General features: G+C 46.3%; 2 protein-coding genes and 1 long non-coding RNA gene across 4 annotated transcripts; 2 read left to right on the top strand and 1 right to left on the bottom strand.

The window, feature by feature from the left end:
- Positions 1-2,996: 2,996 nt before the first annotated feature.
- Positions 2,997-10,064, bottom strand: gdnfb (glial cell derived neurotrophic factor b). The gene is made up of 3 exons (XM_048998360.1): positions 8,945-10,064; positions 7,959-8,204; positions 2,997-5,290 (listed from the first exon to the last, which is right to left on the bottom strand). The coding sequence occupies exons 1-3, from the start codon at positions 8,958-8,960 to the stop codon at positions 4,812-4,814; spliced, it is 741 nt and encodes a 246-aa protein (XP_048854317.1). The 5' UTR covers positions 8,961-10,064; the 3' UTR covers positions 2,997-4,811.
- LOC125722197 (uncharacterized) lies at positions 9,514-12,785 on the top strand. Its single transcript, XR_007386194.1, has 3 exons — positions 9,514-9,641; positions 11,831-11,923; positions 12,689-12,785. It is a non-coding gene; the product is annotated as an uncharacterized LOC125722197 (long non-coding RNA).
- LOC125722100 (pikachurin) lies at positions 12,785-54,487 on the top strand. 2 transcript variants are annotated; one of them, XM_048998291.1, is made up of 23 exons: positions 12,785-12,887; positions 32,333-32,442; positions 34,923-35,009; positions 35,671-35,788; positions 36,213-36,348; positions 38,026-38,192; positions 39,692-39,804; positions 39,881-40,463; positions 43,685-43,785; positions 44,070-44,170; positions 44,617-44,761; positions 45,178-45,367; positions 47,116-47,241; positions 47,612-47,855; positions 48,196-48,307; positions 48,381-48,497; positions 48,996-49,176; positions 49,552-49,578; positions 49,843-49,921; positions 51,184-51,327; positions 51,416-51,499; positions 51,790-51,893; positions 53,837-54,487. In XM_048998291.1, the coding sequence occupies exons 3-23, from the start codon at positions 34,992-34,994 to the stop codon at positions 53,986-53,988; spliced, it is 3,042 nt and encodes a 1,013-aa protein (XP_048854248.1). In that variant the 5' UTR covers positions 12,785-12,887; positions 32,333-32,442; positions 34,923-34,991; the 3' UTR covers positions 53,989-54,487. The 2 variants fall into 2 exon arrangements, with proteins under 2 accessions (XP_048854248.1, XP_048854246.1); XM_048998289.1 differs by lacking the exon at positions 12,785-12,887 and adding an exon at positions 26,000-26,105.
- The last annotated feature ends 918 nt before the right edge of the window (positions 54,488-55,405 follow it).

The raw sequence follows: 55,405 nt of genomic DNA on the forward strand, positions 1-55,405 counted from the left end.
CTGGAGAATCTTCAGTAATTTAAAACTGCAAAAAAATGAAGGGAAGTATTTTATCTAATAAAAAGGAAACTGTGAGCGCATCTGTCCTCTCGGTCCGGGCCGGTCTCCTGCCGCTCTGCGGGAGGAGGGGGATTCCGTTGTCAAACATCTGCTGGCTTTGTCCCATTCGAAAGCGTCTTGCGTCTATAGACAAGCTGCTGATTAGGATGACCTTCTCTGTTACAGCTTTTGCTGCAGCGTAGTTAGAGCAAACAGAGGTGTAGTCTGAAACAACACATGCCATTTATCACAGGAATGGACACACGTGCTTCAGGAAGATAAACACACGCTTGTTTGCAGAGGACAATTAATGTACTTCTCCAGTGTTTTTGGGTATCACACTTATGTTTTAAAGTTATCATTAAATATTGCAGTTTTTTTAAAGAATATACAAACAGAAAAAAATACTTTAACAGCTTTAATGCTTAATTATAGTTATATAACCATATATTGTTTAAGATATATTACATTTGTAAAGGTATGTTAGGATGCAAAGGTATACTTACTGCTTATGAATGTTCTATGAATGCATTATGAAGATGCACTAAAGGTTCTATGAATGCATTTCAGTTAATGTAAAGCACTACCGCTTGTTGCTCTTGTTCCTTTTTTGGGTCGGTCCCCCAACCAAGTTACAATGTATGCGTGACTTGCCACTTTGCTTGCTATTTTCAATAGTCCTTGCCCCATGCAAATGACAGAACTGTGCAATGCAGTGACTCGTAGGGGCAAAGCGAGTTCATCTAACCATCCGATTTTCCTGTATCTGGATGTACAGTGTCCATGGGGGGTGATCTGCCGGCTCAGTCTGCATCTTAACCCAGTCGTCTCAACCGTAACTGATTGGCTGATTTGTAAGCGGGAATCAGGTGCCTGTGCCCTATCAGTGGAGGTTTACTGTTAGTTAGGGACGCAGAATGTATGACATCCTTCGAATCTCAGAACCAGGCTCACTGAGTCAGAGGGAATCCCGACTACAATGTGAACCCAGACAGTGAAAACAGGGCACAAATCCCCAACTGCCTCAACAACCAAGGGGCTGTGAACCAAGACCCACTAACCTACTAATAAGTGGCCTGCTGTGGGTTAGCATATTAGCACCCGCTATCTTTAACCCTGCAGGAGTAGGTGACACCTTAATGGGGGGGGGGACTGACGCATGTTTCACTGCCATTGTCCCTCTCTTAACGTCATTGTCATCATGAGACTGTCAGTAGCTGCAGCTGGCTTGCTCAGGCTGGCAGAGTGCTGTAGATTAGCCTAGCTGTGCCCTGACTGCGTGCATCTGTGTCCCAGCAACGTAGGTCATGAGTTCCAGTCTTCTGTGGGGTCTGACGGGACGGGAACCCTAACCCTACCGCGCTCGGCTGGCTGCTGCTTCAGACACTGCTGGTCGCTGACATCGATTCGAAATCTAGGCTTAGAAGCCAAATGATACATTTCTGTAGATAAAACAATATGCAGTTTGGCTGAATGGACACAAAACCTTTTCTTCAGGATGTTCTAAATGTGGCATAATTGGGAAATTGCATTTATTGATTTTAAATGCTTAATTTTTTGTGAATGCTATTTTTCACACCGATTTTCTGAATATTTTCAATATATATGTAAAACAAACACTATGTAACAAATGGGGCATTTAAGAATGATAGGAAGAGTAATGAAATGAGATAGGTTGCATCTGAAATCGAATACTTACACAGTACACACTGAATTTCGTAGAAGAATACAAGACCGTTAATGTAATGCATACTGTATGTATGCATGAGAACAGTACAAATGCACTTGGACATACTAAGGTCACCGTTTCACACAATACCTGACCCAGAAGTGTATGTACCAATGATGTAACTTAACCCTGTGAAAATTAAAAATTGTTAACAATTATCAAAGACAAAAATACATACATGAGTCAGCTCAGGTAACTGGATATTGTTTTCTACTGACATTTGTACAGAACTGGCACAATCTCCGTTATATTGACAAAAATTTCTGCACAAACAACATTATTTTACTTCTCTTTGCAGCTCCAGTGGCCTTATGGGATAGTGTGGCATCCATCTGCTGCACACTATGGAATTTCGCAGAATGTACAGTTTGTGGGCATCGTTCACCTACTATCTCATCCCTACTGAAGATTCGGATATATTACTCACTCTGCATACTAGATTTCACCTACTACACAGCAAACAAGTATTCAATTTCGGATGCAACCGTTGTGTCACTCTGGGTTAGTGTAGCGTAACAGTTATGTACATACAACGAACAGCACAGCAGAAAGATGGCAACTGAGGTCTGAGCTTGAGAGTGACAATTTAATGAGGACAACCGAAGTTAAGAAGCGGGTACTGGCAAGGTTTCGCAAAACAATATTCAAATGTCTGCAAGTCTCATAGAAATTCAAGATTACGCAATGCATGTTTGTCAAATGTTGGAGCGGCGACCTGCTGCCCCTTTGACTGTTTTCAGATGCTGCAGAAGTTTGCCGTACTTTTCTTGCTTTTACATTATTACGGCAAAGATCTATGCTAAAATACTGTAAGAACATCTCCCAAAGTGCGGTAATGGGCACATATCCTTCTCCTCGAACGCCAGAAGCACTGGCTGGTCCCTGCATCCTCAGCAAATATATAAACACCAGTTGTCACAATCCTGGATTCTACAAATACAGAGGTCGGATTCCCCCTGGGAATTCCGTTTCAACTCCCTGTTCTGCTCCGGGTCGCCTGATTTAAGTCATTATCTGAATTGTCATTCACCTGGTGCTTCAGGTGTAAATGCGGTGCTGAAACAAACCCCGCTGAGCTATCCTCCATGAGGCCCTCTCTGTGTTAGGCACTTGGATGCCTGCTATAACTCACGCCGGTCTCATATGCTTTCCCTGCAAGGTTCTTCCTGTGTGGCCATGAGCCAGCTCGAGGTCAAAGGTTATTATTAAAGACATAAATTTACAAAGATTTGCGAGTAGTACACGTTTATTTTCAACAGCACTGCACGACTGGGCCGGCGCCAAGGTCAATGCCGAGTCCATGTCTTTACCTCCACAGCAAGCAGTCCATTGTACACACAAGGGCCTCAGGGTGACAGGGAAGGTTGTAGGTTTGAGTCTTTTTTCAGTCTTGCTTCTATGAACACTCAGGTGTGTAATCCGTCAACTACTAAGTGAGTGTTTCTTTGATTGATTAATGATATTACCCGTAAATTGCTCTTGCTTAATGTGATCAGTGTAAACCATATATTTTCTCTTTTATCTAAAACGTATTTAATTTGCTGTAAAACACCTACCTGCCTTCTTTAATGACTTTGACCTATGTCTCAGACAATGCTGTTTCTGAGTCTGTTTTCTGCACTGTCCCCCAGCAACCAGCAAACAGGCCCTTACTGTCTGGAAACGCTTGGGAAAAAAACTAAATATCTGCCTACAGCTTTCTCCTATTTGCATATCCATGAAAACTCAGAAAACTGAAATAAAACAATCTGAATAAAACAATGGTCACTACAAAAAACAGATAAATGAGTAACAGAGCCAGTAAATGGAAAAAAACAAACAAACATTTAATCCTTGGAAACATCAAGTTCACCCCGCAGAGTACTGGGGTACTGGGGTCCAATCTCCAGTCTCAAAATGCTTCCTGTTAGATGGATATTGGGCAGGCAGCTCAGGGATGAAGAGTCGGACCTGAAGAATGGATTTTCCTGTTCATATCCCAGCAAGGGAAAAGCTGTTTGACCTCTGAGCAAATTGCTGAATCTGGTGGGCTTTAGCGCAAGTCCAGATGAGAACATTTCACATCACTTTAGACAAGAGGGTTAGTTAAGCAAAGACATAATGAGATATAACTGGGATAATCCCATATTTTCAGATTTTGTATACGTGGCCCCTCCCACATTTTATGGTTAAGGAAATATTTGGCTAAAGTCACCTGTGTAGGATATAATTCCAGCAAGTGGGTAAAGCGGGCACGCTAAATGTAAGCTGGTCTTCGTTTGTCCTACCTGAAGGCTGTAGGGTCACGTCTTAGCAGGGAGCATTGCCGATAGGCTGATCAGTACTCTGAAGCTGAAGATGCTTCAGACGTAAGTAGGCGGAAGTCAGTACGTGCAGTCAGTCGGTGGGTTAAAGGGGTCAGTCTTTGAAGCAGGGACCAGCGGTCAGTCTTAACACTATAATGCCCTGAGTGGTTTGAAGACAATGAGAATTCGAACAGATTAAGGTTGGTAGTGTTTAGTTGTTTCGCTGTGGTTGTTGCTCCAGTCTCTCTCTCTCGCCTTGCTGTCATTACAACACGTTAAAGCTTCTTTTTGGCACCAGAGGAAAGCAAAAATCAAATAAATAAGAAAAATATATATTCTTTTCCCATAAAATTAACAGTAATAAATAACAATAAGTTAATTCAATCTCAATAAATACTTTTCACATTTTTGCTTATGAGTCTGAGTAGATGCATTGCACCGGCAATTCACTTTTTCTCCCCGTTTGAAGTCTCTGGAGAGACTCCAGCTTTGTGTCAGAAACGTCAGACTGTAAACTGCGGAGGTCTGCAGAAGCACCACTGGGCCAGATGCTGTCCCGCGAGCTACATCTGGTTTGGGGAGAGAGGATCTGCTCTTCTCCCCAGACACATAGCCACAGTGTCTCCTCGGATGCACACGCTGCTGTGGGCTGGGGTCTCTCCGCGCCTCTGACCCAGCCAGAGGTCAGTCTGTGGGCGTCGTTCCCGGGGAAACCGTCACCGGAAGGCCGCGGCGTCAGAGCGACGTGGTCCTCGGATTCAGACGCAGGCGCACCTCTTGGCCGAATGTCTCCTGAGCGTATGGTACACCAGGTTGTCGTCCAGGAAGGAGAGGTCGTCGTCGAAGGCCACCGGCCGGCAGCAGGCCCTGGGCGGCGAGTGCGGCTCCAGCCTCTTGTTTTGGGTGAGGTTGTTCAGGATCCGGTCGTAGTTGGTCTCGGACGTGACACAGGGGCCGCTGCAGTACTTGAATATGAGTTCCTCTTTGGTCTGGTAGCCCAGTCCCAGGTCCGTCACATTTAGGTGGATCTGCTTCAGAACGCAGCCCCCGTTTTTGGTCCCACGGACGCCATTCCCGCCCCAGCGCCGGTGTTTTCTGCCCTCCTTCTGCCGGCCTCGCTTCTGCCCCCGGGCGCTCCTGCGCCCCCTATCTGTGGACCGGCGCAGCCTCTTCATGGTGGCTTTAATGAAGTCCAGAACATACCCAAGCTGCTCCGGGTCAGGACTGGACCCCCCATCTACAGAGGGAACATGGAACGAAAAAAAAACAAAAAAAAAAACAGGATTTGTATGGATTAAACAGCAGGAGGCAGCCAGTCAGAAAGACGAAAGGACAGGAGATGGGCACAGAGTGAAAGTTCACGGTCACTTTTTAAGGGAATGAAACTGCAAAAACTCACAGTTCAAATTTTCAAGTTTGCCACAGCCTGATAAGTCGTCTTTGATAGAACATCTGAATCTATAGTCAACTATAAGAATGAGCATGTGGTTCGTGGTGGTTCATGGCAACCAGCGCCAGGCCAGAGTAATAACAAGCAGTATGACGACTACAGCGGTCATTCAAAATTTACACACTGCGGACGGAGCAGATGTGAGTCAGCTGGAGGACGAAGCCTTGGTAGAGGGTGAAAAGGTGAGGACCTACTGGGCTTGGAAAATGGTACCGTAGCCTCCCTCCACTGCTTTTCCGGGGGAAGGGGGGTGGGGTGGGCCAGGCGTATCAGCTGACAGGTTCAGGGCGTCAGTACTCCTGTGTCACCTGTCACCTGAACTGCGTAACCTGATCTGCCAGGGTCCCCATCACCCTGCAGTTAGCGCATCCGGCGGTAAGGCGATCCGCATGGCCGGCACACCGGCATGGCTCAGTGTCTCCAGGATGCTGCTTTGCCAGAAAGGCACGGAGAAAAATTATAGATGCCAATGCTTTGGGGAAAAGTTTCGTTCATGTGGCTCTCAAAGGGTAGAGGTGAAGGACATCCCAGAGGGGCCCTCTGCTCGCTACATGCCGGAGGAGCTGGGGATGGGGATGGTGGGGGGTTAAAGCATGCCGCATGCAGCTGTGGGCCCCGATCTCTGGGGGCCACACAGGATGAGGAGCCTCAACCAAAGCATTGAACGACCCAGCGAGAGCACAGCCTCGCAAACCATCACAGCCCAGCCGGATCAATCAGGCTACAATGAAAATCTAGTTCCCAGTGTCTGCGATGCATTAAGTTGCCTGTTTCGAATTAGAGGATACATGGGAATCTGATTTCGGCATTAATTACTGGTACCTCGCATCAGGGCAGGGGATGGGTGAGAAATTCTGCCAATCATTTTCATGTAACTAAAGAAAGTCATTCACATTAATGAGGTTAAGTCTGACTTACAGCAAAATTAAAAACATTTAAAGTCTTAATGGATTCTAGATTACTGCAATCATAGGATTCCCACGGGAGACAAACAGAAGTCTCTGCGCAGCTAAAATAACTTTCTGTCTCAATGGATAGCAGAGAGAATTTTACGTCTGTATCGTGTTACTTTACGCCGAGAATTCTTTCCAACTTTTTGTTGTACAGCCATGGATTCAGAGTTGGCTAGCCTTGGCACGAGGAGCACAGCCAAGCAGGCATGCGAATACTTAGCTGCCAGGCACGCTATCGATGTGAGGCAAAGAGAAACAGATTTATACGGAAGAAAAATGCTTTTCGGACAAAGAGCACGAGTGTAACAAAGTGAGAAGCCAGTATAGATATGGTCATTATACCGAAGGTCTAGACGTTCAAATCCCAGGAAAATTATTAATATTGTTGTTGTTGACAACAACATCAATAATAAGAATAACGGTATGTATCATAAAAGCATATTAATAACATGTCACAACCGTTAAAACTGTATGGTGAAAAAAAAAATCTCAGTGGAAAAAGTTGGAGGACAACAGAGGAGATGAAACTAAATCCTCTGTGGTACTTATAGGCGGAAAAGCAAACCAGTGGGGGTGGAAGGTCAGCAGTGGTTAACCACACAGCAACCGCCAACCGAACACAATTCTACCACAATAACAACAATGAACGTAATAATCGAATTCTGCTGGGTTCCTCTGCAAGCCTGTGCCCTGCGATCGCGTCCCGTCTGTCTCTCATTCACGTTTATGTTCCTGTTCTTAGGGTCTTCTGTCCAAAGTGAATTGCAAAACTGAGGAATGCACTGGAAAAATGAACTGCAAAAAAAGTGTACAAAACAGGGGCTGTGTTGGATTCTAGACCAGCAAAGTTTGGGTTAAGAAGCTCGTGGTTCGGTGATTCTAGCACCACGGGAAACATCTAAGTGCAACCAGAGTGTTCAGCTCTGAACCAAACACTCTGTGTGTCTGTGATCCAGCAAACTTTGCAATTACATAACACATACACTACTATAAACACAGCCGTTATCTGACCACACAAATCCTCGGCTTCCACATTTAAGCCTTGGATTGTCAAACAGAGCTTGTGAGACAACCTAGAGGAGAACATCCAGAACCAGTACAAAAGGTGATACTGGACATCCTTCTCTTACATCCATCCCTGACTAGACAGTCTCTTAAAGTCCTGGAAATTAGCTTTGAGGTCAGTTCTGACTCAAGCTATTACAGTACCACAAACTCGATCCTACGGTCTGGGGGAATACATCTATGTTTTCTGTTAAATAAACTCACAGACTTATGTGGACTACATCTCAGGATGGAAGTTCATCACTGCTAATCGGTGCCAGTGAAATGCCACACTGGATATAAAACTGGTTCTTAAACAGTTTCCACTGCATGATCATTCATGGTGAAAGTGCTGACCCTGAGCTGTCTCAGCTGAATCGCCTGAGTTGAGTACGCGCGAGATGTCAGCTTGGTCTAATCCATGTGCTCTGCAAAGATGCAATAATTAGAGCGCTTACGCTGATTCTGAAGGGATCGTTCCTGCAGTCTCACTGAGGCTTCGTTTTGGGTCTCCGATGTGGATTCGGACTCGTCGTCATCCAGCAGCACTGGCGGGACGCTGAGTGCTTGGGCCAGGGGTCGTAGCCGCTTGTCTGACCGCAAACTTTGGAAGAGGGGGCTTGTGGAAACGGTGCTGAGCAGCAAGAAGCACATAGCCAGCAGGTCCCATAACTTCATTTTAAACTCAATTCCTATGAGAGAACCTGCGTGGAGCCGGGGAGAGTGCAATTAGATCGTGCATGCACATGTTTCAAAAGGCTGAAACCTTCCCTCACGTTAGGCGTGGCTAACGGGTTTTACCGATCCCAAACCGGTACTGGCTGGCCAGTAGCCTTATGACTTTTATATCATGCATATGATTCATCATTTCTGTACGACAGGGTAGTGCAACATCGCGGGCTGCAATAGTGTTGTGTTTATTAACAGTAAACGTCAAACTGTGGAACATGGTAATTTAAGCTGAAAACGCAAGTTTGCACAGCTGATTTTAGGTTGTTAAACACAAGTAGGTGACACTGCCAGTAGTTGGATAGTGTAGTTAGGCGCGGAGAAGGCACGTTTCCCACTGCTTTTTTAATGTAGAGTCAAGTTTGGCTCCGATATTTGTATGGTCCGGAGACATCAGTCCGCCAGATGCTATTACTCCCGTTACCGAGATGCTCTTATTTAAAGCAGTGGGACTAAACGGGGCAAACCCGCTCCGGCCTTATTAACACGTTTAGAAGGAAATATCTTGGCTCTTAACTGTTTACAAAATTTTAACGCCATTTGATTCTCTGCCACATGCAAAAATCTAACTGTTGCGCGTCTCATTTTTAACCACAATTGCTTTAAGGTACGTATGAAGTAACGGCGTGAATGTATGCCTTGCAGACGACACACTTTGTAAATGCAGCCAGCGGGGTAAATTTACCAGCTGCAACATTTAATGCTCCCTTCTCACCTTCACTTGGGTCCATACAGACTTGCAGTCGGTAGCCAAAAAAAGCAAAACAAAAAGCTGCGCGTTTGAAAGGTCCAAGCCTTTGCGTTGGGAACAGCTGTAAAGTCTGAGTATCAAGTGCGGTAATCGTCTAAGTAACTGCAGGCTAATTTGGCCATGCTGGCTGCGTGGAGAAGTAAGTACGTCCCGTGGAAATATCACGCCACTCTTGGGATCCAACAGTTTTCAGCCTCGGCAAAAAGAAGCGATCCCTCCAGTAGGTCTCCAGGTACATGGGAGCGACTGGCTGGTTCCCCCGGGAGTGACTGGGCTCCAAGTGCGCGCAGCACGATCAGACGAACTTATTCAATGAGCGGAACCCCGAAACTCCGATTAAAATGTTGGTTCTGTCTTTTGGTGAGTGCGGTTCGGAGGATCAAGTCGAGGAAACCAGGATCTCCGAAACTGGAGAAGTGGGATCGCCAGGACAATCGTAACGCCTCAAGATCCTGAGCAGTTCAAAAAGTTATTAGCGTGGCTTTTTGTCTCCTCGGGAGAATCCAGCTTTTCCGCAGCCTCCTGTCCACCTCTTCTTGTGTTACCTGGTCTGGCAGGTCGGACGAGCCCGCAGGGCAGATGCAGATCTGGGAGCCTTACTCTTGGACAGATGTGCGCACTCCCAGGATCGCCTCCTTGCCAGAAGATGCTGTTGGATAAGGTAGATTTATACATTCGGGGGCGCTGACGTCTGTCCAAGCCCGTCCTCCACTACTAGTTTATATATATATTTATTTCCTTCAATCTCTATCACGACCGGCTGAAAACAAAAACACCAGCCTACTTCACCGGGGGAGAGGATCACCCCGCCTCCTCGGCCGGAGGAGACAGGATCTGGCCATCGCTCCAATAACGCTGGAAGCTTTTTGGAAACACTCTTTGGCGAGCTTTATTCTTTGTGGCAGCAAGTATGAGACAAATTTACGGATATTTTTACTATTGGGATTGGATTAATAAATGAACCTCAGTCCGTCCATACTCCTGGTTTTGAGTGATTGGGGGTATCCCTTGCAAATAATCTCAGGGAAACCGTAAACACCAGGAATTTCAAATAATGTACTTTAAAGAATTAAAGACGGAAAAGTCAGTCATCTTACCAAGATATTTACATTTAGGGCTGTCATGTTCTGAATTCCTCCAGTCAGTTGCAAGTTCATTTGCAAGTTCAGTCAGTGCTGAAAGAAAGAACTGCAGCTTAGATCATTAGGCTGATGATTCGAGAGATTTCCCCCGATATGTCTGGCTGTGTTACACAACTAAAGGCAAGCCGTCCTAAATCAGATCGACGGTTAATATTGATAAAATAACTACTGCTGTCTCAGCTGCATTGAGATCAACACAATTATATATGAACCAGAGGGCAGCAAATCTGGTGATACAAAGTTTACCTTAGAACCAGACAGTTAAGTCTTGGTTGATACTGCTCGCAGAAAGTTTAACATACTAACTCTTTTAGGTAGTCTTTTTCAGTCTTTTTGTCATTGTTAGTTTTCCACGTACTGTAAACAAAGCAGTCAGTTATGATCTGGAGATATTCCGGTGGTCTCTCTTTAAAATTCTGCGTGGCTGACGTCATACTTGCTAACACTTCTTGCGTTTCTCTTACATGTGGTCTTCGCCTGTCACATATATGCATTGACCTGCATTGTTGTTTCGTTTTAATATTGCATGTGGTGTTCCTTTATTAGCAATGTGATATTACCTAATGGTAGCGGTGGGAGAAATGAGACTTTGAATCCGACATTGGGAGGGGGTTATTGGGTGGTTTCGATCGCCTATTGGGTGACGAATTGTTTTTTTTTTTTTTTTACCGACATTTAATGGCACTGTGCAGTTATCATATGACCTCATCCAAGTTTGGTTAGGCATCACACAAATGACAGAAAATGGCGTGTAATGCTTTATTTGTCTTTTGGACAAGGTACATAGGAATTCGTTGTTTTTCACGTAGCCAGCTACTTCTCTGTGACAGTTTTGGGTTAATCAGCGTGCAGATGCCATGGGAAGATGGGGCTAGGCCTTGCTTGGCTGCTCTGTCAGTCGCAGGTTTTAAACCCCAAACCTTCTGGACACAGACACAAACCGCAAACCCGCTGAGCTGTTCTCCTGCGAGGTCCAGCTTCTCCTTTATTTCACACAGACGTACCTCTTCCCAGGGAAATGTTTTACTTGGATGGCAGTTCTCTGTGTGCTGCTGTCAGAGGCCAAAGGTGCACAGGGACCATCAACACTGATATTTATAGTTATAACTAAGATCTAGAGCTTTTTAAGCAATGGGCACAGAAGATGCACCATGCATGTTGACTGTCAGAACTGACCGTGATTATCTGTTTATGATGTCACACTCGTAGACAGCATTCATTTTATGATATTTTTATTTCGAATTGCAGCTTTGATCTGCAAAGAGAAGCAACTGAAACTAATGACTTGATTTTGCTGTTGGACCATAAGTTGTAGGGATAACTTACGATTTAATGGACCTCAGATATTGGTGGGGTCTGATCTCCAGCTTGTGTGGCACTGGCCGCCAGCATAGTCTCCTGTGATTGGCACCGTGCCCAGCACTGACTGAGCTTGGACATTGTTCCTTCTGCACTGTTTTTGATGCCCCCCCCCCCCCCCCCCAGGTCGACCTGAACTCACCTGGCAGGTTATCTCTCTACCCCAGTCTCTAGAAGCCAGTCACGTCTAACCTAGTTAAAATGCAACATCCGCTGTTCACAAACAAACAAACCTGAACATCCCCAGCCTGCTCCAAAATGCTTAACTTTAATTTGTTTAGTAGACACCTTAATTCAAAGCAATTCAGGGGATAATAGTGTGGATGTCTTCTTGGGTTCGACCCCGCAGGCTCCTTACTCTTGGCCGTTGCAGATACGCTTCTCCTTGGGGGCATCGCCATGGGGGAACCGCGGGGATCAGATCATCGTTGAAAGTGAGGAGGTGAGGAGAAAATGACGTCCGTTGGTGACCCGTGGGATGTATATGTGTCTGTCGTCACGAGGCACACGTCATATGAATTATTTAGTTGAGTACATCCATGCCATGATGTTTTTCCATGTCTCCAGCCCATGTACGCTATGAACTTTACCTTAATATACAGTAGGTGGTGCCCTATAAGACTAATGCATTAATTTTGACAGGAACGGTATTGTGATAATATATAAGTGTGTATGTTCAGATGAAAACATGAAACGTAAAGGATCACATTACACCATTGTTCTGTACAGCTGTAACCCTGACCAGGATACATAGGTAGGTGATGGGTGGATTACAGGCTCATTTTGTATATGGAGGTGTGAAGGTGTGATGTTTTAATAATTTATATGTATATATAGCTTTTACATCTGGGGTTCTGTACCTCTTTAATTCTGGTTCCCTTTGCAAGAACTTGCTTGTATTTCCAGTCATTCACAGGCAATACCGTGTTCCATATTTAGAATGTTTACTTAATGCAGTGGGCAGAACTTGTTAACGGGGCTCGACAGGGCAAGACACTGAACGACATTTCGGAAAATGTCAGGCTGCGGCAGTGGAGATAAGCCAGGGCTGATTGCAGAGTAGCGTGACATCATCTACCGTGTTATCGCCTGGGCTTTAGCCACAGCCCGCGGTCCGCAGAAGGGGAGTTTCTCCGAGCAATTCAAGGTTAAGCAATGGGTTTCAGCAGCGAGCTGTTTGAAGGTATAACACATGTTCCCCGTCTAGGTGATCAGGTGCATGTGTCGAACAGAAGCATCACGGTGACGTGGAGTTCGGCGAGGCGCTACGGAGGGACTTCGCCGTCAGCACGGCCTGGGGGTGGGGCTGGGGGTGGCGGGGGGAGGAGCTGGGACGGCCGGGAGGATGGACCGTCATCGCACGTCGGCTGCCAGAGACCGAGAGTAAAGATCAGAGTCCCCCGCCGGTCAGTAACGTTGCATGTGGTTACACACGTGTCAGATACACCGTTCCCTGCCCAGTCGTAAAAAAATAAACAGGTCATTGACACAAACGCGCATTTACGCTTTTGTGCAAAATAAGTGCTACGAGGCAGAAAACGAGTGAATGCACCCCGTCAAGATTCACCTAATTTTTATTTCAGACGTAACACCACACTTTTGGAGATAGTCCATGTGCAATTTTCAACCGGGATTTTTTTTCCACCCAACTTAAAGGAAAAAGTGATATTGACCTCAAATAGTTGCGTACATATGACATTCTTAAATCTTCCAAGGTCTTATCTAGGACAGGTTCACGGGGGCGGGTTACACGCGATCCCACATAGCAGAGGGCACTCAGCGGCGGACACACTGTGGAGTAGGCGGCAGGAAACACAGACGCTTTCTACCCGCATGATCTGCACAACATGAACCTGCAGACTCCAGTCACATAGAGGCGCAGGGTTTTAGGCACCAATCCTGCAGGTGCGAGCCAACATATTAATTAGCTGCATAACCTGGCAAGCCATGACTATGTATTTTCTTCCTTACTTCGGGGACTGCCTGCGTTGCACTGCTTAGAAGTGGATGCAATTTTCTGTGCAAAATGTATTCTGTTAGTCATGAGCAATGACGTATTTTAATACAGTAAAGGAAGCAACTTAAAAATTAAATAAAGGCAGGAATGTAGATTAAGCACACAAAGCATTTGATCGTTTTTTGTTCTGTTGTGTACCGTTCGTATGGCAGGGTATTTTCAGATTCAGGACCTCTGACCTCGCAAGTTGGCTCCCTTAACTGCCTGTATAGAAAGGGAGTCCGAGAATGCACACCAGATACGTTCTATATTACGGAAAGTGTAATTCGGGATACATTATATCAGCTCAATGCAGCTTAGTACTGTTGTGCAAAGAGCAGAGTGCTCTCTGTATTCTAATACCTGTCTTTTCAAGCATCTTATTGACTTTTAACTTATAAACTTTTGACATTCTATATTAGCCTCTAACATTAAGTGCTTATTTGCACTGGCAGCTTGGATGATACCTTGATCCATCCACCCGTGTCCTATAACCACTTATCATCCAGTTTAGGATTGTGGCCTGATAAACTCAACAAAATACAAAATGCTCAGGAAAAACTGATACTCTGAAGCGGGTAAGTTGGCTCAGGGATTAAATATTACCCTTTCGCAAAACCACTTATAAACACAGTTCAAAAGATGATTCCGCAACGCCAGCGGGCCGGCTGCTTGTAAAACTGTAGAGAATTATTAGGGGAATCTTTTTGCTCAGAATGTACCTGTTTATACAGATGAAGGCTGACAGGCAGAGCCCCATTGCTGATCTGCGTCCCTGAGCACACAGCTCCGTTACCAAAGTGTAAATATCACTGGATTTTACTTTAATTCTTAACCACTTGCTGTCAGGCTGTTGAAAAAACGAATTTAAATTAGAGCACAAACATGTTAATACTTCATCAGGATGTATAGTTTTTAACATATTAATTTCTTGACATGTTTGGATTTTGAATTGAGTTGGATGTCGCGTTTTAATACAGGAAAACACCAGCTGGGATTTTAAACTGAATTAAATTGTACCCCTTTTGATGATTTCGGTATGCTGGATCCTAACACTGTCTACCCTGACAAGGTGCTTGCATGAGAAGCAGGACATTGGACAGGTATGGACATGTGACCTCACGTCTTCGTTCAAATGTGGCGGGCATGCAGAGCAGAGCGTACGCGCTGTGAGGAAAACCTTGTGCTGCCAGAAGAGTAAACATTTACTTTTCGGTGTTTAGTATAAAGCACAGAATAATGGGTGAATCTTCATTCGCCTCAGTGTTGCTCCTCGCAAAGATGAAGTAATACACTGGTCTGTGTAATGTCAGGCTCCCCTGGGATCAAAGCTCCTTAATTCTGTTTGGAAAAGTCCCCGGTATGGAGGAGAAGCAGTACTCCGATCTGTCCATAAACAGTACAGCACACACCTTGGTCATGGGCGATTCCTTCCCCCAGAGGAGTCACCAGGCTCTAAGCAGACCATTAGCGGCACTCAAACACACTTCCATTTTACATTTTCGAGGCCTCCTGGGCTTCTCTGGATGACTTTTACCATGTCTGGTCCAGCCAAGTAGGAAGTCAAGATGAATGAGCAGAAGATGGGCAAGGTGAACCCTCGAGAGTGCCTATCCAGAGCTTCCTCTACATTTCCTCATCATTTTGTTTAATCATACACGAGATTTAAGAAGTCCATATTTACTAGTACCCATAGCAACACTGCAGAGCCTTCTCTGATTATCCTTGGAAGCGTCGCAAAGACACACAGTTGGAGCCAGTTATTACGGTCCTGGTTATTGTTGTCATCAATACCGTAAGAGAAAAGTCTGATCTAAAATGCTGCATGACCTGAGATTCTCCATAGTTCCTGTTACTGTCATCCTCAATATGGCTAATGACTTTTTAATTGTTTTGTCGCCAATTGAAATTAGTCAGTGAAGTTGATTTACTGCATAAGAGTGCAAAAAACTAGAAGTAAACCATCGCTTGCTATTCGTTAGGGGCTGGTATCAGAGAAGAAAAACAGCTAGTTGATTTTTTTCATTTCAAAAGTTAACGTTTATTTAGGTTGGATCAAACCCCACCTTAGGTATGCTGATTTCAGGGAGGTGGACGAGGGACAATGGGGGATGGGGAGGGGATATTCGGTAGAATTTGTCCCTGGGGAAGGTGGGAGTGCTGGCAGTAAGATTTGCCGACTGGCACAATCAGGTGGTAAAATTTGCCGACCGGCTGGTATGGCGGTAAAACTTCTTGCTGCCTTTTTTTACCGTCGCTAAATAGTAGGACAACAGACATCCGAGGCACTGGGCATCATTTGCAGATGTCAGGGAGCTTCTGTCAATTTGTGAGAGACTCCGGGAACTACTGGGAGAGGTGCAATGTCTGGATTAGATTAGATTATATTTAACAAAACTGCTAGAAACAGCTGAGGGGAAGAAGCTACATTTGAGCTTGAAGGAAGTACAACCAGAGCAGCAGTGAGTGAAAGCATAGTATGCCTGGAGTATAGTATAGTATAGTATAGTATAGTATAGTATACCATTAGTATAACAACTGGTGTGACATCAATCCATGATGATGTGGTTCTTGTAAATAAATATAGCCCCGGCCAAGTCCTCACTCTTACTAACAGTTGAAATCCATCATTAAATCCTTTCATCACCTTACTGTGTATCCAGATTTTGCTGTGATTGGTTAGCTGAGATGACCTGTCCCCTCCTTCAGCTGGTTCCTGTGGTAGGACCAATCTTTACCAGAGGGCTCCACCAGCTTCAAGGGCACGTGGACTTGTGTGCGGAATCGCAGCTAGCGATGTGCGTCTCCTAAACGCAGTGTGACTATCACCCGTCACGCCTTTTGCCCTCTGAATCATTCTAAGAAGACGCAGTAGCTTAAGCACTGTCTGCCAATCACCTCAGCCACGTCATTTACCTGAATGATCTAAAAATATATCTGCATCTCGGCCTCCACACTGACACCCGAAAAGTCACATGTCTGTTAATTGCCAGCTGTGGTTTTTGGATGTTAATACAAAGATTTCTCCTCTTAGGTAATTTAACATCAAGGACTGCATGTAGTTTCACTTTGTGTTGTTTTTAATACAGTCAAACTGAGGTTAATTGTGGCAAAGTCCAGGCAAGTTTAAGACTAAGGAGTTTCTTAAACATCAGAGCTTCTAAAGAGGCCTTTGATCATTCAGCTGGAAAGCAAACCACCTTGGAGATGCTGGGATGCTGGGAGTGGAGCTTCGAGGTGACAGGACCATTTTCAGAGCACTTCTATCCCATGAGCTTGTGGTAGCTTGCGTGCTGCGTCAAGAAACTGGGAACGGGGCCTGATGGTTAACGGATTGAATGCACTTCCCAATCACTGGGGGCCCCTAATGTAGTTTGTGTATAATTTACAGCATGCCTAAAAGAATTGGGCTGGTAACCAAATAAAATAGCATAAAATATATCATTATTTAAAAATTATCGCCCAACAGCTATGAGCAATAATCTGGTTTGTGATTTAGGGGTCCTGTTGAACCAGCTGACCAGCACTGTAAAAAAAAAAACAAACAAACGCAGGCACTGGCTGTCAGCTGGAGCCTGCTGCAGTGACGGGTGTCAGCAGTCGGTTATTACGAAGAATTGAAGGATCTGCAGCAATGTGGGTGATTGACAGTAATCTGCGCCTCTGTAACTACCTTTGAAAGGCGGTATCTGGGGTTAAAAAACAACGAAGGCTGGGGCGTGGTATCGGAGAGCGGACTAGACCCCACACTAACTGACAAGGTGCTTATCGCTTAGTATGTGCTGGAAGATACTAAGCAGGGGGATTGACTGCGGCTTCCTTTCCTAATTCTTATCCCCGGTTGTTTGTTTTGCTTCTTGAAAAGCGACTTGATTTGTTTATTCGTTTGGAGCCTTACTCAAGGGTACAACTGAAGTCGCAGTTGTTAGGCTGTAGGCAGCACTGGTGGGAGCTCATACAATGCCCTAGGCAGGCTTCCCCGCCGGCACCCCCTGTCTGAGATGATGTGAAATTAGCCCGCTAAGTCGGCGCCCCCCTCAGAACACAGCACCTTTGGCAGCCGACCCGTCGCCTAGTGGGTTGTCCGACGTCGACTTTTGGACCAGTTCCGCAAACACTGCACCGGCCGCGGTTCCCGTTTACTTTCTCATCCACTGATGTTGGAACCTAAAACAGTCTTGAATTTTCCCACCAAATCGCACTTGAACGTTCACTCAACTTAAAATACAGGGCAAGGCTAGGAGCTAAGAAAGTCTTTGTTATGAAACATAACACATTTAAAATAGATTTTAGGCCAAATTCCAGAAGAATTTAGGAGGATTTGTTTGCAGATGTAAAAATCTTTCCTTTGTTCCCATTGTCTCCACCCCAGCCCTCTAGTCTAAAGGAAGGTATTAAATGCTGTTTTTAATAAAGGATGTCCTCCTGTCTTTTTCGCCCCATGGGGGCATGATTAAGAAAAGATACTTTGTTCACCGATTTTTCCAGAACAAACAGGCTAACAGCCAACGGGTCATAATAAAAGCATCCTTGAACTTTGCCCCACACAACACAAACAAGGTTGTATCGTTATGGAGAAAATAAAACCCAAGCATGTTGTTGAGCTGGTTTAGAGTGGAATGGTGGCCTTGAACTTGGGGAACTAGGCTGTGAGAAGCTCTGAGTGTCAGGTTTGTAGTGGAGTGGTGGCCTTGTGAAGCCAAGATCTGCAAAGTTCTGCTAGTGTCCAAGGCCAGGACCTCCCGCGACTGTTAGGATGCCCTGAACGATAACTATGACACATTTACAGTAGTCGTTTGGTCATATGGTGACAATGCAGGGAAATCTGGAAGCAACCAAACCGCGCATTTTAATTATCCTGGACAGCATGCGCCCATTATCTGACCCAACTTTGTCCCAAAAAAATAAGATTGATGCAGAGCTTAACTGAGGGAGGAGGTCACTTTGGAGGACCATTAGATGACGTCTGACGTATGGGCAACAGATACGTCCGGCTTGTGGAAGTCTTATTTTGAACTATTCCTGTAGTATTGTTAACTGGGATCTGCATATCCGCATATTCACTTTCATTGCGTACTGGGTCCCCAGCTTTCATCGCGCAATACTCTGTTTTGATTTTCTGAAGACACATTTCTCTGTCTCCTCCGTGTTCCTGCTCCAGCCTTTGAGAACAATGGCAAACCCAGCATTCAATGGGCCCAGCTCTGTGCATACACATACTTGCGAGTGTGAACATGCTTGCGTTAGGTCAACCCCACCTTCGGAAGATTCTATACCTCATGCTTCTAGTTTTCCTGCCTGTAGCATCCGGCGTTCCTTGCCAGTGGAGCTTAACAGCTACTAAATCCTAGCTGGAGAAAACATGAAAGCGACTGAAGAAGGGACCATGGATTAAATACCAGCATAAGACCTTTCTATGTCCTGGGAGAAACACCAGAGGAACAGTCAGAGAGGAATAGTTTTTAGCAATCGAAGAGAGCAGAATGCAAGGTGGTCTGCAGAAGTCAAAGTCAGGGACGGGCCAGAAAATTAGGCCACAACAAAACACCAGGCAGGCAACAGATAAAGAAGCGAGAGAGGATCACATAGGTGTCAAGTCTCACATGTTACCCATGACACTCACATTTTTAGGCCATGGTACCAACTCATGGCTGTGAGAGGGACATCTCCAATGCCAATACTCGCCCCATTCGGTTATTGGCATCAGTCAAAATTCTCACATCGGTGCAGCACTATGCGTAAAGCGACTCTTTACTGTTCCCACCAAATCGTGCAGGTTTTTAATGACCCACCTCGGTTTGTTTTCAGTGTGGTTGGCTTGACTTGTGGGATAATGAACTGTGGGATCCAAAGGAAACAGCAGTGTTTTCTCACGCGGTCTCTGGGTAGAAATCCAGACTGGTGACAGTTACTAGTTTTCCCAGAATACCCTGGGATCTGGCTGGGTCCAAAAACGCCTCTATAATTGATGAACTTGTAAGTTCCAGGGCTATCGCAACCACCTGCTCGCCTGGAGATGCTGTAACTGTCTCTGTGTATAAATGTGTCACTGCGTGCGCGGTCTAATGGTCCGGACATTTTTAAAACAAATAAAATGCTATTCAATTTTTTTTTTTTTTACGTCAGTACTGGTCTTGTGTTGTGTGTTGCGATTTTTCATGCGAGTGCGAAAAATAGACGTTTAATTAAACTTTACTCCATACACGTATGACAGTTGCATATTTTCTATGTAGCATATTCATGTTTATGACATGTGAAACACTTCGTACAAAGAAACCGTACTGGAATCGCTGCTGGGAATCCTATCAGCTTACGCTCCCAGCTGGAATGACTCCTACTGTCTTAACAATAATCAGATCAGAGGATAATTGTGCAACTTCACTATGACGACATTAAAGCTGAGGCGACCATATAAAAGGTGACTGTTATTCACCTGATGGAAGCCCAGCCTGGGGATCGCTGTCCATTGGTAAGAGACAGAAATGGTCATGGGGTGATGGGTGAGGTGGTGACAAGCTGGCTCTGCCTGCCTGCTTCATTGTTTGTGACTTTATGGCGGTCTTTAAGTCATTAAAGCTTACATTATCAGCACGCCGCTGAGTTATAGCATCCATTAATAACTCCGGAAATTCCAGCGTCAAAAACACTGACAACAATCATCCCCTGATGTGGCTTAACAGTCCCTGATGCTAACAGGATGTGAGGCTTTTGGATCCGTTTTAGCCATTAAAAACTCATAGGGCCACCATTGGAAAAGTGGGTGTAAACAGGCCTCATACTCTGTGGTCATTACATGACCATTCAGAGCAATCATGAAATTTAATGACTGCCATGAAATGGATGCCCATGCTAACAGACATTGTGGCATGAAGGGACCCTTTCGTCAAGACAGAAACCCATCTGGATGTAGGCAAAAGGGTGGAAGATGATTGATTAGATCATATTTGATTATCCATTGCTTGGGGGTCCAGGTTTGTGCTCCTTACACCAGGTTATGTGTCTTTGTGCTCCGGAAATGGTTTCCAAACTTTAGCATGTGCTCCACCTTTTTACCTGTCATGCCGTTTTTTTGAGATAGGTGCTGTATGTGCCGGTATCATGTTTGATGTGATCACCTCATGTTGCTCTGAAAACTCACAAGTCAAAGTGCTGATCGTGAGGCCTCATTTACATTTGGCGCTAATGCTATCTGGCGTTCCAGCTAAAATTACTCATCAACATGTAGTTTTGTTTAGAACAGAGATTTACGAAAAATTTTAGTTTATATGTTTGTTTTTTATTGGCATCACTCCAGTGTAGCTTCAGAAATAATGGTTGTTTATTCTGTTGTTATTTTATTATTATTATTATTTTATTGTTGTTATTGTTATATATATGTTATACAACCTTGACAGGATATGCTGTGAGAGGATGGATGGATGAATGGATAGATGGATGGATCCGTGTAATTATTTAGGGTCGTAATTATTTGGGTCTTACAGTTTAGCCATTTATACCGTATATACAGATGGTCTTGGACTGTAAACTCACACAAGTTCTGTAAGTACCAGAGGGTACTTAATTAGAGCTTTTAATTAATCTTTTCTCCTGTCATCTGTTGTCCGTCTCAGACAGACATGTGCAGGGTATCAGGAAGTGCAGTTATATCAGGCTAGGAAGCTGCTTTTCGGACATGCATGCCGCGCTTGTGTGGAAAGCTCTGCCATAAAGCACTCTGAGCAAAATAACTCTGATTCAACCCCATTCTCAGCATTTTTGTGTAGGTGTTTTTTTGCATAATTACAATGTAGAATATAGCAAATAAACATAGGAGACTTTTAGAATGAATAGTATTGCCATGTTGAAAAAACTGCTGAATTATGTTTAATTCAATACATATTCTGTAATTTACCTTCTTTCTGTTCTAATTGTGTACAACAGCGAGTATCTATGGTGCCCCCTAGTGGTGGGGAAAAACAGTTTGAATTGTTCCTCTTGAAGATCAGGGCTTAGACCCACAGCTGTAACACTTACAAATTCCACAGATCACGCGGCGTGGCAGATAAAGGATTTCAGACTGAACAGTTTCAGGGTTCTGCTCTGGCATTGCTAAGTGCCATACGTACCCCGCATTGAGAAAATGTGTAAAAAAAAAAGGGAGTTATAAGCTGTGTAATTCAGAATCGCAGTGTCATGTTGTGAGAGGACTAGGGGCTGCTCCCGGGGGCTCTGTCAGACCACTGAGAGGCAGACTTCGTGGCTACATGGCTCTGTTGTCTGTGGCTGAATCCGTGCTTTGAATGTAAGTGTGAAGCTGTCGGGGACGCCCTGCGCACCAAAGCACATCTGGTTTTGTCGAGTGGCGGCGGCATGGAGTTCATACGCAGAGATGCTTTATATCGCCTCTTGCTAGCCGCCTCTGATTCGACTTGTATGAGACCTTCTTTTTGCCCAGAATCTACGATGGTTGAGTAACTCTAAAGAGTCATTTGGCTGTTACTGGTATCATGTTTTCCTCATAAAACTCATTTTTATATATGTAGAAAAATGTTTTCAGGACTCAAAGGAACTTCGTGGAAAATAAATAAATCACAGATGTACTCTGGCCTGTTACAGGCTTTACAGAAAGCAGCTTCAGGTGCTCCAGCGAAACCTCTAAGTCCACTGCACCTCTACACAGAATGAAGGTGATTTAATAATCTGCCACTTGCCCTCTCCCCCTGGTTGTAGCTCTGTTGTGACCAGAAAGCCACAACACAATATACGAGGCCCGGGGAAAAGGCGAGGTATTGCGCTTGGAAATTGCTTGGTTAGGAACTGGTGCATTTCTTCCTGCAACCATTAGGTGGCAGTAATGGTCAAAATATGGGGAAAACCTCACCCTTCTCGAGCTTCATTTGAAGGCAAACGAAATACAAGTCCGTGTGATAATACACTTTTAAACATCTATGGCTTTGAAAAGTTCCTGGACTTTTCATCCTTCTTTGCTGTATAAATGGGATAGCTTGTTAATGATGGTTTGCTAGGATGTACAGTACGGCATATTCTACAATAGATCGTTGCTATCAGCAGTTCGAGATCATCGGAGTTCTATTTGTGTTCCATTCTGGGTGTTAAACATAAGTGGAGAGAGTTTGTTGTTAACCGAAGGAGCTGGATTTCCTTACGAACGTGTTTCCCTGCCTGCGATAAGAACATTATACATTAACTAGGCCATCCGCTTTCCTGGCAGGTACATGCGACCCTTTTGCATTGTGACTCTCCCCATCCTCGTTTCCATATTTCGCAGGGTCGGCATAAGAAATTAAATGGGATTTTTGGGGGAGTTTTGCGAAAGCCACAGACAAACACACAAAAAGTTTAGTAACTCGTAAAGACATCAAATATATTATAGTGCCAAGCGTATTTACGGCACTAGTCCCGTGATATTTCGCAGTGATCTTTTCCTAGATCGCAGAGGGTCTGCGCCCCCCCTCCGCAATGTGGAAGAGTCTGCTGCAGCCCAGTTTATACGAGCTACTGAGACACTGCGTCTGCTCTGGAAAAATGCATAGATCCCTATCACATTTACAGCAGTTTTTCTGAATTTGCATACAAAACAGTTGTTTAAAATGCAGTCATTGTACATAAACAGAGGTCATGTTTGCTTTTAGTCCGCATTCTTGCATGTAAAGAACTTTTTTTTGTATTGTACAAAACATACACTGTTTAATGTCACTGTGCACGATTTAAATTAAATGAATGCGTTTCCCTTTTGCATGAACGTCCTACTGCTGCAGATTTAATTATCTAAAGGTCTGGACCATGCACCTCTCTGCACAGCATTTCATGGCTCTATGGACGCTGTCACCACAGCCCGAGTGTTTCCAGAATAAGGGACTGCCGATGTTCTCCTGGATGGCCTGGGGCTGATTCCCCCCCCCCCCCCCCCCCCCAGAAAACGCGACAGGAATGCCGAGGAAGCATTTCGTCTGCGGCACGTCGGGATGTTGGGTTACGGGGTGCAAACCCGCTATAGCACCCTCCGGTCGTCATCTTGACAGGTCCGCCCGGCACCCTCCTCGGGGTCGAATTTCACAGTCTGGACTGTTTTTGCACTTGGACCTTCCCCCGCTCATCGACCCCGATCGCTGCTTAGCGCCTGACACTCGCATGCCCTGAACATACTCAAGGCCCATAATCTCCCCTTTGGGAGCCAGCCTGCGGGTTGAGAGATTAAGGCGTAATCTTCCGAGGCGGCAACTGGGATTTGATCGGCTCGTCTCCCTAACGAGCCGAGTAATTACAGACACCCGGTGCACACTTCATCCACAAAGACCCCTTTCTAGATTGCTTCCCTACAAATTTCATGGGTACAACTTTTGGGGAAGGGAAAACCGCTTTGGGGAGTTTAACTTTAATGAGTAGTGACCCTCTCTGGTTAACAAGAATACACAAAGTAAATGTTAAACCCTGTGTAAAGTTATTACGGTTTCTGTAAGTTATACTGATGCGATGACTTGTGGTTCACTTGGTATCACATTCACGTGAAACTTAATTCAGTATCAGTAACAGTATACATAGTCTTGGTGAGCGCTTTACTGGCCATGTAGTTGATTTTGCTCTGAATTCCACGTGCAGGATTAACTCATTTAGTATGCAATCGGACCGTGAAAGCACGAGGAAGGTGCTTTGTCATAATAAACTGTTCCTCTTTCTTGGAATCGGTGTGTAAACGGCTGCTGTTGTGTAATTTTGGGGACAAGTGTGTAACTGAAGGAGCTTCTTCTAAGTGACATTATAGCCTTCATGCCCTGAGGCTGATCACCCGAATCATCAGCGGTGGTCAAGGCTGATGGTGCCACTTCGAAAAGCACGTCCTGAAATGGCGCATTCACATACAGGGCTGATTTGTTGACAGCACAATATGGGAAGGTTGAGGAATAACTGATTTACCATTAATGTCCCGGGTGCCTTTCATCAATGTTACGCTTATTTTGTCAGCACCCACCCCTACCGCAACCCTTCGCTATCTAGCATGAAAGATAACAGCCAACATTTTAACTGGCTCCCAAAAATGTCTTAGTACGTAAATACGTAGGCTACTTATAAATTTGCCACAGCTGGAAATAAACTGACAGCAAACACAATCATTCTCCTTTACCATATTTGAACAGTACAGGTGGGCGTCCGTGTCCACATGCTTTTCACGGTGAAATATGGTAATTTAACAGGTTAGAAAGAGTATTCATGAGTTTAATGCATAAGGGTTTCCGAAGAAGATATGTGATCGTCAGCGGGGCAAGGTGTGTGTGCACATGTGTGTGTGTTTAGGCAAACCGGGGCGCTGGCGTTGTTTGCACGGAACTCAAGCATTTAATTAAAGCGTTACAGTGCAAACCGAATATAATCTTCGTATAAATAATTGCCCCAGCAGCAAGCGAACAGCTAAGAAATGCAACCAGCCGAAACTGTTAAGAGCTATTCAATTTCTTTAGATAAAAGAATCGACTTAGCAACCTAGTATGGTAATAGTAATAGCAAAAAAAAATACTATTAATTTCCATTTAATTGTGGAATTCTATAAATAGTTCACTTTCAACACCCTCAGCTTGCATCAGAAGCGAATAAAAGCAAGTTATTTATTTATTTGACTAGCGGACAAAGGAAAAGATTTCACACCTCAAATTGAAATGTAACAGTAAAACATCAGTAATAAACAGCAATTTGTTGATATTAAGCGTTAATGATCAATTTAAATCATGCCATTTCCTCCAAGTTTGTCTCTGACATTTTCAGACTCAGTTTTTTTTTTTTTAAAGAATGAATTAGGCTAATTAATGAATTTAAAAACCTCTGCTATTATCGCTTAACATAAGGCACGCGGGAGACTCGGCTGACCCCTAAATCCTCACGTTATTTTGTGGTAGTTGGGGGGGGGCGGTCATAAATCCGTATTACCTCCTTGTTTAAATGATAAATAGTCGAATTAACAGTTAATAGAGAATAATTAATTTTCTGATCCTATTACGATTGCCATGTATTCTGGTATTCACTCACAAAATGCAACCATCGCCCCAATTTCTTTGCAGCCCTTCTAGTCTGTATTTGTAGATTTAACCGTTTAATGTCTGGGACTGAAGGTGGGACTCCATCTGGGCGGATTAGACTCGCTTTATCTTCTTATGCCCAAATGGCTCCGTGCTCCTTCTTTCTTCTCAGTGTCATTTAAACAGTGTGTGTACCTCTCACATCGCCCCTATTCCTCCTCATTTTTCTTAAGAGGGCTCTCTTTCTGTGCCTTTCTACTTTTTCTTTTCTCCCTCCCGGACTTCGTCCCAATCTCGCTTTGTCTGACTGGCTTTTCAGATGTTTTTAATCCAGCGGGGTGTCAGATCTCTGCCCCTTTATGAGAATATATCGCCGGGCTCCCTGTGCACCCATCAAGACCGCGTTCATAAACTCCGCCACAATTAATATTGCGTCACATCATATGCTATACTTCTCTTTGTTATATATTTTTCTGGACAGCTTGACATTTTACAACTTAATGTGGGAAAGACCATGGAGTTTTCTAGCAACAAGCGCGGTGCCGTATTTATTTCGCTTATTCTAATTACTATGGTGGGAATTATTCTGTGCGCGCGGAGGTCCAGCCTCAGAAAATCAGGTAAGTCGTTGGACCTTATGTCTTATTATTTCTGCGAGACGAAACCCCGCCATCATAAGCACATTTACAATTTAACATCTTTGTTACCGATGTAATAATGAGTATACTGATGCGTGACACTTTCACAGCGTACGTTTAATTTAAAGAGGAGGAAGTAAGTGGTTAGATTATTACACCGCGAACAGCACAGGTGAGACTCCTGCATACGGAATATATAAATATAAAAGATGGCTGTGGGAATTTACGCCGTCGGGCGGAGCGCCGGGCGGTGCAGCCGCTCTCCGGACACCGCCTATAGAAACTGACGAGAAGCTTAATGAAATAGCCTAATAAAGACAATTATAAATTAAAGTTTCTTAAACTATCCTATAAGACGCATATGATGCATTTAACACTTGGTTTGTGTGTAACGGTAATTAATATAATTATTATTTTCAACAAAATATCTGGGAAAGAAGAGAGTGGAACTTAATGTAGCTTGTATGCTACATACATTTTCAAATCACTTAGTTAATAAACAACATTGTTGCGGTCGAAGAACAAATTACATTCATGACGAGTTTATGTTTTTAGAAAATATGACTCAATTAACTCCGACTTGTGCAAATGCTACTCATCAATAACGCGAGGTCATGTTCAGAACGCCTTATATGAATCATATGTGTGTTTTTGATTAAAAAAGAACTTTATTATGTTTTTGTCCTCACAGTGAAGTATTATGGGTAATTAAATTGAGCGCGCATCCCCTGGGTTCTGATATGTGACATATCATATGTCTATGTACAAATGTCGCTTCCCAGACCTGATTCTGATCGTTTTCATAACCATACTCCCCCTTTCGACTAGTGGTTGTCCACCGTTGCTGGTAGCAGCGGAACTATTGAACGTAATATTTGGTTTCCCACCATATAAATGTTAAGTGCTTTTAAATGTCAACTTCAAGGCTCTAATTGGCGCGGCTAGATTAAAGGTCAGGCATATAATTGTCACTGGTAGATTAAATAGACTTAATAGTGTATTATATATTGCCATTTAGTGTAACATGATTCATGGATGTTGGTTTCCTGTGAATATGCCAATATATCCCCCTCCCCCTTAGGTATGTAATTTAACCTCAGTGCAAGTGTGGGGTGGGGGGCGGGGGGGGAGGGTAGACTCCCGCAAACGCATATATACTTTACAGCAGTGCCAGTGCGTTGCTATGCTAGCTTGCACTTCCTCCTACTCAAATGCCCCTTGCTGGCGCAGCTGTATTCTTGGTTTTCTTTAAGCCCCCCCCTGCACAAACTGTTGTCCTTAAAAATAACATATCATCTTCAGTTTCTGCACCTGGTCTCACAGGGAGAAGTTAATTCAGGACCATAGAGCCTAGGGCATAATTGCGGGACATAAACTCGAGACATAAGCTGGGGGCATAAGCGCGGGGCATAAACTCGGGACATAAGCTGGGGGCATAAGCTGGGGGCAAAAACTCGGGACATAAGCTGGGGGCATAAACTCGGGACATAAACTCGGGGCGTAAGCTGGGGGTATAAACTCGGGACATAAGCTGGGGGCATAAACTCAGGACATAAGCTGGGGGCATAAACTTGGGACATAAGCTGGGGGCATAAGCATGGAACATAAGCTCAGGACATAAGCTGGGGGCATAATCACGGGACATAAACTCAGGACATAAGCTGGGGGCATAAACTCAGGACATAAGCTGGGGGCATAAGCTGGGGGCATAAGCACGGGACATAAGCTCAGGACATAAGCTGGGGGCATAATCACGGGACATAAACTCAGGACATAAGCTGGGGGCATAAACTCGGGCCATAAACTCGAGACATAAGCTGGGGGCATAAGCGCGGGGCATAAACTCGGGACATAAGCTGGGGGCATAAACTTGGGACATAAACTGGGGGCATAAGCACGGGACATAAGCTCAGGATATAAGCACGGGACATAAACTCAGGACATAAGCTGGGGGCATAAGCACGGAACATAAGCTCAGGACATAAGCTGGGGGCATAATCACGGGACATAAACTCAGGACATAAGCTGGGGGCATAAACTCAGGACATATGCACGGGACATAAACTCAGGACATAAGCTGGGGGCATAAGCACGGAACATAAGCTCAGGACATAAGCTCAGGACATAAGCACGGGACATAAACTCAGGACATAAGCTGGGGGCATAAGCACGGGACATAAGCTCAGGACATAAGCTCAGGACATAAGCACGGGACATAAACTCAGGACATAAGCTGGGGGCATAAGCATGGGACATAAGCTCAGGACATAAGCTCAGGACATAAGCGCGGGACATAAACTCAGGACATAAGCTGGGGGCATAAGCACTGAACATAAACTCGGGACATAAGCTGGGGGCATAAGCACGGGACATAAGCTCAGGACATAAGCACGGGACATAAACTCAGGACATAAGCTGGGGGCATAAGCACTGAACATAAACTCGGGACATAAGCTGGGGGCATAATCGCAGGGCATACACTTGGAACATAAGCTTGGGGCATAATCACAGGGCATAAACTCGGGACATAAGCTGGGGGCATAAGCTTGGGGCATAAGCACGGGCCATAAACTCGGTACATAAACTGGGGGCATAAGCACGGGACATAAGCTCAGGACATAAACTGGGGGCATAAGCACGGGACATAAGCTCAGGACATAAGCTGGGGGCATAAGCGCTGGGCATAAACTCGGTACATAAACTGGGGGCATAAGCACAGGGCATAAACTCGGTACATAAACTGGGGGCATAAGCACGGGGCATAAACTCGGTACATAAGCTCGGGACATAAGCGCGGGGCATAAACTTGGAACATAAGCTGGGGGCATAAGCGTAGGGCATAATCGCAGGGCATAAGTTGGGGGCATAAGCTCAGGATATAAGATGGGGGCATAAGCGTGGGGCATAAACTCGGGACATAAGATGGGGGCATAAGTGCGGGGCATAATCGCAGGGCATAAACTGGGGGCATAAGCTCAGGATATAAAATGGGGGCATAAGCTGGGGGCATAATCACGAGGCATAAGCTGGGGGCATAATCGCAGAGCATAAACTCGGGACATAAGCACGCCCACTGCAGTTTGTCCACATCTATCCCCATTGTTTTTGCATTAGTGAGAGAATCCAGGGTAGGGGGGCAAAGCGGCCCTCCCTGCTTTAGTTACAATAAATCCAGAGATATCGGGGGGGGGGGGGGGGTGCAGCTTGCTGTGGGGAGGGGGGCACCTGGATGAAGCTTGCAGAGGGTGCCTAGCGAGAAGGACACCAGCGATTTGCTAAGTAGGCTCCTCCGCAGAAGCCCTAGGTAGCCGCCTGTGTTGCTTATTTAGCTGATTGGCCCTGCAGTTCAGTCATGTATTTGGACCCGCGCTCTGTCTAGGTTCGGTTCTGATATTTGGGATCTGAGGAGCCTGAGTGTTCTGACCCCCACGTTCTGGCTGATGCTCCACCTTGCTAGAGGTGATTATTCACGGTGGCCTCTGCGGACTTACGGGATTCCGTTTGACTGCCTTTACAGCGAGATCACGGAAAGATTCTCGGCTGCTTTCCAGTATTTCCGAGAGCTTTGATTTGAAAGGAACCAGAGGCACAAATCAACAAATTTTTAATTCATCTCTCCATCATATCCACTAAGGTGCCCTTTGGTTTAATTTTGCTGGACTGGCGTGTATTTTTTTCTTTGTGTCTGTTGCTAGCGATTGTTACTTGAGCTCACTCTAAGGAGAGTAAAACCTGGCTGCTGGAGGACATGGTACAGACCGGTTGTGAGGCTGGACAGAGGGCCGGGCACTTTTAATGGTCCGTGTCCCTGGTCATGGTCCTGCTTGTTTGCTGACCAGGGTGTCAAGCCGTAGGGGATGAACACACCTGCTGACCGCACACCTGAAAAGGCAGCCACTACCCCCTACCCCTGTACCCCTGTACCCCCACCACAGAGGTCGCCACACTTGGCTGGAGAGAACATCACTGTCTGTCTGGTACCGGGCAGCAGGAGGGGTGGGGATTAAGGAGGGGGAGGTCCAGGTGCAGCAAGGGGAGATGAAATTGGAGCATGGGCCACAGAACGCACCTGAACAGGAGGGATGTGGGGGCATAAAGGCATGCCCATTTGACTGTTTACTTTTGGAAAACTCAGATATAATCTTCTCCCTCTTCATTTTTCCCCTAAATTTCCAAAGTCTGCAAAGTTTGCATTGCCTTAAATCTAATTTTTTGTTTTAAGAAACAGATATATGTCAGGGTCTTATTAATAAAGTGTTATCAGTTGGCAACTGGTTAAAGATGCTCTGAAATTAAACAGACATGCCATTTGTTTTCTGGAATTTCGGAATTGCCTGCTTCTCGCTTTTATGGTTTAAATGACCTTACGCAGTGTCGCTTTTAAATTACTGCCACTTGGCTGGTATGTTATAGTGATGGACAAGATGAGGCTTTGTGAACCATTTGATGTATTTTATGTCTCCACTAGATGGTGCTCTTCGTTTGTTTTTTTTTTTGGGGGGGGCTGTTTTTTTATCCTTTTTTGTACCGAGAGCTCCATCTAGTGGGGTCAAAAAATACAGCAAATGGTTCATGAAAGTGTCATTTTGTCCATCACTACTGTTTTCCCTTATTAAAAGAGGTAGAAATTAATGTAATCTGTATATTATAAATATGTTTACAAGACAGGGAAGATAAACAACAGTCCCAGAAGTAGCTAAAATTTATCTTCGCTTTATGGATTATGTTTGAAATATGTCCTAGTTATTCTAGAATTTAGGGTTAGCTTCTTATTCTAAGTGGGCACTTGACAGCAGTATCAGGTGGTTAAACCTTGAGGTAGTGGCCACTTGCAGCAGGGCTGGTGAGTCTCTGGCTGTCCTCCTCCACTGCCTACCTCATACCACTCCACCGCTGTCATACATTTTTCATTTCTTAGTGGCATTGGCCACAGATGGGAAGAGAGAAGGATGGAAAGAGAGAGGAAGATGGAGACAGGGTGGGCTCGGATGTGACTCACACATCACCGACCATGTCTAGCAAGCTGAAGTCCCATGAGCTCCCAGTTCCATTAACTCTTATTATCCATAATCCATTTAATCAAAAATGCAAACAGAAATCAGTGCTGGACTTAGGTTTACAGTCAGGATGTTTGGCAGTTGTAAGACGTCACGTGACACTGAGATGGAGCCCCGTGGATTTACATTAACATCTCTGATTATGGAAGCTGAGCCGCATGTATTGATTTATTCACGTCTTATCCCTTTTTAGCTTTCCTCGATGCATGCTCTTTCTCTGCATCGCAGCAGGATTTATTAAATAGCTTTTACACAACGATTTATTAGAACAGTGTTTCCCAGCCTGGTCCTTGGGGACCCGTAGCCGGTCCACATTTTTGTTCCCTCCCAGCTCCCTGCCAAACAGTCCACATTTTTGCTCCCTACCAGCTCCCTGTTAGACAGTTCACATTTTTGCTCCCTGCCATCTCCCTGTTAAACAGTCCACATTTTTGCTCCCTCCCAGCTCTCTACCAGACTGTCCACATTTTTGCTCCTTCCTAGCTCCCTGTCAGACAGTCCACATTTTTGCTCCCTCCAAGCTCTCGGCCAGGCAGTCCACATGTTTTTCTCCTTCCCAGCTCCCCGCCAGACAATCTACATTTTTGCATGGAGTAAAAACATGGATTGTCTGGGGGTCCCCCAGGGCCGGGTTGGAAAATACTGTATTAGAGCTTTTCAGCCATTTTCCTGGTCGACATTGATGTCAGGAGTGAGCATTTGAAACAGGAAAGTGTCCGGATTTTCACAACTGCGGCACGTGACGGGGATGAAACACGGAAAGTTCAGTATAGACCTCTGGAGGCTACAACTCCGGAACGGAGAGTTCCACTGTGTCCCAGCTGCCTCAGTCTGCTTGATATGAGGTCCAATTGCTAGGCGGGTTTTATGTATAAAGGTCTTTAGTTTTTCATTTGAGATTTTGTGTTTTTATGAGTTCAGGAACAGTAAAGACACCGTATTCACTGCTGGAGCCCCGTCAAGACAATACATTAAGTTTATTGCAGTCTTGAAACAGCATGCTCATGATGTCAGCTCTGTACAGAGGGTGAACCCAGAACTGCTTTTAAAAATGTTTTATAAAAGCTGATGTGTGTCACTCAGGCCACTTGAGTGGCTCACCTGGTTGTGATGTCATCAGTGCGTGACGTGTGTCGCACCTTGCTGTAACAGAGCGCTTCAGCCCCCCCTCACATGTTCGGCTGGACGCGGTGAACTGCACGGCCATCAGAGTGAGATGGAGGTCGCCACGACGACACCTCGGCGTCATCACCGGGTACAAGGTACAGCCACCTCCCCGGCTCAACCCACACCTTGTGCCATGTGACGTGTTTACAAACTCTGTGGATAATCAGATGTTTTTTTTTTCCATAGACATGTTACTAAATTTACATTTATGTTATTTACCAGACGGCTGGTCCAAAGTGATGCACAAATGAAACAAATAGAACACTTCAAACACATGGCTGTAGTGAAGTGTAGTATTATACTATTATACTACTTATAAGTGTAGTATTATAGTATTATAGTGAAAATGTAGTATTATACTCTTACTCATGTATTAATTAACCACAAACAAAGTCTTAGTTACATACTGATCTCATGTTAATTCATCATTAATGAATCGTGTTTTACCTCAAGCAGTTAATATATTTGTTACTATATCTGTTAATTTTGTAAACCTTTGTGAGCTACTGCAAGAACAAGTCATGAGTAACAATAAAATAAAATAATAAAATGCTGATCTCATGTTTGTACATCATTAATGAATCGTGACGCATCTTTTATCTCAAGCAGCGGCTATTTTTGTTCCTGATCTTCGTGGCAATCTGAGTAGTAACTGAATTATTACTAAGTATTTAAGTATTCGTCAAGTAAAGTGTCACCAATTCGACTGGGCATAAGGGAAGCTGGTCTGAGCTTCCAATCAATGATCAGGTACAAGTGTAGCAGCGTTGGAGCAGGAGCTAAAGAACAGCAACATATAGCAAAGTAAGAGCCTAATGAGACTGCTGTTCAAGTCAGCAGGAAGTGGAAGACCAGCCAGGGCATTCGTGGAACATGCAATGGAACAGATGGGTATTCAGGAGTGTCACCGTAATATCTATGTTGTATCTAAAGCTTCAGCATGTTGTGGGTTTTAAGCTTAGTTTTCCTTGGCTCAACATCTGCCGTCCCCCATTCAGCAAGAATGATGTGTGTGTGCTGGAGAGAAAACAGTCATATCTGAAACCTGACTTAGGACTTGGTCTTTATCCTTGCTGCTGTCATGTGTCAAGACTGGTATAGGTCGGAAAAGTCTTGCTGGATGAGAACTTTCTTTGCTTCCAGACCACACGGCGTTCACACGCAGCACACTGTGCACCGGGGACTAGCTGCATTGACTTGTGGGCAGCATCCGAACAGCTCAGATGAGCGAAGCGGGAAAATGTTTCTGTTGCCATTTACCAGAAGGGATAACTGTCTTGTACGGAGACTCCCTGATGGATGTCTGTAAGAGAACTGCCCCCGAACTATGAATATCAATGCTTCAGCAATGAGGGCAAGGCTGGGATTTTTCTGGCATGGATCCATTTGCCACTGAAAGCGCGCATGTGGCTCCACCCACCAGCCCCAAATCCTTTTCTTACATATGCATAACTAATGGCTCTCAGAAGACTCAATCTCAATCAGATAAGGAAGATAAGCAGCAGAGCAGTGATTGTGCCCCTCGGAGTTGATGCATCTTGTTTTCACGCAGATTAGAATAATATCTCTGGATTTATTGTAAAACGCGTCTATGCTCACGATCTCTGTTGACATGTAGGAGTGTTCTGAGAACAGCTGGGCTGCTCCGAGTCTCACACGTCCTGATTTTGCCGAGTTCGACGTGTCCCTGGGTCTTCGAGGGAGGGGCTTGCGTTTCACTTCTTGTCTTGTTTGTTTCACATCGGTGTCTTCATTGTACGACATCACCGCACTAATTAAAGACAGTGTTTTCTGTTGAGTGGCAAGGTGCACAGATTTTTTAAGTGCCTGTTTTATTGTGTATGCCTTTCGCTAATGGACATGTCATAGATAAAAATAAGAATCTACTTATCTGCGGAAGGTGTACAGGGCAATGTAAGGCTGCATCTTTATTTCATGATGATAATGATAATAATGATAATAATAATAATGATAATAAGACTTGAGCCAACAACCTTCCGATCACCCCGCTGAGCCACACAGCGCTGGTGGTTGGAAGCCTTGAGTTTGAAAATGCGAGAAAAAACAGACCGATGTAGTGATGTCATTCCGGGGGTGGCCGGTTTTCCTCATAGGGCCAGTGTGTAGGCAGGTTTTAGGGGAAACCTGTAGGTCAGGTGTTCAAACCCAGGTGTGAGGACTCATATTCGGCCAATCAGTCCTCTAATTAGTAATCTAATTAGTAATCATAGTGAAAGCCCACATACCCGACGAGCCTTTATGGATAAGATTGGCCACCCCTGTGTCATTTGATGAAGGCTGCGATTGGTTAAAGGGTGAAACGCAAGCCCTTCCCTTGTTGACTAATGGACACGTTGACCTGAGGACTCAGTTTCCCAGCATGCCCTGGTCAGCCTGTCCTGCAGAATCTGGGTCTTCTGCTCCACTTTGTCTCAGAGTTGTGTGTTTGGAGACTTTTAAATCCATTTGGCCTGCACTGAAAATAAACAAAAAAATTATCTTAACATATGAATGAGCAGTTCAGAGCCTGATCAGTGGCCTCCCACTTCCTGTCTATGTGTTTGTGTGTCTTCAGGTCTTCTACACAGAGAGGAAGCACAATCGTGCAGCAGGACCAACAATTGCCCTGGATGTGCCTCACAATATGGGCACTGTGACCACTGTGAGTCCATTAATTGCCTGTGTGCCAGGCCCGAGGAAAGCCCGCCCTAGCATTTATCACTTAAGCCTAATTATTTCACTGCAGATAATCCTCCTTATTCATACCTCCTGGATAATGAATTCTGACAATGCCTAATCCAAGGACTGCTTTCATAATGGATACTGCAGGAGTAAATGCACAGAAAGTGTACTTATTTAGCTCTTAGAATCACCAACCATAATTGTTCCTCTTTCTCTCAGAGACAGCATTTAATGGACAGCACAATTTTATGTTATATCTGAAGATTATTACTCTGCTGAGAAGTTAGATCTGACAAAACTACATATATCAGGCCTCGAAGCTTCAAGATAGGCTCTTCTGCATTAAGAATGCTCCCTTTAAGATTAGTCTAATGTATCAGTAAAGAAATTACTATTTCGATAACACATTTTTCACAGTAAATGGCATAAGCCTATAACTTTAAATTCTTGACTGTCACATCAACTTACTGCTAGTGAGTAATGAACATTCGCTAAAAAATGTTAGTGGGTGAGCGAAACACATGACTGCGGATAATGAAAGCCGTCGTAAGGCATAACGGACAATCGGATGACTGATAGGATAATTTGCGTGTGACAGATGTACCGCCCTGGAGCCGATACCATTATCTCTCTCCCCTTAGGATGCGGTGATCGCGAACCTGCGGCCTGCCACCACATACCGGGTCAGTATCAGGGTCATCAGAAAGGAGGGAGAGGGCCGACCCAGCACAGCGAGGGATGTCAGAACTGCGTCACGAGGTGGGCGGGGCTGCCCGGAGGCTGGTATAACTGTCCCCATCTTACATCCTGTTCTACCCATAATCCTTTGCCTGTATCAGGAGTGATGTAAAGTTATGTGGCCTCTCTATAAAGGGGTTAAGCATAGAAAGATATGTGGAACAAATTTTACTGTCAGAGATGTAAAATCAGTTCATAGACAATGGAAATGAGATACCTGTTACAGCACAGATGATCAGTCCATTATTAAAAAAATTAAGAAGCTTTACCGGGTCGTACTGAGCCATAAAGAACCCAAAATTAGCAGCATGGAGGCAGCTCTTGCCTTAATGGCGGTATGTGTGTTTTTATACATGTAGTTTGGTGTAAGGAATATTTTTAATTGAGTCTGTATGTTGGTAATAGACCCTGACTCTGGTTGTGCCCATGTCTCTGTGCCTTGCAGACACCTGCAGGTCTCCTTCGCCGCCCACACAGCCCAGGGTGTCTGTCATGTCAGACACAGAGCTCGCATTGTCATGGAGACAGGGCGAGGCGGAGGGAAACTCACCAGTGCTGTACTTCCTGATGGCCTACATCAGGTGGGGCTGGGTTCTCGACCCGGGGTTTGTGCTGGATAATGTTATGTACAGTAACCCTAACTGGCTGGTCTGCAGTGGTACCTCATACCCTGGTAGTTCTGCAGGAAGTACTCACGAGGTCTTGGCTGCATGGGCTGGTGTTACTTTGTGAAGGCTTGTTCCCCTGGATTCTGTAGAATTCTTAAAGTGCCCCCCCAGCACACGTCTTCAGACACGCTGTGTCTTTGTTCAGTGTCCCATGTGCTTGAGGCACTAGCATTGGCGGTAATGGTGACGGGAGAAACCTTTCTAGGCAGGGGGTGGGGAGGTAGGCTGAGTTCGAGTGCCTGGACTTGAGGTGATAAACACTTCTTGCACACACAGCCCTCCTGGCAGACGTCTGCGACCTAGGGCGGCCATATTGAATGTACGCTATTAGGCACCGACTGGGTCCGCTGTAAAATGAGTCCCATCTAAGAAAGGTTGCTGGATCCTACTCAACACAGCAACCACCACATTTGTAGGCTGCTAGGATTTGCTATGTTTGTATGCTTTACAATTCAGGCCTAGTTTCTCATCCAGCCATTTGAAGGTGGGTCTAAAGTGCACTACATGAAAAACTATAATGGCTGCATCTCCTGAGGCTCATTGTCACATTACTCATGTTAACCAATCAGATTGTGTCTCATGGGGTCAGGGTTAGCTAGACGGTTTAAAGCTAGACCTACTCAGCAGGAGAGGATCTTTCTCTGCGCTCAGTACAGTGGGCTCTGTTTGTTCAGTTGCAGGGTTCAGACGTTTGAAGTCGCTGGACCCCTAACGCTAACAGAGCATGTTTTTCATGAGTAAACCGTGCTGACATAAATCTCAAAATGAGCCCGTTTACGAGGCAACACAATACTCCACGAGCTGTATCAGAAACGACGCCGTGAGCACTGTGAGAAGCCGTGGTTTTTATGGATGCTTTGAAAGCTGCCCCAAATGCTGCCATGAGGAACATGTTCTTGAAGGAACGCAGTCCGTGCTTAGACTGTCAGGGGACCAAACTTCGGAGCGTCGCACAAAGATGTCACAAATTATGGAGTAAGAAAAGCCCCAAGAAAGCCTAACATATTCAGCCCCTAACTCAGACTAATCCAATTATGTCCCGAATTGTTTAGAGCTTCTCTCACTCGGCCCCAAATTTGCCAGTTTGGGGAAAACTGGGTGTGGGGAGTTTGTCGTCAACCTGGGAAATACAAAAACAATCTGGTAATAGACTGTCACTGGGTAACCTGCTCAAAACATTCAAAACATCTCCTGCATTGTTTTCCATACTGTGAGGATCCAGTAATCGACGCAATGTAACCACAACAGTTGGGGTGATAGTATTAATGAGGGTCTGAGCCCTGACTTGGGGTATATTAGCACGTCTAGAACTGCTGTCCTGTGACCGAACTCCATTAACCCCACATTACTGCCTAGAACTTACTGGAAAGTTCTTCAGAGGTTAACACTGCCGTGGTGGTGGTTGGGTGAGCCCAAAGACACAACTTGGCATCATGGAGTGATGTTGAGCATGCCTGAACCGTATTCTACAATCCCATTTGTTTCAGAGCTTTGGCTCCACTTTGTCACCTGAGAGTTGAGGTCACTCTTATTTGTAAACATTGTACATTGGTTCCCGACAGCTTTGGCAAAAATATACATTTCTTTCAGGCCTGAGCTGGACTTGGAGTGGATCCATATTAGGGAGCCAGTCATCTCCAACTCTATGGTTCTGAAAGACCTGGTTCCCAACACCCAGTACCAGTTTGTGGTCCGAGCAATCAACAGGCATGGAGTGAGCCTACCCAGTGCTGTGAGCAAGCTGGTCCGGACCTTCAGTAAGTCCCCTAAGCCTCACTGTTGTGTTTGTATGCTTTGTATTCAGATGCCACATTTCTATCTTTTTCCTTGAACTCTTATTAGCTCTCTTCAGAAGGAAGTCACTCTTAACATCTGACCATTAACTTTGTCTACGCAAATGGGCACGTCATCCACCGGTAATGCAGCAGCAATTTGGTAAACACGCTGACATAAGCAGTGGGGCTAACTGTCCATGCTGAGAACAGGGAGCTGACGTTGAAAAGACTCTTGAAACCAAATCTGACTCACTGAGCTTTCAGCTGCTGCACTTCATTGCACTCAGAAATAACTTCTACTTCCTGCGGAGGTCAAAACTTTTCCTGTCCAATTTTTCTTAGGTCATGCTTCCTGTTCTTCAATATCTCTGGCTGTGTTTCCTGCTGTCCAACCTCTCTCGAGTTGCATATCCTGTTGTCCTGCCTCTCTCAGGTTGTGTTTCCTTCGGTCCTACTCCTCTTGGGTCATGTTTTCTACTGTCCAACCTCTCTCGGGTTGTTTCCTGCTGTCCAACCCCTCTTGGGTCCATGTTTTCTGTTGTCCAACATCTCTTGGGTTGTGTTTCCTGCTGGCCTACCTATCTCGGATTATGTTACATGCTGTCCAACCTCTCTCGGGTTGTTTCCTGCTGTCCAACCCCTCTTGGGTTCATGTTTTCTGCTGTCCAACATCTCTTGGGCTGTGTTTCCTGCTGCCCAGCAGCCGGCAGGTGCCTTCCTGGGCCTACCTATCTCGGATTATGTTACATGCTGTCCAACCTCTCTCGAGTTGCATATCCTGTTGTCCTGCCTCTCTCAGATTGTGCTTCCTGCGTTCCTCCTGTACCTCTCTTGGGTAGTGTTTTCTGCTGTCCTACATTACCTCTATCATGTTTCCTGCTATCAGACCTCTAACAAGTTGCATTAACTGGTGTTCGGCCTCTCTCAGGTTGTGTTTCGTGCTATTTAGCTTCTCTTGGGGTGTTTTTCTTGTCCTACCTGTGAGGTTGTGTTTACTGCTGCTCAGTCCCTCTTGGGCTGTTAATGCCTGATATTTGGTACAGCACCGAGAAACCAATATACAGGTTAGTGGTCAATAGGTCATGGGTTTCTTGGTCAACCTTAAAGATCACACTGTGAAGTATCCCTCCTTATTCTCGGGTTACTGGAAATATAATTAAAGTTCTTTGTTGGATTACATGTGCAGTTTTGGTTCCCAAACTGTAACATATTATGAGGAAGACTGACTTTAGGTATTTGACATCTCATCTTCAAAATGACATAAAATACACTTGGAGAGTTTTGGAACTTTGCTCTTCAGTTAGACTTCATGTATGTTGACATGAGATCCAGAACCCATGTATAATAATGGTACAATAATGGTAAATGAACTCCAAATGAAAATACCTTTTTCTCAGCTTGTAACTACTCTGAGATGAGATTCATCCCACACCGTGGCCGATGTTTAACCCAAATGTGCTTCAGCCTGTGACATTTTTCAGGCGCCGAGGAAATGCCAAGTGGCAGCCATCGACAACCTCATCATACCAGCTCCAAGATCACAGAATCCACCTTTGATACAGATGACTCAGACCGTGACGTCTACGTTGAAGAGGTGAGCATGTCCAAAAAAACCATTAAATAATCTCTCTGCAGTCGTTTTAATTCCTGATGATACTTTCATTTTGTAGCTCTACCAGTTTCCTGTCATCCGGAGACACCGAAACAGGAAATCCCAGTTGAGGTCCAGGACAGGAAGTCCCGCCTCCCAAACTGAGATAGCAAATGTGATAATTCAGCAGAATGCTGCCAATATCACCGGCAGCGTTTCGGAAAGTGCCATGACGAGTCTCCCCAGGACCACTGGAGAGTTCTTGCTCCCAAGTACCACCCTAACTGCCGCCCCATCTCCAGTTACTCTCACAAACGCTACAGTAGGGTCTCCGTCTGTTAGACCTGCTCCCTCAGCTATCAGACACTCTAATCTTACTCCTGTCGAGGCCACAGCTGCGCCTCCCCTAGACCATGCTCCTCCCAGCTCCCTGGCCATGCATCCTCCTTTAGCCCCCAACTCCTCTGGTCCCACTGCGTCTTTTCTGGCTCCCACCTCCATGGACACTGTCCACCCGTGGAAGGGTGCCGTCCCCCGCCTCAGCGATCTGGCATGCGAGGATACAGCGTGCCCCTATGACAGTTTCTGCATCGATGACTATGACAGCGGAGGCTCGCGCTGTCACTGCAGCCTGGGCCGGAGAGGGGACACCTGCTCCGAAGGTGAGCGACTGCACTGTCCCAGCATCCTCTGCTTGGGCTCCTCCCTGTCGTCTCTGTGTTGTGCGTATGATCTCAGTTTTTGCCGATTTGAGGAGAAAATGCAGTTACCCACTGTCTTCACTCCTCATGTCATCTTATCCCAGTGGTTGCCCCCCCCCCCCATTATAGTCACCATCTTCCTGACCACTATATACCTTTAAATATGGATAAGGAGTATACAGGTGGAAATTTCAGTTCCAGACAGTAAAGGCCCAGATAAAGATTTTGTTTCAACTAACCAGTTGAGTATAAAGAGTCACAGTTACAGAGTACTCAACTGGTTGGTTGAAACAAAATCTTGGTCTGGATTTTTACTTCCTGGAGCTGAAATTTCCATGGAGGGTCAGGTGTTGTGTCTCCCAAAGCTTTTCCACATCCCAGACACATTCAGTCGAATTACATGTGGCTTTTTATAATTGTTCTCAGTTATCTTCCATCCATCCATTTTCTAAACCGCTTATCCTACTGGGTCGCGGGGGGTCCAGAGCCTATCCCAGAAGCAATGGGCACGAGGCAAGGAACAACCCAGGATGGGGGGGCCAGCCCATCGCAGGGTACACTCACATACCATTCACTCACACATGCACACCTACAGGCAATTTAGCAACTCCAATTAGCCTCAGCATGTTTTTGGACCGTGGGGGGAAACCGGAGTACCCGGAGGAAACCCCACGATGACACGGGGAGAACATGCAAACTCCACACACATGTAACCCAGGCGGGGACTCGAACCCGAAGCCCAGAGGTGTGAGGCAACAGTGCTAACCACTGCATCACCATGCCGCCCCCCTCAGTTATCTTATAAAATGTAATTCTAGAGCTCAAAGTCATCGCTGTTAATTATCTTAGCAGATGTTGTGATCTGAAGCATGTCATGCAGGATACACTTACATGCACTTTTATTCATTTTTATAGCTCCGTATAATGATCTCTCAAATGTATGATCTTTTGATTGCAAACCCAGTGCTTTGACAACAATAGCAGCTGTTTCTCTGCACCAAAACTACAGTGTAGAAGATGTCATGCGGGACATTTGTCAGGCTGGTCTCTGCGCTGAGAGGCAGGGTTGCTTATGATGCGATTAGAGCTACTCTTGGTGTCAGTGTTGGTGCTGGCCTTAGCATTGATGATGGTGGTAATTCCTTTGGTGCTGGAGATGACTGAGCTGTTAGCAATGGTTTGGGTTTTCGTATAAATCGTAGTGTTGGTGCTGTAGTTGGTTCAAGTTTCAAGTTGTATTGTGACGTGCGCTCAGAGGAACAGTGAAATTCTTATGTCACATTTGCAGGGGAGGGGACAGGTGCTGGGTGGACAATAAGATGAACAATGGTGCAATATACAAGAAAGTGGAAGACAGTACAATACGAGATAGGACAGTGCAAGACAAACACTGCAATATAAGACAAGACAGTGCAAGACAAACACTGCAATATAAGACAAGACAGTGCAAGACAAACACTGCAGTATGAGACAAGAAAGTGAAAGACAAAGTTCAGTACGAGACAGGACAGTGCAGGACAAACACTGCAATATGAGACAAGACAATGCAAGACAAACACTGCAATATGAGACCAGACAGTGCAAGACAAACACTGCAGTATGAGACAAGAAAGTGGAAGACAGTGCAGTACAAGACAGGACAGTGCAGGACAAACACTGCAATATGAGACAAGACAATGCAAGACAAACACTGCAATATGAGACCAGACAGTGCAAGACAAACACTGCAGTATGAGACAAGAAAGTGGAAGACAGTGCAGTACAAGACAGGACAGTGCAGGACAAACACTGCAATATGAAACAAGACAATGCAAGACAAACATTGCAGTATGAGACAAGACAGTGCAAGACAAACACTGCAGTATGAGACAAGAAAGTGGAAGACAGTGCAGTACAAGACAGGACAGTGCAGGACAAACACTGCAATATGAAACAAGACAGTGCAAGACAAACACTGCAGTATGAGACAAGAAAGTGGAAGACAAACAGTACAATATGAGACAGGACAGTACAAGAAAAACACTGCAATATGAGACAAGACAATGCAAGACAAACACTGCAATATGAGACCAGACAGTGCAAGACAAACACTGCAGTATGAGACAAGAAAGTGGAAGACAGTGCAGTACAAGACAGGACAGTGCAGGACAAACACTGCAATATGAAACAAGACAATGCCAGACAAACACTGCAATATGAGACAAGACAGTGCAAGACAAACACTGCAGTATGAGACAAGAAAGTGGAAGACAGTGCAGTACAAGACAGGACAGTGCAGGACAAACACTGCAATATGAAACAAGACAGTGCAAGACAAACATTGCAGTATGAGACAAGAAAGTGGAAGACAAACAGTACAATATGAGACAGGACAGTACAAGAAAAACATTGCAATGAGACAAGACAGTGCAAGACAAACATTGCAGTATGAGACAAGTAAGTGAAAGACAAACAGTGCAGTACGAGACAGGACAGTGCAGGACAAACACTGCAATATGAGACAAGACAGTGCAAGACAAACACTGCAGTATGAGACAAGAAAGTGGAAGACAAACAGTACAGTATGAGACAGGACAGTACAAGAAAAACATTGCAATGAGACAAAACAGTGCAAGACAAACATTGCAGTATGAGACAAGAAAGTGGAAGACAAACAGTGCAGTATGAGACAGGACAGTGCAAGACAAAAGGTGCTTGTGCTGATTTTATTGTGAATACAGGTGTTGAGTTGGTGGTGGTGTTGGATCTAGTGCTGGTGTGGGTGATGAGGTGAAAGGTTGTGTCGATGCTAATGCAGACCTTGCTCCTAGTTTACACCTGCTTCATGAGCTCTTCAACCACCACTGGTCATGTGGCTGCTGGATTGAAGTGGGAACGAGCAGCGATGGATACGGCGACAGGGGAAGACTGAGGGAAACTTAACGCATGGTTGATCATCTCTGGCTCCTATGAGAAACTGTGCTCGATAGTGACCTTCCCTGCAGCTCCATGTCTCTCCTACAGGCTTCTCTCCCTGGGACAGAGAAAGAGGCAGGCAGAGCGAGGAAGCAGGTGGAGCTAGAAAGCAGACAGAAATATAAACCAGAATACTAACAGCACACTTCAGCGTGCCTGACCTACAGCCCTGCTTTTTTGTCAACCCCTCAGCGAAATTCCAAAATAACCTCCTTTTATTTCGACAGGGGTGACGATACAGTTCCCCAGGTTTAACGGCCACTCCCACATGACATTCGAACCCCTGAAGAACTCCTATCAGACGTTTCAGATCACCTTGGAGTTCAAGGTAAGCAGGTGCAGATTTTGGGCCAAAGCCAGAGGGTAACCTGGCTTGACTCTGGCTGGAAGTTCTCGCCAGTAGTTGCATTGCCCCCCCCCTCCCCCCCCCCCAGGGGCCTGGCAGTCAGCTCCTCTTCCAGGTGGTGGAGAAGGTCACAGTGGTTCTGGCATCAACCTTCCGGGCTCTGTGTGGCTTGCCCATGCATGTACCAGTGTCTCTGTATACATGTACCAGTGTCGGATTCCATGGTCGCCACCCGTGATCGTTTGCCTCTGTGTGTGTCTTTCCAGGCAGAGGACGAGCAAGGGCTACTCTTCTACTGCGGGGAGAACGAACGGGGACGTGGTGATTTCGCCTCCCTGGCACTCGTGCGCCGAAGGCTGCACTATAGGTGAGTGGGTCTGATGGAGTCCGTCCAGGGTGTGGCGTGCTGTGGAACAGGAAAACGCCACAAGTAGGATTGCGTAGCAGAAGTGCCACAAGTATGCTGGTTTACTTAGCGGGAGGGGTCATGACAGCTAAGGAACACGATGGTAATGCTTTGTGTATCGTTGGGAAACTATCCTTTCGCCCATCCCATCTTACTATCTCCATGACATATGCAGACATATATATAGGTGAGAGCAAGTTTTGAGGTTACAAGGGCTGGCTAGCCTGCAGTGCCCATGGAACAACTGAGGTTGAGGGCATTACAGACAGTTTGATAGCTGTGTAAGTAACCCGTTATGTGTATGCTTACGTAAGTCAGGTTTTACGCAAGCACCACCCCTCTCCCCATACCATTCCAGACACCTTATAACACAAAACGTATAAGCGTTCTAACGGTTCCCCTCGCAGGTTCAACTGCGGCACGGGTGTGGCACAGATCGCCAGTGAGAGCCCGGTGTCCCTTGGCCAGTGGCACACTGTCACAGTCTACAGGGATGGCCTGAGTGGCTGGCTGAGGCTGGACAATGACACACCCGTCACTGGCCGCTCGCAGGTGAGAGCGTCCACAAGGCTGCAAAGCGGACTGCCTGAACGAGAACTGCCAAGTACAAGAACAAATGCAGGAACAAAATCAAAAACCTCACATTAAAAGCAAGTTTGTGAATTTCATCTCGCTGATGTCTGTGATAAGGCTTATATTATGTAAGGGATGAAAGTCTAGTGCCACCTAGGTTCTAGAGGCTGCATTGCATGGGATTGGAGTCATATATCTGTGTCGTCATAAATATATTAATACATTTTTTTTAGAATTTTTACAGGCTACTGTAAATGTTTTAGAAGATATCCTATCTTGAAATATCTTTTGGGGGAAATGAGCCTTTTAAAGCCACTTTGAGGCTGAACTGTTGCTGGGGCCGGTGGACGTGGTGCTGGTTAGGGTGCCTCCCCTGAGCCTCCTGTCTCCCTCAGGGACAGTACACCAAGATCACCTTCCGCACACCTTTCTTTGTGGGAGGCACCCCCACTGTGTACTGGCTGGCGAAGGTGGCAGGGACCAGCCACGGGTTCCAGGGCTGCCTGCAGACGCTGCTGGTCAATGGCAAAGTCGTGGACTTGAGGCCTTGGCCACTGGGTGATGCCCTGAGCGGGGCAGACATTGGTGAGTGCTGGGCACCTCACCCGAATATGTGCTGTTGTTCGTTCTTTTCGACACTGTTGGCCATTTTGTCTGGAACAAGAACCATCCCTACGAGTCTCCCCCTGCTATATGACACCCACACATGTGCCACCCGCTTATTTTCACTTTACAGACTCCGCTATGTGACCTAAAATCTTACCATCATTGTAGCGAAGCTGTATTGGTTCAGTTCCACTTGTAGCCCTGTAGGTGTCGCTGTAGAGCAGAGCTCACGCCTGACTACACACAAGCCAATTTTCCTTGCCTGGGTGTGTGGGAATGAAACCCAGGCGAGCTCGCTTACACCTCTGTACCCTGGAGGGTTTCGTTGCCCATTTTTTCCAGCACGCTGCTCTCTTGTCATCGGCTGAAGGTTTCATGTGGTGTCATGCAGCGCTTGGGGCAGCGAAGGCAAACGGCCGGCTCGCAGATGGCTCTCGTGCTGGTAGGGGGCTCTCTCAAGGTAGCTGGCCCAGAATATTCCCAGTAACAATGTCAAACCACGGTCTCTCCCTAAGAGAGGGCCCTGACTGGAGGGAGTCATAGTAACATAGTAACTGTATTTTGAAGGGACAATATTTGTAATGATTCCTTAAATCGGTTCGAGGGTTTGGCTGGAGACAGAGGTGCTATTCACAGAGCTGGAGTAGGACAATGTGTGCGCTCTCTGTTACTCTGTTGTTTCCAGCCTTCCCAAACTGGCCTCACTTGCCTCCTGAGGAGTTTGTGTGTGAGTGTGGGGTGGCGGGGTTGGGTGGGTGGCTGGTAACCCCATTAACCAGGAAAAAGAGCTGGTCGCCAGTCCCAGACACTAAAAGAACCGCTTTATATTTATCGTTATTCTTGTCAGTTTATTTTTGTTTCTGTTCAGTGCTTCTGCGTTTCCCCGTGTTTGCAGTGGTGACCTCAAGCCCCCAGTTTCTCCTGACAAGGAAACCCAGTAAATCTCTGCTCCCCTGCCCACTCGGGCCACAGGCTGCCCTGTCACTCTACATGGGCACGTTCTGATAAACAAACCGGTCTTCTCGCGATGCTCAGTTGACCGAACCGGTCCGGTAGTCTCTGTGCATCTGTCTGTATGGATCAGTGGGTTTCAGCGGCTTGGGAGTCTGATCCGGTATGGGCTCTGCATGCTCCTGTAGGAGGCCAATGACTCGGTGAACGCACAGTCCGGTCATGCTGCCAGGTCTCATTAGGCTCACACACACACACACACACACACACACACACACACACACACAGACCTGTAATTATGTCTTCTGTGGAAAAACCCTAATCCCAGCAATGATGACCTTAACCCCTACCCAGCCCTAGCCATAGGTAACCAAAATTCAAGACTTGCGGCATTTTTAGTTTTTTGATTGCATTCACAGATTCACATGGTCCCCACAATGTAATATATACATGACCCACACACACACACACACACACACACACATTCCGTGGGATGGCTTGTTACTGGCACTCGCTGTGCTGGCTGTATAAATAACAGCTGTGAGTTCCATACGTGTGACACAGTCGCCACGGGTGGTGGTGTTTTCTTCGCGTCACGTCGCTCCATATGCTGTTCGGAGGGGGGGGGTCGTGACAGCAGAGGCGCGTGGGACAGAGGGAAACGCGCTCCGTGTTTGGGGGTTTGGGTGTGATGTCCCCTCGCGTGCGTTTATTCCGTACGCGTGCAGTGACTTCCTGCGAGGCGTGTGAACGCAGTGACTGCTTTCGCCTGGCAGGCGAGTGCAGCGACGGCGTCTGCGAGGACGTCGCCTGTGCCAACGGAGGCGTGTGCTTCGCCAACCGAGCGGATGGGTACATCTGCCTCTGCCCGCTGGGATTCAGGGGTCCGCTGTGCCAGGAGAGTGAGTCCCGCCTCTGGCTCGACCGCTCTCATCTCGGGAACCGGCAGGGTGTTCGCGGTACTGCATGGTTGTGGGGTTAAATCCCTGGAGAGCCAGCGTCTGCTGCTGGAATGTGCCAGCCTGATACTCAGCAAAATTAATGTGTGAACTTTGGAATAAAAATATCCTCTGATACTACTTAAACTGTAACGAACGTGGCTGAATCTTAACATTTAAGTGATGTCATTTTGAGATGTAATGTTACTTTTTTGTGTTCATTAATGAGGAACAACATGGACAGACTTCCCCTGGCCAGTATTCTGCACTTGTTCCTTTAATTTTTTATTATTTCTGACTGTACTCTCTCCCTCTCTCTCCGGTCCCATCCCAGGTTTCTTGCTCGCCTTGCCATGGTTCAATGAGACCCTGCTCTCTTATGCTAGCGCCCCCTGGCCGCAGTCCTCCAGGCATTACCTGTCCTTCATGGAGTTTGAGATCACCTTCCGGCCATCGGTGGCTGACGGCACACTGCTGTACAGTGAGGATCAGGGCAGCCGCGACTTCCTGTCCATCATGCTGGTGGGCGGGTACCTGGAGTTCCGCTTCGACTGTGGCTCTGGGGCAGCGGCCATCAGGTGTGCTGGTATCCTATGTCTGCACTGGGCCTGTAGCATCAACACCTTCAGAATACCTTGCGGCTGCATTTCTCCTCGTCTGCTGTCTTGGCTTTTGCCCCATCTAGTGGTGGACTTGAGCTAAGCCTGGTAGTAGCATGTTAACTGCATTTATTGACATTTTACTCTCGTTTCTTTACAATGCTGTGTATGTTTCTGTACTATATATTAGAGCTTTTTAAAGAGCTCATTGTTGATATAATGGATGATATTTCCATGTGTTTCTAATTAGTTTTTATTATTGCTTGGTGATTGGACTCCTGTGTGCACAGATCTGATTGGCTGTTGCTATTTCGGGCAGGAGCGAAGAGCCTGTGAGCCTGAACATGTGGCACGAGCTGTGGGTGTCTCGCACAGCCAGGAAGGGCATCCTGCAGGTGGACAAGCAGCAGCCCGTGGAGGGTGTGACTGAGGTGCGGGAATCCCTGGCAGCATGGTGCGGAGTCTGACAGGGACCTGACCCCCCTCTCCTCTCTCATCCCACAGGGCCCCTTCACCCAGATCCACTGCACCACCCCCCTGTATGTGGGCGGAGTCCCAGACTACGGAGCAACTAAGAGGAGTGCTGGGATCCTACGTCCTTTTAGTGGCAGCATCCAGAAGGTCCTCTCTCTCCCACCCACCCGCCCACACACTCACACCCCCTACACTGAATGGCCAGCTCATCAATTAATGAGTCAGTTGGTCAGCTATTAAATCACTGAGTGACTCAACCAGTTAATCTGTGAATTGTGAAATTAATCAATCAGTCGACTAACCGACTGGCCAATCAATCAATCAATCAATCAATCAATCAGTCAATCAATCAATCAGTCAATCAACCAATCAATCTGACAATCAAAGAGTAAATCAATCATCTGTCCAATCAGCTAATTGTTCGAACATCAGACCAATCAACTAATTATTCGGTAATCTGATCCATCAGCTAATTAATTCATTATCTTACCAGTCAACTAATTAATCAATTATGTCTGTTAAATTTACATTACACATGAGAATGACATTTCTGATTTAAATATTTCTAACACATATCTGACATAAAGTGGAAGTTTGCTGTAGGAGTTCTGCCGATAGTATCGACCTTCCTCTGTTCTCCCGCAGGTCTTCCTGAACGATCGCGTCATCCCACTGTCCAAGGGCCTCGCCTCTGGTGTGAACGTGGAGAATACAGTGCATCCGTGCGCGGAACAGCCCTGCACCCACGGAGGCACGTGTCAGCCCCGGCACGACACCTACGTGTGCGAATGTCTGCTGGGCTTCGAGGGAAGCCACTGCCAGCGAGGTCTGTCCCTCAGGGGGTGACGGTGCATGCGAATCAGAGGCAGCAGCTGTTATAGTAGCTAGCAGAGTCTTAAAAGATCTTGCTGTTGTACCCTTCAACTAAGTCCTTTATTTGTAAGGACCCAGTCAAATTCTGGCTTTATAATTGGGGGGAAATTATACATATTAAACAACATAATATGTAAGTTGGTACCGGGGAGGGGGCTGGAGGTTGATACAGTGTATATGGAGAGCAGATTTTCTCAGACTTGCCCTTCTGTAATAGTCAAGAGGTTACTGCACATCCTGCTTCAGTGAATACGTCCATCCCTGCAGGCTGAGATGTTCAGACTACGCTAACATCTGCTTCTCTCTCCTGCTTTTCGCTGCCCTCAAGCAGAGTGTGGGACATCCTGCCTGAACAGTGAGTTTCATATACTGCCAGGACGCTTTCTCATACGCAGCAGGGTGTCTTTGTAACTTATCCATTTTACAAATCTACAAGGTCAAGATCACCATATGATCGACAGGAATCATATGGTGTGGTGTGTGAATGTGATTTCAACTTGTCTTAGTGCATTTAAATACAGGTGTCTTTGAAGCGTCTGATAAAAAAAAAAAAAACGGCTCCGTGCGACCTCTAGTGGCCGAGAAGAACAGTGCGCCACATGGCTTTGTGTTTTCCCAGCTTTCACAAAAGCCACAGAGTTCCCACAGTTTATTGGCCGCAGCTACCTCACCTATGATAACAAAGACATCCTTAAAAGGTAAGGGACTGAGCAGAGTGAATGCAGCGTCCACCTAATGATGTCATGTGGACACTCTGGGGCAAGGAAAAAATGGGCCAAGCCAAAAATTGCAAGAACTTTAGTTTATTATGTAACAACAAATGAATGGTCAGAAAATGAGAAGAAAATTGACAATATAACAATTATATGAAGGTTTTTCGATTAGATCCCCTCCAATATTGAAGCCTCGTGGATGAACTTGCAGACAACGTTTTACTGGAAGCTGAATATTGCTCCTCTAAGTTCTGATGGCGTCAAACGGTGGTAGAAAAACATTCCCCAGCTGGTTTGTATTTAACTTGAGATCAGATATTCTCTGTAGGGTTTAAATCTTGACTCAGACCAGGCCAAAACATGAGACTGATGGGCTCGCTCTCAGTCTACTTCCTGGTGGTCTTTGCAATGCAGACAGGAGTATATCTTTGTTGAGAAGTAACTGTTGACTGTTCCTGCTATGAAAATAACATCTCAGCGGGGAAGTGAGCCTTTTTGCAATATCCTTCTATAATCAGCAGCATTAATCAACTTTAAGTGAACCAGCTACCTAGTACCAGCAGCTGAAAAGGCTGCTTACACAACATCTCTTCATCCACACTTTACTGTGGTTGAATTGCATTCTTCTTAAACCGTGATTCATCACTCCACACAACTCTACTAAAACCACTTAACATCAAACTTTCCATACAGACTTTCCGTATTTTTCTCAGAGAGCAGTGCCTTTCTAACACATCTGTGTCATCTAGACACAAACCCAGCAAGACACAACCTTCTTGTACATGTCCTTCAAGAAGCCTCGTTCTCTGAGGTCTTCTGACACACTTCATGGTCTTTTTTCTCCATTTCAGGACCATACATTTCAGACAGTGGTCATCCCTGCCTTCCAGATCCTTTACTTCTAGCAGTATGACCTGTTTCAAAACATTGACCTATTCCCTTAATAAGTGATAGGGAAATGTGATTTTTTTCTATGCCTTTCAGGTGTAAAAGAGAACACATTATGGTACAGAGGCTCTTGAGAAGGTGTAGTATGTGTTTTAATGTGCAACATGTCTTACTATTACACAATCTGCATTGACTGAGAGTACATTTATGGAAAAAGCTACCTGGACCATTCGTTACTGCCCCAGAGTGTATATCCGTGTAGCTGACGTGCTGTGTGTCTGCGTGTACCTGTGTGCGCATGTGTATTGGTTGAACACTGGCTGTGTCCTGCTGATCCATCCACGCACCCCTCCGCTCAGGGTCTCGGGCCAAAGGACCAGTCTGTTCCTGCGTTTCCGTAGCACGGCCAGGGACGGCCTCTTGCTGTGGAGAGGAGACAGCGCCACTCGCTTCAGTAGCGACTTCCTGTCCCTGGGTCTGCAGGATGGCGGTCTTGTCTTCAGGTCAGGACCCCGGTGCTGTGGAGCGAGGGGTGTGGGTAACTGGCTAGGCTGGTCCAGGTTGCATGCTTCACTTTCTGTCTTCCTCCAGCTACAACTTGGGCAGCGGTGTTGCCACGGTGACAGTCAATGGGACGTTCAGTGATGGACAGTGGCACCGAGTCAGAGCTGTCAGGTGAGCTGTAGTCATATATTCACCGCTGGGCGACATCATATCGATATTATATCGCGTATGTACAATAATCACCAGGGATTCAGATGACAAACGAAACATTTGGCCGGACGCCAGCTTTTCGGTGCTATACAGATGTTTATTAACTTCCACAATTCGTGAAGCAGATTAGTAGTACAGTTAAAATATTAATGAGGCATTTTATGACATCCAAAAGTCAGTATCAGTGTAAATTCAGCAGAATGCATGTAAATGCATTAATAATTGACACCTGTGCCTTTTCTTGGACACAGGGACGGTCAGTCTGGGAAGCTGACAGTGGATGGGATGGGCACTAGGACCGTGAGGTCGCCAGGGAAGATGAGGCAGCTGAATGTCAGTGGATCCCTCTATGTCGGTAAGATGCTTTTGAGATCATTGTGGAGATCATTCATCTAAAGAAGATGCATTTCTAAATTTATACTGAGACGTCATTATAAACTGGGACTTTGCTGTTTTGGAGGATGGGCTCCCCCTTTGGGTCTGGTTAGGGTTAGGGTTTCCCCTGCCGCCCCCTGGAGGATGGGCTCCCCCTTTGGGTCTGGTTAGGCTTAGGGTTTCCTCTGCCGCCCCCTGGAGGATGGGCTCCCCCTTTGGGACTGGTTAGGCTTAGGGTTTCCTCTGCTGCCCCCTGGAGGATGGGCTTCCCCTTTGGGTCTGGTTAGGGTTAGGGTTTCCCCTGCTGCACCCTGGAGGATGGGCTCCCCCTTTGAGTCTGGTTAGGGTTAGGGCTTCCCCTGCCGCCCCCTGGAGGATGGGCTCCCCCTTTGGGTCTGGTTAGGGTTAGGGCTTCCTCTGCTGCCCCCTGGAGGATGGGCTCCCCCTTTGGGTCTGGTTAGGGTTAGGGTTTCCCCTGCTGCACCCTGGAGGATGGGCTCCCCCTTTGGGTCTGGTTAGGGTTAGGGCTTCCTCTGCTGCCCCCTGGAGGATGGGCTCCCCCTTTGAGTCTGGTTAGGGTTAGGGCTTCCTCTGCTGCCCCCTGGAGGATGGGCTCCCCCTTTGGGTCTGGTTAGGGTTAGGGTTTCCTCTGCCGCCCCCTGGAGGATGGGCTCCCCCTTTGGGTCTGGTTAGGGTTAGGGTTTCCCCTGCTGCCCCCTGGAGGACGGGCTCCCCGTTTGAGTCTGGTTAGGGTTTCCCCTGCCGCCCCCTGGAGGATGGGCTCCCCCTTTGAGTCTGGTTAGGGTTAGGGTTTCCCCTGCCGCCCCCTGGAGGATGGGCTTCACTTTGGGTCTGGTTAGCGTTAGGGTTTCCTCCGCTGCCCCCTGGAGGATGGGCTTCCCCTTTGGGTCTGGTTAGCGTTAGGGTTTCCTCCGCTGCCCCCTGGAGGATGGGCTTCCCCTTTGGGTCTGGTTAGCGTTAGGGTTTCCCCTGCCGCCCCCTGGAGGATGGGCTTCACTTTGGGTCTGGTTAGCGTTAGGGTTTCCTCCGCTGCCCCCTGGAGGATGGGCTTCCCCTTTGGGTCTGGTGAGGGTTAGGGTTTCCCCTGCCGCCCTCTGGAGGATGGGCACCCCCTTTGAGTCTGGTGAGGGTTAGGGTTTCCCCTGCCGCCCCCTGGAGGATGGGCTCCCGCTTTGAGTCTGGTGAAGGTTAGGGTTTCCCCTGCCGCCCCCTGGAGGATGGGCTTCCCCTTTGGGTCTGGTGAGGGTTAGGGTTTCCCCTGCCGCCCTCTGGAGGATGGGCTTCCCCTTTGGGTCTGGTGAGGGTTAGGGTTTCCCCTGCCGCCCTCTGGAGGATGGGCACCCCCTTTGAGTCTGGTGAAAGTTAGGGCTTCCTCTGCTGCCCCCTGGAGGATGGGCTCCCCCTTTGGGTCTGGTGAAGGTTAGGGTTTCCCCTGCCGCCCCCTGGAGGATGGGCTTCCCCTTTGGGTCTGGTTAGGGTTAGGGCTTCCTCTGCTGCCCCCTGGAGGATGGGCTTCCCCTTTGGGTCTGGTGAGGGGTAGGGTTTCCTCTGCTGCCCCCTGGAGGATGGGCTCCCCCTTTGGGTCTGGTGAGGGTTAGGGCTTCCTCTGCTGCCCCCTGGAGGATGGGCTCCCCCTTTGGGTCTGGTGAGGGTTAGGGTTTCCTCTGCCGCCCCTGGAGGGTCGGCAGCCCCTTTGAGTCTGGTACCCGGAAACCATGGTTTCTACCTTCTAGGGAGTTTTTCCTTGTCACTGTCACCTCTGGCTCACTCTCTGGGGGCTTTGGGCAGGGATAATGTAAAGCGCTTTGAGACAATGCATTGTTGTGAAAATGTGCTATATAAATAATTTGAATTGAATTGAATTGAGTTATGATGGTTGCGGTTGTCTCACTTGTCCCACAGGGGGAATGAAGGAGATCGCTCTGCACACCAACAGGCAGTTCATGCGTGGTCTGGTGGGCTGCATCTCCCACCTAACACTCTCCACTGATTACCACCTCTCCTTGATGGAGGACGCCGCAGATGGCAAGAACATCAACACCTGTGGCAACTGAGGGCCATGGTGCCTGTGTTTCCCCGGGGGACCCTGTCAGCAGCGGGACTGTGAACACATGGGCCAAATAAAATGGACAGCGTGATGAGAGAAACCGCGGGTGTTTCCTACGGCAAGTGACAACATTTCCTCTCTTCTGTGGACACTGACTGTGGAGTTTCCCGTGTGATTAAAATCTTATTTATTATTTGGTGTTTTTATACATCGCAAGGTCATCTAAAGACTTCACAGGTGAGTAATGAATGGTGTTTTTACAGATGTCAAGACAGATATTTAAGCAGATTTATTTCCTGCAAACTGTTTCCTGCCACCCCTCTATTGGGAATGCTACTCTTTGTGGTCCATGGTTTTTTTAACAATGTGCACAGAGGGAGGTGTTTCTATAAGGGGGGTGGGGTGCCCCCCCACCCAAATAGGGGCTAAATGTTATGTCTGTGCAACGGGCAGTGTGACTGTACTGGTATTAAGTCCACCAATAAAATTTGAGCTGTCAAAACGAACCAGACGTCACGGTGCCTGTTTCCAGCTCCCTGCCATAACAGGGCGGCTCGCCTCCGTCAACAGGTCCATCTCAAACTTCACCCCATAGTCCCAGATCTTTTCTCAGTTTTTCTCCTTTAACCTCTATCTTCAGTACATATGTCGGTTGGTACAGCTCCCGCCATGATGTCCTGTCCAGGTTAATTTAAGTATTTTCTCATAATGCCTGGATCAGTCTCTTTATGCGACGGCCCAAATGGAGGACAGATGTTCGAAGCCAGTTCCCTGTATAAATTATCGTTGACCCTAACTGCTCTCTGTGGCTCAGCGGGCTAAGCCTCTGTACCTGTGATCGGAAGGAAGGCCACTGATTCATACCCAGCCTCAGCAGGAATAGGAACAGCCACACGGCAGTGGGCCCTTGAGCACTGGCTCCCTGAGCAGCTGCAGGTGGCATCCAAGCTTACTGTGTGTCTCACGGAGAGCAAGATGGGGATTAATAAAGTGCTGTTCTTGTTATATAACCCTTTGCCCTGTCCATGTTTCCTTTGTTCATATTTATACTTGGAGGGAGGAAGTTAACGATAAAAACCTGAATTAGAACAGGAAGTGTGGTGTGTGGAGAAGATGGGGCAGCTGTAACAAGCCTCATGAGTCATGATACATCCCAAATCCCGCAGGTAACACTCCGGGCCCTGAAGGTCAGCTGAAGCAGCTGCTCCTCTCTGCGTCCGTCTGTCTCAAGTCTTTGCTGATCCTCAGGGTGCTGGACGTGCTCTTCATGTTGCATCATCAGTAAAGACGCATTCGGATTGGTCGGATTGGAGTCTCAGGCGCATTTTGATTGGTGGAGACACAAAGGCAGATGTTGTCTTTTGTGTTAATGGTCATGCAGAGGCTCGTGTGCTGCGTCAGCAATCTGAGAGCCAGGTGCCGGC

This window comes from Brienomyrus brachyistius, chromosome 2, assembly GCF_023856365.1.
Source record: "Brienomyrus brachyistius isolate T26 chromosome 2, BBRACH_0.4, whole genome shotgun sequence".
In the NCBI taxonomy this organism is placed as follows: Eukaryota; Metazoa; Chordata; class Actinopteri; order Osteoglossiformes; family Mormyridae; genus Brienomyrus; species Brienomyrus brachyistius.

Coding starts and splice junctions, on each gene's coding strand:
- gdnfb (XM_048998360.1), bottom strand. Junction 5,291..7,958: donor ACGATCCCTTCAGAATCAGC/GTAAGCGCTCTA, acceptor TTCCCTCTGTAG/ATGGGGGGTCCAGTCCTGAC.
- LOC125722100 (XM_048998289.1), top strand. CDS start 26,000: ATGGAGTTTTCTAGCAACAAGCGCGGTGCCGTATTTATTTCGCTTATT. Junction 35,789..36,212: donor TGTCAGAACTGCGTCACGAG/GTGGGCGGGGCT, acceptor TGTGCCTTGCAG/ACACCTGCAGGTCTCCTTCG. Junction 43,786..44,069: donor AGATCACCTTGGAGTTCAAG/GTAAGCAGGTGC, acceptor GTGTCTTTCCAG/GCAGAGGACGAGCAAGGGCT.